This window comes from Miscanthus floridulus, chromosome 6 (assembly GCF_019320115.1).
Source record: "Miscanthus floridulus cultivar M001 chromosome 6, ASM1932011v1, whole genome shotgun sequence".
Lineage (NCBI taxonomy): Eukaryota > Viridiplantae > Streptophyta > Magnoliopsida > Poales > Poaceae > Miscanthus > Miscanthus floridulus.
Window position 1 is genome coordinate 44,544,840 of NC_089585.1, and position 71,475 is coordinate 44,616,314.

General features: G+C 46.5%; 3 protein-coding genes, 2 non-coding genes and 1 pseudogene across 7 annotated transcripts; 5 read left to right on the forward strand and 1 right to left on the reverse strand.

Annotated features, from left to right (window-relative positions):
- The first annotated feature begins 3,253 nt into the window (after positions 1–3,253).
- Positions 3,254–7,700, forward strand: LOC136455986 (dual specificity protein phosphatase PHS1-like). 3 transcript variants are annotated; one of them, XM_066455734.1, is made up of 9 exons: positions 3,254–3,845; positions 4,303–4,473; positions 4,559–4,719; positions 4,823–5,361; positions 5,443–5,861; positions 6,289–6,435; positions 6,511–6,738; positions 6,838–6,995; positions 7,150–7,700. In XM_066455734.1, exons 1-9 carry the CDS (start codon positions 3,600–3,602, stop codon positions 7,517–7,519), a joined length of 2,439 nt encoding a protein of 812 aa, XP_066311831.1. In that variant the 5' UTR covers positions 3,254–3,599; the 3' UTR covers positions 7,520–7,700. The 3 variants fall into 3 exon arrangements, with proteins under 3 accessions (XP_066311831.1, XP_066311829.1, XP_066311830.1); XM_066455733.1 differs by having other exon boundaries at positions 3,514–3,536; positions 3,635–3,845; positions 4,823–5,861; XM_066455732.1 differs by having other exon boundaries at positions 3,255–3,845; positions 4,823–5,861.
- Positions 7,701–20,854: 13,154 nt separating this feature from the next.
- LOC136460543 (WEB family protein At4g27595, chloroplastic-like) lies at positions 20,855–25,145 on the forward strand (annotated as a pseudogene).
- A 277-nt stretch (positions 25,146–25,422) lies between these two features.
- Positions 25,423–25,529, forward strand: LOC136462131 (small nucleolar RNA snoR103). Its single transcript, XR_010760650.1, has one exon. It is a non-coding gene; the product is annotated as a small nucleolar RNA snoR103 (small nucleolar RNA).
- A 300-nt stretch (positions 25,530–25,829) lies between these two features.
- Positions 25,830–25,938, forward strand: LOC136462130 (small nucleolar RNA snoR103). Its single transcript, XR_010760649.1, has one exon. It is a non-coding gene; the product is annotated as a small nucleolar RNA snoR103 (small nucleolar RNA).
- A 16,073-nt stretch (positions 25,939–42,011) lies between these two features.
- On the reverse strand, positions 42,012–43,622 carry LOC136460544 (uncharacterized). The gene is made up of 3 exons (XM_066460200.1): positions 43,363–43,622; positions 43,045–43,209; positions 42,012–43,002 (listed from the first exon to the last, which is right to left on the reverse strand). Exons 1-3 carry the CDS (start codon positions 43,620–43,622, stop codon positions 42,012–42,014), a joined length of 1,416 nt encoding a protein of 471 aa, XP_066316297.1.
- Positions 43,623–44,911: 1,289 nt separating this feature from the next.
- On the forward strand, positions 44,912–45,835 carry LOC136458188 (pectinesterase inhibitor-like). The gene is made up of 2 exons (XM_066458170.1): positions 44,912–45,391; positions 45,487–45,835. The coding sequence occupies exons 1-2, from the start codon at positions 45,042–45,044 to the stop codon at positions 45,719–45,721; spliced, it is 585 nt and encodes a 194-aa protein (XP_066314267.1). The 5' UTR covers positions 44,912–45,041; the 3' UTR covers positions 45,722–45,835.
- The last annotated feature ends 25,640 nt before the right edge of the window (positions 45,836–71,475 follow it).

Here is a 71,475-nt window from a genome sequence, read left to right on the forward strand (position 1 = left end):
GGACCCGACGGGAGGTGAGGTCAAAGCACCGGTACCCCTTGTGATCCGGGGAGTACCCAAGGAAGACACACAGAGCGGAACGGGGAGCCAGCGTGTGGGGAGCGGTGGCAGTGGTGTTAGGGTAACACGCACACCCGAAGACACGAAGGTGGTCATACCGAGGAGGGGTACCGAAGAGAGCGTGGTGTGGTGTGGGAGCCGGGCAGGCAGCGGAAGGAAGGCGGTTAAGGAGATAGGTGGAGGTGTGCAGACTCTCGGCCCAGAAGCGAGCAGGAAGCGACGCCTGGAGCAGAAGGGTGCGCATGGTGTCGTTCGTGGTGCGAATCATGCGCTCGGCCTTGCCGTTCTGGGAGGAGGTATACGGGCAAGACATGCGCAACTGGACACCGTGAGAGAGGAAGAAGGCACGGGAGGTGCCGTTATCGAACTCACGGCCATTGTCACACTGGACGGCCTTGATGGTAAGGCCGAACTGAGTAGACACCCAGGCGAAAAAGTGGAGAAGAGTGGTGAAGGTATCCGACTTTGCACGCAGGGGGAAAGTCCACGAGTAATGCGAGAAATCGTCAACCACCACAAGATAGTATTTATACCCAGAGATGCTGATGACAGGAGATGTCCATAGGTCGCAGTGTACAAGATCAAACACATGCGTAGCATGTGAAGAAGAAGAACAAAAAGGGAGACGAACATGACGGCCCAGCTGGCACGCATGACACAAGTGCTCATCGTGAGCCCGAGTACAACCAATGTCGGAACTGCGACTAAGCTGCGTCAGAGCATCACGTCTAGGATGGCCGAGGCGACGGTGCCAAGTGGTGGAAGAAGGAGTGGCGGCGAAGGCAGCTGACAAAGTAGACGGTGACGAAGAGGAAGCAGACGTCGGAAGCCGAAGGGTGTAAAGGGGTCCCGTGCTGTCACATCGGAGAAGAGGACGCCGGGAAGCCAAATCCTTTACAGTAAGACCAGAAGAGTCAAATTCAACAGAACAGGAATTGTCAGCTGTAAAACGACGAATAGAAAGAAGGTTGTGAACCATAGAGGGTGCAACAAGAATGTCAGGAAGAAGAAAGGAACCATGAGTGCCGGCGGCACCCACGGACGTGACTGGAATACACGAACCATTCGCAACCATGATGGACGAAGGATGAGAGGGAGAAGGAGGGTGAATAGAGGAGAGTATACCAGGGTCTGGAGTAGTGTGGTAAGTGGCACCCGAGTCGGCAATCCAGTCGGTACCGGCAGGCGGTGTCAGGGCCATGGTGCTGAAGGATCTGGCCAAGGCCGCCGGGTTCCAACCGACAGGCCCAGGCAAGGTGTCGGGAGGTGGCACCCACGAAGATGCGCCGGGAGGTGTAGCCCACGCAGACGGGGAGTAAAACCCCGGAGGAGCTCCAGTGAGCAAGGCCACTGGTGGGCGAGGCTCTCCACCTGGAGCCGGGAAGGGCCACATGGAGATGCGCCCCAACCACGGGTTGTGGAAAGAGGGCCAGGCTGCACCCCGTGGAGTCGCGGGCGACTGGTGGCTCCCTGGAGGAGCCGGTGTGTGGTGGCCCCCGCAGCCCCCACGCCCCCCTCCGCGGCAACGGCGGCCGCCACGGCCCCCCCCACCCCCGCCCGGCCCGGGGGGAGGAGAACCAAGAAGCGACGACGGCGGTGGAGCGAACGAACGCGCCGGGGGAGTAGCGGCCAGGGCAGTCGAGGAAGACGAGGACCCTGGCGCGGAGGTGGACCCTGGCTGGACGCCCTGAGTGAGCTCCTCCATGACAAGGTCGTCACGGACCTGCAAGAAGGAGGGAAAGGGCCTCTGCCGGGTGATCCACGTCCGGAGGTGGGCATAGCGGTCACTGAGCCCGCGGAGGACATTGAGGACCAGAATGCGATCCTCCACGGGCCAGCCAAGGTCGCCGAGGGAGTCCGCCATGCTCTTCATGCGCCGGCAGAAATCGCCAACGGAGAGGTCACCCTGAACGAAGGTGCGGAAGCTCACATCGAGACGCAGGGCCCGGGCTTCGGCATTGCCCAGAAACTGGCCCTCGAGCGCAAGCCAGGCCCGGCAAGCGTCAGCAGAGTTGCGGACGAGGTCGTGGAGGTCCAGGGAGATCGTCCCGATGATCCAGGAGAGGACGACGCTGTCAAGGCGCAGCCACGATGGGGTCTGGACCGCGACCGAGGCGTCGACTAGGACGTGGTCGTCGAGGGCGTAGCGGCGGAGGGTGAGGAGAACCAGGTCCCTCCAGCGAGCGTAAGAGGGCGACTCAGGCTCGAGGACGACCGGGACGAGGAGTCGGATGTTCTGGACACCCCCGGCCTGGTAGTGGAGCTGAGCCACGTGCGGGTCGGCCGGGTCGTGCCAGATGACCGTGGTGCGAGACGCGCGGTGACCCGTCGAGCCTGAGGAGGTGGCCGCGGTGTCGTAGGATGTAGGGAGGACGAGGAGCTACTCCGCCTTAGCGATCTGGCGGGCCAGGGCATCAGCTGCGTCGCGCTCGCGCTCCAAAGCGAGGGCGGCCGCCCGCACCCGGGCCTGGCTGTCCGCAGCAGCAGCCCGTGCAGCCACGAGAGCGGCGGCGAGAGCGGAGTTGGCCCCTGCCGTCTGGAGAGGGGCAGGGGGCGGCAGAGGAGGGGGAGCGGGGAAGAAGAAAGGCTCCAGGGTCTCCCCCGCGCCCCCAGCGGCAGCGGCGTGGCTGCCTGCGCCCGCGCCCGCTCCTGCAGCAGCGGCGGCGGCGGCAGTGGGCAGGCTGCCCGTGTCCGCGCCCGCGGCGGCGGGGCCGCCTGCGCCCGCGCCCGCGCCCGCGCCGGCACCCGCGCCCACGCCCGCAGCGACAGCGGCGGCGGCCGGGCCATCCGCGTCCGCGGCAAGGGGGCCGGCGCCCGCGCGCTGGGCCCACGACGGGTAGGGAAGGGAGGGGAAAACGTGGAAGTAGGTTGGGGAGGGAGGGGGAGGGGGAGGGCGGCCAGCCATGGCGGCGGCAAGAGGCCGGCCGGCGGCGCCTGGCGGCTGGTTGGGGAAGGGGAGGGAGGAAAGCTAGCCTGATACCATGCTGGAATTCTCATTGGGCTTGGGCTAACCCTAGAAGGGTAGCAATGTATATTAGTCATACATGGGCCTCATGGGCCTAATACACTCATACTCTCATACTCCAACATATACCTCCCTCCTATTCTCCCCAGTTAAGATGCTCATCTGGACATAGACCAAACTTGAGGGGAGTAATTTGGAAATTTTCCCATAATAGTATATTATGATTAGACCCCAAATTGTCATCTTTGTTGCCAAGATGATAGATTAGATCTGTAATTATGATTAGGTGTAACTGTTATTATATGATGTGTAGATCTTGATTCTGGAATTGTCTCAAACAAAGAGATGGCTCTAGATAGTAGAATGATGGCAACATTATCAACAAGCCAAGGAATAACATTTTACATATAATGAATTTGGCCCAATATAATTTTTACACTTATTTGATTCTAATGGTTTTTTAGAATATGGAGCATGGATCTTAAGGGAATTTCACTTGCAAGATGAACTTGTATGAGTTGTAAATTGTGAAAATATATCGATTTAAGCAGCAGCTAATAAGCTTTCTGAGCTAATGTTGTTATTGTCTTTTTGCTGTGCCCACTGTAGTGAACACTTGATTAGAGAAGAACCAACAGGAAAAGATCCATTGGCCTGCGATCAATCTACTGAAATAAGCTTGTGGGAGAGACTTGGGAACTCTTCTGCACTGGACATTGAGTCATCTGAATTTTCATGGGACGTGTTGTCGTCTCTACATCATACAGAACATAGTAGTAGTTCAGAACAAACTGAAGATGAAATGAATAAAGCTCTTGAGGTTTGTCGCAACCTGTTATGATGCCAATTTCAACATCCTATTGGCCATTATAGTGAGAAAGACTATTTGCTTCTGTTTACCACATTTGAGACAAATTGGCATGACAAACATCTTATATTCTCCATCCACTTTCAGGGGAATATTTTAGTTGGGAATGGAAAGCTCTCCAATGTAGACTTTATCAATTGATAAAAACTAAATATCATATTAAAAGCACTTTGAAATACAAACACAATTGATACTAGTTTTGTACACTAAGTATGCATGTAATTTGATATCCATCGTTCAACACTTACTGTGTCTGACTTTCTCAAATTGAAATACACTTAACAAAAGTGGACAGAGGAAGTATTAAACATTCAAGCTCATATTCTTCTACTGCCATTTCACTTGTGAGTATCATCTATATTGATGCATGTGATTAACATGCTGATTTACATACCCTTGTTGTTTATAGGTGACTGTGAACTCTGGTGGCGTAGTGTTCTTTGCTCTATTTAGTTCTCCAGGTAACAGTGGAGTTCCAGAAGCGGCAGCTGTTATAAAATTCTCATCATCAAAGATGGCAACACAGGCAGAACGTTTGGGTTATGAGTTTGCAAGATTGCTCGGAGTCCATACACCACAAGTATTTCCAAACCCCCAATTAATATTGTACAACTTGATTATGTATGGAGCAATGATTTCTTATACAGCTTTTATAACAAATGCAGGCTAGAGTAGTATATAATTCTAGTTCAGAGTGGCTGACGATTAGGCATGCTGCAGAAAATGCTCGAACAGCAGCAGTTTCAAATAACGACGAGGTAGGTGAGATGACTTGCTCAGAGTTGTTAGAAGCTCTTGAGCTAAGCCGCTGCCTTCTTCTAATGAGGTACTGTTGCAGTGTTACCTTATTAGTACAATCATGCTAGCTATACACATTGTCTCTATGTGACCTGTATATTGGAGTTGAAATTTGCATTTTGGCTTGGCAGTTATATTCATGGCTCCCCACTGCTTGAGAGTTCAAAGGCTTTCAATTCACGAGAAGCTGCTTGTGTTACTGCTTCATCACTGGGAAGGGTTTTGATGCTTGATCTGATACTGCGGAATGAGGACAGACTCCCATGCCGTCAGCTTGGTTGGCGTGGTAATCCTGCAAACCTGATGATTTCAGATAAATCATCCTTACTCAGTTTGGACAGATTGGATGATTTCAAGAGCTCTACAGATAGTTCCAACCAACTGATTACAAAATTTTTGCATAGAGAGAAGCGGTCACACTCTTTGAATGGAAAATTTGATTCACCAGGGTTGGATCCCATGTCACCAAAACTAGAAGCATTGATAAATGAAAAGGAAAATGCTGAAAGAACAAATGGCAATTTTCGCATTGTAGCAATTGATACTGGTGTGCCCCGCCGCCCCCCTGTGGGGCGACGTGTCAAAGATCATGAGAGGTATCCCAAAGTTGTGGAGCTCATTTTGAATAGCTCCGACTACTCAGCAAGTATCCTATATGAAATTTCTGGTGGTAAGCTTGGACATTCACGACCTGATGAGGTTACTTCCAGTGATTCTTGTTGCTCCCTTTCTGATGAAGACAATGCTGCAGTGATTCATGAATTTCGAGGATCATTTCGTGCAGCTCTTAGGGACCTGGAGGGGTTCCATCTGTTTCTTCTCCAACTTTACCAAAAACTGGATGGTGTATTGCGAGTTTTCTTGTCCATAATTACTAAAACCTCTGAAGAATCTGACAATAATGATGCTGCCCTTTCCGATTTTCCTTCACCTGGAGCCAGCTGTAGTACTCCTTGTCCTCCTAGTAAGCAACTAAACAATGAGCTTCATAGTGATTCTGAAATGCTGAAATCTGCAACGAAGTCATCTTCTGCGGGATCCCGTGGAAGCTCAGATTCAGTTTCTCTGTCCAGGGACAGTTGGAACAACAAGTACTTCAAGGGAAGTGCAGAGGCTCCCCGTAGTTTAAGAATGACAATGAAACTTCGTGATTTTTACAAAAACCTGAAGGTAAGAATCTCCTGAGTGAAAGTGAGAATTCATTTTTTTAAAGGAAAAGCATCCTTACATCATATCTGCTGTGTGATTGTTGCTCTAATTTCTTTTGTTCAGTGAAAGTATTTTCTTATCTAATTTAGTTCATTCACTGTAAGTAGTATCTACTTTATTTCGATCGATGTAATTGTAGAATTTTTTGGGGTTTCATTTCTAGCGTAACCCCAACTGGTTTTGTTGTTTTCCTTTGGAATAGCCTACTTTTCTTTTTAATGGTACAGTCACAGCCAGTGTGATTGCAACAAGCTTTACCAAAGCTTGTATTGAAAACTCAAGTTACCCTGTTCAGTGTGCCTTTTTTCTATGAGTTTGGCTTGTTTTTGTTGTTGATGATGTTGATTACGATTTACGAACCTCAATTGAAATAATATTGATGCTGCAGGTTGATCCTGAATTGCTCAAAGAGATTGAGCAGTGGAACGAAGCACTTAAGAACGATGTGATCAAATTTTGCCAAGGGAACAATTTTCATTCTGGTTTCTTTGATGGAACTGAAAACAACATGGTAGCTGATGCCTATGAATTGAAGGTGAGTCTCAGGATATACCTAAACTTTGAACTCCATTTTAAGGAATTAGTGAGCTTGATAATACATCACTTGCAGGTGCGTCTTGAACACATCATTGAAAGGATAGCCTTGATTTCTGATGCTGCAAATACAGAACGACCTTCTCTTGTTGTCAACAACTTGTTCATAGGTGGGGCTCTGGCTGCAAGGTCTAAGTACACCCTACAGCATTTGGGCATTACCCATGTACTCTGTTTGTGTTCCAATGAGATTGGTCAATCCGATTCCCAATTTCCTGATCTTTTTGAATACAAGAACTTTTCAGTAAGAGCATCAATCTCTGTGGTTTAGGATTCCCATTTGTGATGTCTTTTACATGATTCATAGTCACATATTTAAATTGAAAAATGTTGTGTTCTACAGATTAGCGACGATGATGATGCAAACATCAGTGATCTTTTTGAGGAAGCATCAGACTTTATTGATCATGTGGATCATGTTGGGGGCAAGATTCTAGTTCATTGCTTTGAAGGGAAGAGTCGGAGTGCCACAGTCGTACTTGCCTATTTGATGCTTAGAGAGTAAGAGTCTTAACTTCTGCCACTTGCAACTGAATTGCATGATAATGGCTGCACAAGAATTTTGTTGGAGCTTTGCTACCCCAACTTGTTTGGGACTTAAAGGCTTTGTTGTTGTTGTTGTTTGCTATTGACATGATAGAGCTGTACTTTTCAGGGGTTTCACTCTCGCAAAAGCCTGGAACTTACTGAAGAAAGTACACCGTCGAGCACAGCCAAATGATGGCTTCGCCAAGGCTCTCCTGGCCCTTGATAGCAGGCTGCATGGTAAGGTATCTATGGACTGGCAGCACAAGCGCCCAGAAATGAAGGTGTGCCCAATCTGCAGCAAGAATGTTGGTCTAAGTACGAGTTCGCTCAAGCTGCACCTGCAGAAGGCACACAAGCTGCTCTCTGCAGGCAGTGTTGACAGTGCCATGACCATGGAAATCCAAAAATCGATCGAGTCACTCCGGATCAGCCGAGGAGGAAGCCTGAGCCCGTCTCAGAAGCCGACCAAGTTGTTCACCAATGAGTTGAGCTTCTGATCTGTTTTCCTGTACTATAGCTGAGGCAATGTACTTGGCTCACACTGCCGTAACTTGTACTATCAGATTGAACTTTAGTGACTATAGGTTTAGTTCACACGCCTGTATGATTAGCACAAGAATGTTCAGGTACGAAGGGCACAACACTAAGGCCTTCGTTTAGTTTGCAAAATTTTTGGCGAAATAGGTACTGTAGTACTTTCGTTGTTATTTAGGCAATTAGTGTTCAATCATAGTCTAATTAGGCTTAAAATATTCGTCTCGTGAATTTCGTCTAAACTGTGTAATTAGTTTTATTTTTTATTTATATTTAATGCTTCATGTATGCGTCCAAAGATTCGATGTGGCGGAGAATCTTGAAAATTTTTGCAAAATGAAGTGCAATTAAACGGTACCTAAGGAATAAGACTACGCTCTTGTACGTGTAGTCTGCGATTTGCAGTTTTCTTCTAATGGGATGTACTCCTCTCAATCTCTGTACAGAGTTATTAATTTATGGGTATTTTCCCCGTGTTCATACCTGTTGTTTGGCCTTTCAAGGTGGCACCTACGGTACATTTTTTCTGTGGTTTCTTTCATAAAATAAGGTCATGAGTCCTGACCCATATAAAAACAAAGGAAGGGAGGGTGATGAAAGTCGTCTTTTTCTCTAGTGAAAAGGAGTAAGTGCATCCCCGCTATTTTTTAAATGATCTGTTGTGAATCAGTACGAAGAACACAACTACGGTATCCATGCCCGTTTTAGTGGTTCAAGTTTAATCAAATTTATAGTAATTACTATTTACATTTATGTCTCCAAATTAGTTTATTATGAAAGTATATTTCATAATGAATCTATTGATATTTATGTTGTATTATAAATGTTAGTATTTTTTTTTTGTATAAATTTGGTTAAACTTGAAAGCATTTGGTTTCTTGAAATACGAGGATTGTATTTTTTTTTGACAGAGGGACTATGGCTTAGCAATAAGAATTACGTTATTCACAAATATTCTTAGTACTGCTGCTCGATGGGGGCTTTTGGAAGCTAAGAAATGTTTTGTTTTCAGAAAGCAGTGTGGAAAATTTTGGAGTAGCTGCTAGTTTTTGTCAAGAACTTGAATCTGGCGTAGCTACTCCTTTTGCGTCCAGCGGCCCAGGCCGACTACTCATCCATACCGGGGATGAAAACGGATCGGATACGAACGGATATATCATTTGCTCGGATTCGGATTCGAATACGGATAATGTCAGCCATATCGGATATGATACGATTGGATATCGACATCATAAATATGCGATTTGAGTATTCGGATATGGATACAGTATCGGATGTTGAATATCCAGACTCGGATACGGACATATCTGAACCCCTCTAAACGGATTCGGTCTCGAATACGATCGGAAAATATCCATACCGTTTTCACCCGTAATCCCGGAATCCAAATCCAAGAAGGCAATGACGCCCTCTCTTGCAAAACCAGACATTGAAAAGCCTTTTGATGTATTTTATGATGCATCGAGAATAGGTTTGGGATATGTGCTTATGCAAGAAGAAAGAGTAATTGCATATGCTTCTCGGCAATTGAGGAAACATGAAGTCAACTACCCTACACATGATTTGGAACTTGCAGCCGTTGTTCATGCATTAAAGATATGGAGACATTACTTGTTGGGCAATGTATGTCATATCTATACTGACCACAAAAGTCTCAAGTATATCTTTACCCAACTAGAGCTAAACATGAGACAACGAAGATGGTTGGAATTGATTAAGGACTACAATTTAGAAGTGCATTACCATCCGGGTAAAGCTAATGTAGTAGCCGATGCACTCAGTCGGAAGTCTCATTGCAACACTGTGGAAGCATTATTGGAAGATGGATTCAACTTGTTACATCCTGCTGTACTACACAATATCACGATCAGTTGTTCACTTGAGAGCAAAATCATAGAGCTACAGCAGACCGATGTAAGGATAAGTCACATCAAGAGAAAAATGCAAGAGCAAGAAACCAAACATTTTAGATTGGACGAAAGAGGTGTATTATGGTTTGAGGACCGACTTGTGGTACCAAAAGACCGTGAGCTGAGGAATCAAATTTTAGATGAAGCTCACTCATCCAAATTATCTATCCATCCGGGTAGTAGTAAGATGTATCAAGATTTAAAAACCCGTTTTTGGTGGACTAAGATGAAGAAAGAGATCGCAGCCTATGTTGCTAGGTGTGATAACTACAGTAGAGTAAAAGCTGTCCATATGAAAACTGCTGGATTACTTCAGCCATTGCCTATTCCAGGATGGAAATGGGAGGAAATCAGCATGGACTTTATCACAGGCCTTCCAATGACACCACAAGGTCATGATTCAATATGGGTTATTGTTGATCGTCTCACTAAGTCAGTACACTTTATACCTGTGAACACATGGTATATAGTTGGAAAATACGCTGAGATATATGTTTCCCAGATCGTGAGACTGCATGGAGTACCTAGGACTATAATCTCAGATCGAGGACCACAGTTCATAGCTCGTTTCTAGGAGCATTTACACCAGGCTTTGGGAACCAAGCTGATCAGAAATTTGGCATACCATCAGCAAACTTCAGGACAGACAGAGCGAGTGAACCAAATCCTAGAAGATTTACTTAGAGCTTATGTTATATCTTCAAAAGGTTCATGGGAGAAATGGTTACCTTTAGCTAAATTCTCCTATAACAACAGTTATCAAGCGAGTATCAAGATGGCTCCATTTGAAGCCTTGTATGGCAGAAAATGTAGAACTCCACTGAACTGGATTGAGCCCGGTGAAAGGAGATACTTTGGTATTGATTTTGTCAATGAAGCCGAAGAGCAAGTATGTATCATCCAACAACATATGAAGGCAGCTCAATCAAGATAGAAGAGTTATGCCGACAGAAGAAGAAGACCACTGACTTTTGAAGTGGGTGACTATGTATACTTAAGAGTATCACCCATGAAAGGTGTGAAAAGATTTGGGATGAAAAAGAAGCTTTCACCAAGATATGTAGGGCCATACAAAATTTTGGAACGAAAAGGAAATGTTGCATATAAGTTACAACTTCCACCAGAGATGAGTGCAATATTTGATGTGTTCCATGTTTCTCAGTTGAAGAAATGTCTTTGAGTACCTGAAGAAGCTATTACACCCACCAACGTGCAGCTTCAATCGGATTTGACCTATGAAGAAAAGCCAATTTGAGTATTAGAGGAGATGGAGAGAGTGACAAGGAGTAAGATTATTAAGTTCTATAAGGTGGTATGGAACAATCACAGTGAACAAGATGCTATGTGGGAGAGAGAAGATTATTTACGAGAAGTTTATCCCGCCTTTTTCCAAGAATGGTAGGTCTTGCAAATCTTGGGATGAGGTTTTTATAAGGGGGAGGGGCTGTAATACCTCAGGTGTTAGCCTTGCATAACTTGACTTGCATAGCATGAGCATGATCATAAAGCATTCATATATAGGCTTTGACACTTGAAACATTTGATTGAAACATATGCAACATTCTTATTATTTCATGTTCCCATGTGTATGTGCATATGATCATGAGTGTAAACATGTAGATGATTGTGTGACCTTGCAAATAGCTTAAACATGTTTAGAATATCATCATGAACAACTTTGGTATTTATGGCTAGGGCTAATTAGGTCATTATGTCATAGTTTAAGTATGTACCATCTTTTGAATGTAGCTTGTTTGACCAAGTTTGAACTAGGTGTTAGAGACCTTGCATAGAGGAGATCACTAAAGCAAAGTTGTAGTATTTGACATAAGGAATAACTTTTATTTTTGGGTCATTGACTGATTTAGCTTCTAACATGCTTGAATTGGTCTCACAAAAGTCAGCAAAATCAACAATTCAACACTTAAGAAATTTTGTTAAGTCCTGGTTCACTGACAGTCTGACAGCCTGACTTTGGAACGAAATAACTTGAGTTTGGTTGAGTGTTGGAGCATGATCCTTTAATAACAATTGGAGATGGTACATAGGGCTACAATTTTCGTTTAAAAATCATTCACTGAATCACCCTGTGTCGACGGCAAATTCAACTCGAAATCTCATCGTCAGTCTCGGCTTTGCTTGACTGAATGAACTGAATCGATGGATTCAGTGGCCGACCGGTTCAGGCCTTGGCCGCCGCGTGGACGCGGGGTTGGCCGTGTGTCGCTGGCGCCCTGCCCAGCGTGGCAGAGCCTGGCCAGAGAGCACGTTTAAGTCGCCTGCGTTCGCCCGCACCCACCCGCACTCAGCCTAGCTCTCCAGTCGCCTCGCCTCGGCCTCATTTCCTCGCCGCAGCAGCAGCCGAGCACCTCCTCACCTCCACCGTCACCATAGCCGCGCCAAGCCTCGCTGAGCCGCCCATTCGTCACCACAGCGGCACCACCGTCTCCCCAGCAACTCCCGGCGTCCCCCATTGCCCGCTGTTCCAGCTTGGTAAGCCACTGCAGCGCGCAACACCTCACCGGAGCTCCGCCGCTAGCCCCGTCACCGTGGCCATGTCGCCTTCGTCCACCATTGGCTGTGATAGCTTGTGGTATAGGATCGCCATGGTCTAGAGATACTCGTCCATGCCTTAGTTGGAGCCACCGTAGCTTCCACTGGCACCTCACTGTCGTTCAGCGCCACCGCTCTGCCATGGCCGCCGCCATCATCACTAGCATCGATGATAGGGTCGGGCAAGTAGTGCAAACGATGCGCCTCATCGAGTAGAACGTCTGGTGAAGATGTCACTGCCGGCGAACTCACCGCCGTTGAGTTCTAGCCGTGCCCGTAGAGTAGCGTCGCCGGCTCTGTTTCCGTCTCAATGACATGTGGGGTCCCCTGACTGACAGGTCCCACCGGTCAGCGACTCCATGTATTAAAGTTAGTTCATTTTGAATGCAGATTTCATATGTTTTGTGAATTTTAGATCTTCGGTTTGGTAGCTTCAAAAATTGTGCAATAAATTGTGTAGTGTTCCTTAGGAAGTGTAGTATTTAGGAAAAATATGTTCTTGACATTTACAGTAGAAATTTTTGGAGATTTAAATAGAGATTTGAAATGTGCTTTTGAATGCATTCAAATTTGTTTATTTTATATCTAGAGTTCCTATGCTCCAAAAATTATGAAATTTTTGTGGTAAGCTAGTCTTAGCATATATGAGCTCTGGTAAAAATTTGAAGATGAGTGCATGTGTACATTTGTAGTTATAGATTTTTCTTTTATAATTAGGAGATCCTTGTGTAAATTTTTATAAATTATTTAGGAATCCAATAGTCATGAAATTTGTTGGAGGTTATCCTAGTAGTATATGGATGCTAAGAAAAATAGGAAATCTGTTGCTTGACACTTTTCAATAGGGTTTTCTAATTATGCTATTTCAAGCCTTGCTGCCTTGTCATTTTTGTATAGGATGTTCTACTTGGCAAAATGGCATGAAACTTTTACAGTAGTCCTTTGAGAGCATTTGTAAGGCACTGTAAATTCTTGAGAATTTATGAAGTACATCTGGTATATGTTTATTATTTAACCTAAAAATCTAAGTAAAATAATAAAGGCATTTAAATAAATAGTTTGGGCTTCACCATTATATTATCTTAAATGTATTTGGTATGCTTAAACTGTTGGTAGGTTTTATGTTGTTAAATTTTGACTGATTACATGAAGTAGAAGTATTGTTACATTGTATTGCAAATTGAATAGTTTCCGGACAGATTCTGGAGTTTGATGAGTTGCATGTTAAAAATGATGCGTACTGTAAAAATAGTTAATAACAAAGTTGTAGAGAATTTGATAATCTTTCCAGAAAGTCTAGGATCACTATATTTGGATTAGTAGAACTCTAGTTATGAGTAAAGCAAGTAGCTGCTGTTTTGTGGTATAATCGATGCATTGTGGAAGTAGATAATTAAATAATCAGGAAGAGATATGCACCTACTCAATAAACATGATGCACTTGTTAACACATATGCATTCGTAATACTTATGCCATATTCATGCATCTAGGATCGGAGGAAGAGATAACATTGCTAGAATTCGAAGAAGTAGAGAAAGGGGACCAGCAGGAGAATCCACAGGCCACAGCTCCCGAAGGCGTGGAGCAGGACCCTAAAGAGCTTCTAGAGTGTCCTCACCACCGCCCTACTTCCTTTCTGCGAGGCAAGCCCTAGAGCATTCTAAGTCTCCTAGTAATTTACAATGTTTAATTAAGTACTTATGATTGATGCATTAGGTTATAAGAGTTGAATGGAACCACTTGATGCATATAAATTCCTTGTCCAGATATTACACCTTTAACCGGTATAGGTCCAGGATCGAATATATGCTTAGCCATGCTTAGACCGATAGAAGTCGGGTGATGTCCTGTCACCTGCGAGATATAGGTGGATACCGGAGCACGGTTGGCTATATTTGCTATCGTGGAACAGAACCATAGGGTAAAAGAAAATCGAGACCGGACGGGAAGTCGATAGAGAAGCAACAAGACATGGAGGTCTTGGGTGTGGATCTATCCCTGTCTGTGTCGCTTAAGGACCGTACCATTGTTGGCGCTTCTGACAAGATTGAACGCATGCCTCTCACTTAGCTGGCCGGATAACTCGTTTTGACTGCGAAGCCGAGTAATTCAACTCAGGCCGGGAACCATTCTGTTGTGCGCTCCTTCTGGGGAACGATTAGACTGAGCCCAAGGGCAGGCTAGGCCTGAACGTCCTGGCATCTGGTGTTCCAGATTATGCGGCGCGGTACGAACCCACAAAATGTGTACCTGAGTTGTACCAAAGGTGACCTAAGGCTATCGTGGCTGATAGACCTGGGTTTGTGTTAGGAATAAATTCCTAGCTGGTTGAAATCGATTCGAATCGCCGTCTCTCCCGGATAGTGAGAAACTTAGCTAGTCCTAACATCGTAGTAACTGTGTTATGAAACATGATGGTTCAAATGAATATGGAAGTACAATAACTGCTATGGTTACTATTGTATGCTTTTAAATGATATACCACACGTTTGGCACAGGATAGTTGCTAATCTAGAAATGTATAGTTATAATTAACTTGATAAAGGAATAGTAATTGTACAATGAATCAATTGCCTTTTACGCAAAATGTTGTCAAGTTACGTCCACTTATACAGCCTTGCATAATCCTTGGAGTCATTTTATTTCTAGTTCATGATGGATAAGTCTAGCTGAGTATCTTCTCGTACTCAGGGTTTTATTTCCCATTGTTGCAGATGGCACTGTGTATCACGGTTATTGCAAGAGTTGCTTCTATCCCGCCGTGGATGAGGAGTAAGCCTTGGGCAGGCTTCTTTATTAATTCCTATCCTTGCTTTTGTGGACCATGATCCTACTTGGCACTGTATTAAACTATGTTGGAAATTTTATTTTCGAACTGATTTGCCTCCGCTTTATCTATCAAACTCGGTTTGTAATAACTTTTATTCGTACTCTGATAATGAAATGTATCTGTGAACTTTATGTAATATGTGACATGTATGTTGAATCCTGTACGACCTTGGTTGTTGTAAATCATTTATCGAGACCCGTCGTGGTACTCGATGGACTACCGGGTTTATATGGGTTCAAGTATAACAGTGTGACCGCTTGTGGGCTGCCATTGTACTTGTACTCTTATAAATTGGTCGGTTCTGCGACAGCATTGAAGTTGTCTTTTTGGACCTGGGATTCCTACACCAGCACATCAAATTGTGCCTTGGCTTTACGGCGATAACCTGCAAACGTTACAATGTTCTGTCATACCAGAAAAATACTTCAGCAGTAATTCTGACTAGGAGGTATTCACCTTTTAGTTCCTCGGCCAGTTTGTTTGCTCGCTCCGACTCTTTTGCTTTCCCTTGTTGGATTTGTTCGACGGTCTTGCGAAGCTGGCCGAGCTCCGCATCTCGCTCTGTAAGCAAAATAGTTATCACCTAAAAGATGGTTGTTCAACCAAATACAAAGTATATTCGCCGATAATCATACCTGAGTTCTGATCGGTTAAGCTTTTTAGCTGCTGGTTTTCTTTTCCAACTGGTCAGAAGCATTTTTCAGTTGTTCTGACGCAACAGCCAGCTGATCGGTTTTCTTCTGTAGCTGTTCAGATGCTGCTGCTAGCTGATCAGATTTCCTCTATAGCTGCTTGGTTGCAGCTGCCAACTGCTCGGACAGAACCCCCTTCTGATGTTCCAGGTCCCGTGAATTGGACTCTACAAGGTCTCGCTCGCGTCGGGCCCTCTGGATGTTCTTCTCATATAGGTTCATTGCCTCCCGGAGTTTCTTGTTCTCTTCGGCAAGGGGCTCCATCCTCTTTATCAGTTGATGTCGTTGCTCGACTGTACGTGTTATACCCTATGGATGTATAATGCCAGTGATGAACTTCGATCTCCAACACCATTTATTAATATTATAGTTGCAGTACTAACCTTGATTTGAGTCATTACTCCAGCTACCGCGGATTTCAGCCTCTTCATCTCCTTGGTGGTGTTTTCTTCCTCAATAACTACCACTTCTTCCCCACATTTTTAGATAATCCGGACGGACTGGGGTTGAGGTTCGGCTTGCTCAATCTCCTCAACCTCGTCCTCTTCCACCGTTGCTCGAGGCACCACTGGGGGGCTCTATGGCCGAACAGTGGCTCCGACCATTCCTGGCGTTGCTATGGGTGGTACAATTTGCTCCTCGGCCATTGTCGGAGTTGCTTCCCTAGCCTCCGGTGCATCAACAGCCGCTGCAGCTTCCGCTCCCAAAGTACCAACGGTTTCAGTCGTAGCCTCGGTCACTATTGCCGACGTGCCTATTGTTTGCGCCAATGGTTCACCATCGCCAGGACCACCGGCAGCGGCAACTGACCTCTCTTCTGGTTGTCGAGCACTCGAGGACTCCGGGATGGGAGCAGTCGATGTTGTTTCTACTGTGGGTGCGGTCCTCGGTGTTGCTCTACATAATGTCAACTTGTTGGTATTCAAAAGAGGTCAAGGAACAACATTACTACTACAAGACAAATATACTCACGGTTTGGTCTTCCGGTTCAACTTCTTGAACCGGCGATACCTGCCTGATCCTCTAGGTGTAGCTATGTGGTCCGCCTCAGTGCTCTGCTAGGGAGGTTCCCGCTCTTCTACAGAAGACCGCCGATCCGTTTGGTGTTCTGAAGCCCTCTCCACATGCTGCTCCGAGGTTACTCCCGTTGGTTGCTCGGGGACTCCGGTCGTCTGCACCACCGAGACTTTCGTCGTCGGTTGTGTAGGAATCTCTTTCGCTCTCTGAACAGGGACTTCAGTGTGGAGCGGTGGCTCCTTCGTGCTCGATGGACGCGCTGTCAGGTCTTCATCATCGTCAGACCACTCCAACACTACAGTCCTTCATGGTCGAGTAGCCTGGTCATCACCAAGCGAGATGTCGCCCGATTTGTAGGAAGCGGTGCCCGCCATCTTTCTCCTCTTCCGAGTCGGCTCGTCTATCGCTGGCCTTTTCCCATGGATTTTCTTCGATACTGGGGACGCACTATCCGACGAGGTGCTCAGCCCCTCCTCTTCGGGCTACGGCGGTCGTCGATTGTCTACTCCCGTCGGGCATTCACTCCTCGGTACACCTGAGAAGTATACGGCTCTATCCTACGAGTGGATCTTTTTATAGGTGAATGAGTCCAGATGTTTGGAAATGATGACAGATTAAAAGCATCAGGAATATAATGTTGAGATGTTTACCTGGGGTGGCTAGTTACTGCAGTTAAAGGGTTTGGAATACCCTGGCATGTTGAACAAGACATGCGAAGTGAACAGCTCTACAGCTCGCTCTTCAATAACCTCCTTCAATAGCATATCTGGTTTCTCCCGAGTACCGTCAGTTTTCCCTTTGAATTCAAAAGCAGGATGGGCTCTCTCCTTGCAGGTTGAACGCGGCGCGATATAAAACTCACTGCTACCAATCCGCCATTGATATTCACACCCCAGATTAAGTCAAGAAGCTCTTTCACTTGGTTCATATCAGCGTTTCTTAGCATCTCCGACTAGCTCTTTTGGTTCTTCGGGATGTGATCAGGGTCGCAGCGGATGGCTGGGTCAGTCTGCCTTATGTAGAACCACCTTGTGTTCTAGTTTTTTAATGATGTGTTCAGTGGCACAGTAAGATATTCACCTGCCATTCCGTCACGTAGTTGAAGGTATACTCCGCCGACCACCTTGGAACCACCACCGCCTCTCTTCTTCAGCCAGAATAGATAACAGAAAAGGTTGAAGTGGGGAAGGATACTAAGGAATGCCTCGCAGAAGTGGATAAAGATAGAGATGTGAAGAATAGTATTTGGGTGGATATTGCACAAACTGACTACCCATAGCTCCAACAAATCCCTAAGGAATGGATGAATAGGGAATCCCAACCCACGCCAAAAGTAATCTTCAAATACCACAACTTCGTCGGTATGAGGTGTTGGAATGGGCTCACCGAGGGCCGACCGCCATCCGGCGGTCGCGCGGTCAGGAAGAACGCCTGCCTCAACTAGTCTGTTCAGCTCCGCCTCTCCAATGCGTGACGACACTCACTCTTCATCCCTCCGAGCCTCGGTGCCCACTTTCTTTGGGCTCGTCTTCTTCGATTTCATGGCTCCCTTCTTCGGTGCCATCCTTCAGATTCCGATTAGGGTTTGGCGGTGGAGGCAGATGTGCCTGTGAATCTGAAAATACGGGAGTATTGGAGAAAGACGAAGTGGTAAGGGTGGGAGTGGGGACTACGGCGGCGCAGTTATAAAGCACTTTCCCCACCCTTTTTTGCATCCGAGGGTTTTTGGGAAATCGTTCCCGCAATCTGCGCTGTTCCGAATTCTCCAACGTGGTTTAATGGGCCACAACCTGGGCTTTCACGCAACCATAGCCCACGTCATTCTTTATCACTGTCATTTGTTGTTACTCACCGAATAACCGCTGATTTCTTCATAATCTATCGAGGCTTAGTAACCGCTACTGTACAGCCGTTACTCCGATTTTTTCGCCATGGCTTGATTGCTCTGGTATATCTGCTTGTAGCTCGGGGACTGGCTGACTGCTCGGCTAGTCGTCTGTTATTTCTTCTACTTTGGACCCTGGCACCACGTGACTACGTCACCTACTGTCAGGCTCGGGGACTAAGTGGGCACACTTCACCTTGCAGTGAATGTGTTTCGTCTTGTTTCAGAGCTATGCCCGGGGACTGGCTGACTGCTCAGCTGATCGTCTGTTATTTCTTCTACTTTGGACCCTGGCACCACATGACTATGCCATCTACTGTCAGACTCGGGGACTAAGTGGGCATACTTCACCTAGCGGTGAATGTGCTTGATTTTTCTGGAAGACTCCGTTACTCTGGAAACCAAAGAAGATTATCTCCTTTACTCGTGGTCGGACTCTAAGTGGGCACGCTTGGTCCACTAAGAGGAAATTTTCAATTTTAGACTTGAGCTCCTTACACCCTTATGGCAAGCCATGCTTGGGGCATGCTGCTCGGCGATGGTCCACACTGCTTGGCTATGATGCACGCTGCTCGCCAACTGCTCATAGCTGCTCGGTGACTCATCACGGTGGTCGGACCAGGAGTTGGACTGCTCGGCTTTGGTTCACACCTGCTCGGACAAGCTTAAGACGGCATTGCACAACGGGTACAAGGCGCTCGGGGACTAGCTGTGGGGGTACAACCCCGGATACCTACGGCAGACCACATGGGCTGCGCCCCTAGGGGTAGCCCAGCCCACAAGAAGAAGCCTTGTGAGGCACGACTCTGCTCGGCGCCTTCCGCAAGACATCGGGAAGATATCCTGAAGATACTACAAGATCTATTAGGATATGTATGATCCCAAGATTCCTGTAATCAGTTATTACTTTCCGGTTATCTCTTAGATCTAATCGACTTATAACCCTGCCTCCCGGACTATATAAGATGGGCAGGGACCCCCTCTAAAATCACAGCATATCATATGATAGCTAATACAAACCAACAGACCACAGGAGTAAGGTATTACGTCATACTGATGGCCTGAACCTGTCTAACTCGTGTGTCTCTGTTGCCTTCTTGTTCTTGATCTCGCGCTCCTCTACCGATTAATCTACCTTCGGGGGATACCCCTCGGAGGACTGCCGACGATATTCTATCGACAGATCTTGGCAACAGATGGAAATGAGATGGGGCCCGACGAATCGCTACTGCCGTCGCCCTGACTCCTCAACCCATGCCGCCGCCTCTTAGCTCCTGAGGACCCGCCCAACCCCTCGATGGGACTCTGCGAGGGAGACGCAAAGAGCAGAATCCGTTTCCAGGATCCTCGGGCCAACCCTCTTCCAACTATCCTTCCACCGACTCGGGCCATGGCAACAGCCCAGCCCTTTTACGGACCAATCCAATCCAACTCGACCCTCTTATATACATGGCCCATTGACAATCCATAAAAGTAGGCCGGTGAGTTAGGGAGCCCTTTCGGCCCGTGAGTTTACACGATCCATTCCCAGGCGTAACCGTGGCCTATGCCTTTGCCTCCACATTCCTCTTGCTATCCACTCCGAGCAGTTGAAAATGGCGCCGACGCTGACAATTGTACTGCGCCCACAGCAGGGGCGGCGGCGTGGCGAGCATCCTCCTGCTCTTCGTCTTCGTCGCCTTCTCTGTTCTGCATCGACTCTGATCCCTCCGCTACTGCTTCAACGATTGGACAGGGAAAGCCAATAGTGCGTAGAAAAAACGCAAGGCAGTGGAGGAGCAGCCCGGCGGCGAGGTTCCCATCGCTCACGGCAATGCGAGGCGAACGGCCATCGGCCACGCCAGCCTTTGCGGTGTCCGCGGAAGCCATGGCAGCTAGCTAGCAGCACCACGGCAGCCAATAGTCCGCGGAAGGCCCGTGGTAGAAGTGGACACCACAAAGGTTCGGACCAGGAGTAGAGGACGCGGTGGAGTGCGCCATGTGCGTGCCTTTCTGAGCTCCACGATGCCGGCGGAACTCGGGTGATACGGGTCGTTGCGGCACTGTCGGGCTATGCGGACGAGCCACATCGAGCCGTTCCAATCTCGCGGGCTTTGTGGCGCGGGTCTGCGTGGGCTCGCGGCGTAGTCAGCCCAGCGAGTTAGCGGCTTGGCCCGCGCCACTTGCATCCCTACCGCCGAGGCCGCCGAGCACGCACCACTCTCGGCGCTATCCGTGGGCCGCGTCGAGGCCGCCGTTGCCATGCTGCTCCCCTCGCCTTCCTTCCGCACGCCGCCCTGCCATGGCTGCGCCGCCACAGTCATGCTGTTCCCCTCGCTCGCCTTCCTTCCGCACGCCGCCCTGCCATGGCTGCACCGCCCCGCTCGCTGCCAGCCGGCTCCGGCCACCCAATCCCCGCTCCACCGTGCGCCTGGAGCTCGCCTTGCCGGACCGACGCTCTTGGTGCAAAGGTGAGGTGACCTGCCCACTTACCAGCGAGCCCACTTGTCAATCATCCCTGTCAGCATCAAAGTCTATCTCAGGGCATCAGCTTGGCAAAACCACCAGTACGGGGTTATTTGAACGGATTGAGGTCTTTTAGACAGGGGGAAGACGGTCTCTCAGAGTTTGCCTCAACGGTCATCACCCCTCCGCCCCGTCCGCTCCACGCCGCCACCGCTCTCCTCCTCGCGGCGCAAACCGCACCTCCACAGGAAACCCCAAGCAGCGGCCGTCCCTTCCGCGGCTGCGTCTCCCTCTGCTCTCCGATTCTAGCGGATTCCATGGCCAGAGACGACGTCGGCGCGCTGGTGCCGGCGCCCGCGCCCGCGCCCGCACCCGCGCCCGCGCCCACTCCGGGCCAGGCTACCTGCCCGCGTGGCGCCGCGCGTACGATCGCCTCGTGAAAGATGCTGCGCCAGGCGTACGCGCAGGCCGAGGAGCTCTCCGTCGAGCGCGAGCACCTCATCACCGAGCTCCAGTTCCTGCAGAGCGGCATCCGCGAGCGCGAGGAGATCTCCCAGGCCCGCCTCCAGCAGGTACGAACGATTCGGGTCCCGGACTCCCGGTCTACGGGTTGTTTCTCTTTGCGATTGGATTCGGGGAAGGCCAGCTCTCCGCCGCCGCTGACGGGCGCTAGGTTTTTTTTTCTTTGCGCCATCTCTACTTCCAGATCTGTAAGCACGAGGAGCTCCGCAAGAGAGTCGTTGAGGCTGAGACGGCGGCGCGTATTGGTGGCAAGGAGCTTCAGATTCACTGCTACCAGAAGCTCGCAGGTAAGGAAGGAGAGGAACCAAGTTCCTTGGCCCCAGCTTCGACTGTTTCTCTTTGGGTTTCATCGTTATCTTGATACTGGTTTGCGTTTAAAATACTTCTTGCGTTGTATAATGAAACCAAACATTACCTTCGCTTCGCGGGTTCTAGTTCATATTCGTTCTTTATGATTGGAGCTCTTTTGTAGTGACAGTTCATTCCTTTCTGTGCTTGATTGCACTCTCTCGATTACTGAAGTTAGTTTGTCCTCTTTAGGTATATAGTACATATCTGTGCCAATTTCATTATGCTTTCTTATGGCCTTTCGTGGGCACCTGCCCTTCCTGGAGAAAATTGTAATTATAGGACACCAAACAATGCGCTTCGTAATTATAGGACTTCAATCGTCAACTTCGTTAAAATAACCCTTGAAACGTTGACTTCTTATTTTAGATGACATTTGGCGTATTTCTTCACTTTGTTAATCAAAATACATGTATTTTGTCCCTCTTGTGACCCTTTTGCCCTACTCGGATACTCCTCACTCGTTTCCTTAGCTCCATCCCTCGCCGCACCGGCGCTTTGCTGGCCAAGTTTACAGACTGAAAGCAAATACGATAGATCGCAAGTGAAACACCAAGCACAGCTACGAGGAATTGTTTACCTCTTTCACCTCGGCCTCCGTGATATGGCCATCTGCGTTCTTATCCACCCTGATTAAAATGATAATATATACATATAGAAAAAAAAACGAAGACACATTAATAAAACTGAACAACTGATGTGTTCATGCGAGAACTGCAGCAGGCGATGCGAGGAGGTCCGGCGCATCGCGGGCGAGCACGACCGCGACGGCGCCGCGGACGACGACGGGGTCGGGTCCGGGTGGGGGAGGGGCGGAGCCACCGCCGTCGGCTCGACACTCCGCAGCACAATGTTGTCGTCCTGGAGGAGGTCCAGCGTGACCTCGACCAGCTCCTCCCCGTCGTCGGAGCTCCGATCGGAGCCGCACGGCGAGGGATGGAGAAGCCGTCGTGCGTGCTGGTGTCGGAGGCCGTGAGCGTCTTGCAGAACATGTGCGGCGTCCGTGCGAGCGGCTTCATGGCGGCCCCGTCCTCGCCGTGGCGACCCGCATCATCCTCCTCCTCCACGGTGTTGAGGTCAATGCCCGCCATGGCCCCAGTCGACCGCAGCAGCTGGCTCCATGGAAGGAGCAGACGACGGTAGCAAAACTCCGGTGCGGCGAGGGATGGAGCTGAGGAAGCGAGTGAGGAGTATTCGAGTAGGGCAGAAGGGTTACAAGAGGGCCAAAATACATGTATTTTGATTAACAAAGTGAAGAAATACATCAAATGTCATTAAAATAAGAAGCCAACGTTTCAAGAGTCATTTTAACGAAGTCGACGATTGGAGTCCTATAATTGTGAAGCACGTTGTTTGGTGTCCTATAATTGCAATTTTCTCCCCTTCCTGAGCCTACTTTTGCTGCTACTATAAGAATAAGACATCTCTATTTGTTTCTGCTGTGCATTGTGTAGCTTAGAGTTGTCTCTTAACTTCTTAAGATTACATTGGTGTAAAACAGTCACCACACTAGAAGTTGACACCTTGTATGGTAGCTATATCTCCACGTTGCAGTTTGCGATTCCAACTGTTGTTGACTATGCCATGTGCATTATTTTATTTACTTTTGGATCTTACAGCAGCCTAGACTTGTACAACAAACTAGTTTCTTTATCAAGAACTTGAATGTTGGTTATTTTTCCCTCCTAATTGGGCTTTACAGTTGCGTCTCCAGTTGGATTTGTGCAGTATTTTCCATATGGTTTACAGCTGTTTAAAAGACAAAGTATATGTTGGGCACCTTGTATATTCAGTTGTTCACCGCATCTCCATGTTGCATTTTGAGATTCCACACCGCATCTCCATGTTGCATTTTGAGATTCCAACTTATTATTTTGGAAGTTAAAGTCAAACCTTCCCTTGTGTGCTCAAACCAGAACTTGCTGAGGATGATTTGGAGGACTTCAAAAGTTGTATTTCTAATTTGGCTGCTGAAAATACTGAGCTAAAGGTAATTACAAATACATGAGTTTAGTTTGCCTGGACCATTGTGGATTTCATATTGTCCATCTCACCGATTTTTTACCTTCTCTCATAATGCCAGGAAAAACTGAAGAAGTTTGAAAGTCAGGTGGAGATTTGTACCGACAATTCAGATTACCAGAAAAGTGGGAAAGATATTAGGGAAGAGATAAGGAAACTAAAGAAAGCTTACAAGATCCTGAGATCAGAGAAGGACAAGGAAATTTCAGCATTACAAGCGGAAAAGAATTTTGTGTGTAACCAGCTTAAGACAATGGAAGAAGATTACAGTGGGACCATTAAGAGCAAGAACATAGAGGTAAAGCAAGCACAAAAGCTTCTGCAGTAGATGAGCTGCAAGTGGCAGCCCAAAAGAAGGATGATGAAATCGTTAGACTACAAGTTGAGGTGACAAATGCCAAAGAGAGGATGTCAATTCTTGAGGATGAGCTGCAAAAAATGCGCTCTTTGGTGAAGGATAAAGATCTTGAAACTGATAAAAATGAAGATGATCAATCAGACACTAGTAAGATGTCAAAGAAGGATATTAATAAGGCAAATAGAAAATCTAAGTCTACAAGAACTTCCCAGGTCACACCTGATATATCAAACTTCCCAGGTCACACCTGATAGGCGAGAAGTGAAGACTACAAGAACACATGCGTCTGAGACTAATCAGAAACGCAAGCTTAGCTCCTTCAAGTCCTCCCTGTCGTGGGTAAGTATTCCGTTTACTGGTATATAGTAGGCTCATATTGCACCGCCAACACATGATCTATGACTATCAATTAGCAACACTTTTCTTTTGTTATTCATGTATGGTCAATGACAATGTTGTTTTATTAAGTGAACTTGATCTGTTTTTCTAATGTGCATAAACAAATAGACTAATTGTTTTAGCTGACCTAGAGTTCATCCAGCGGCGGATCTAGGAAATATTTCAGGGGGGCTGAACAACACTGCTGCTCGATCTTAAGTCTTAGCCCTCCTACACTATAGAACTTTGCTTAAAAATTTATGGGGGCTCTACAGGGAGTTCCACTGTTCCGGTATGGGTAGGGGGGGCTTGAGCCCCCCTGCTCTACCGTTGGATCCGCCCCTGAGTTCATCTAAAAGACTCTGGTAGGCTATATGTATGAGTTGTGTCTTGCTGTAAATATGGACTGGTAATAATTTGAGAAATTAGGTTTGGTTTGTATGATTTCAAAAATATGTCTCCTTCAGAAGCGTCCTTTCTGGAAGTGCTAAAATGAACTGGAGTGTGGAACTGTGGATTAATCAACCTGTCAACCTGTTCTACAATTATAGCCTGCAAATAGTAAATATGTACCTCTGTGTGCTTGTAAGTCTTAACTTAATCTCCTAATTCTTGGCAGGCTTCATGAGTTGCGTCTTTCTGTAAATATGAACAAAGAATAAGGTTGATGGAATTTAGTTGATTATTAAATGATTTGTAAGTGCTCATAATGGGACCACATTCACTTGCAAGAGATTAGTAAGAACCTAGCAGGATATGTTTCTTCGTTCTTGATTTATAGCTTTAACTTGCAAACATGCTGGCAGCCTTCTTGCTGATATGATTTTTATATTTACAGAAACATAGTGTGATGGGTAAAATATTATATTTTATATGATTTCTACAATGTCCTAATTCTTGGTAGGCCGCATGAGTTGCATCCTGCTGTAAATATGGACAAACAATGAAGTTGATGAAATTTAGGTGAGCGCTATGTGAGTTCTAGGTGCTCATAAAGGACCATCATAAAGGACCATCACACATTTAGGGTCGGTTGAAGCATGGTGCATGGATACAATAGAATATGTTAGTTGTGTTTCATCATCCGTACCGATTAGTTTGTTAGTGATCTTGTTTGTGTGCATAGACAATGCTGCATAACAATGACGTGTGATCCTCTAATATTTTTTTATCCATAAATTTTAATGCCTAATCCTTGGTGTTCTGCATGAATTGCATTCAATCTAAATGTGCACAGATAACAAACTGATGGAAAATATGTGTATTGTTCTCTTAGTTTGATCCTTATTGCAATGTCCTAATTCTTGGTGGTCCGCATGAGTTGCAGCCTGCTGTATATATGGACAAACAATAAATGTGATGGAACTTAGGTGAGCATCATGTGAGAGTCGTAGATGCTCATAAAGGACCATCGCACATACACTATGATGGATAAGTCTCATGTGTGGCTGGTCTTTGTGGGGCTATGATGCTCACATGGTCATGGTCCTTGTGGCTGTTTTTTCTGTTTTTAGGACAGCATCTTAGACTAGAGGACAACATCTTAGAGGACAGCATCTTAGACTAGAGGACAGCATCTTAGCTAGGACAGCATATTAGCATCTTAGACTAGCATCTTGGCATATGCTTGGCTGGCTAGCAGCCTATAAATATGTAACCCCAACCCCTTAGGTTGATATGGCATTTGTGTGAGCTTGTGTGAGAAATAGACAAGAAAATTGCTCTAACTCCTAGTGTCATCCTCTCTCGATGAGAGTAAGAATTCTCCTACTATCAAGAGTGAGAATTCAGCAACTAACAACTGGTATCAGAGCCGTATTATCCTGTAGCCTGAGCATCTCTTGCTCATCTTCTCTCCCAGCCCCACAACAGCCCCAGCTGTTGGCAGCAGCAGCTCCTCCGGCCGCTCCTGTTCACTCCTCTCCCAGCTCGTCTGAAGCAGCCCTCTCCCCACGCAGCAGCCCCTCGGTAGCGCGTCATGTCCGCAGGGCAGTCTCAGCGCTCGGTCGCCTCGAGCACGCGGCGTCGGCAGGAGGCCGAACTTGCCGCGGCAGAGGAACGCGAGCGAGCGGCGACAGAGACCGCTGCGGCGGCGGCAAGGGCGTCGAGGCTAGCAGCGGCGGAGCTGGCAGCAGCCAGAGCGGAGGCGGAAGCAGCGGCGGCGGCGAATGCAGCGCGTGCGGCGGCGGCGGAGGTCGAGGCTCTGCGCGGCAGCATCGGCAGCTCCATTTCCGCTGACGACATCGCCGACGCGGACCTCGAGCTGCTAGAGAGGAAGGCAGCGCGAGCGCGGGCGGCGCAGTGGACAGCCGCGCACGTCCACGAGCGTGGCGGCAGCCCAGACAGGCGTGGACGCGCTGGCGGCCAGCTCCTGGAGGAGGCGCGCACGGCGGTGGCGCTCCTGGGGCAGCCGCGCACGCCCACGAGCGCGGCGGCAGCCCAGACAGGCGCGGACGCGCCGGTGGCGCTCCTGAAGGAGGCGCGCACGGCAACGGTGGCGGACGGGTCGATGGAGAGCGCGGCCTTCACAGGCAGCGTGGCTCTCTCCCCGAATCGGTACCGACGGGTCGATGGAGAGCGCGGCCTTCACAGACAGCATGGCTCTCTCTCCCCGGATCGGTACCGTGGTTACCACGGGCTCTAGGCTGTTGTTAGGGACGTCGGTCCCGGCGGTGGATGGCCTACTCTCACCAAGACCAACTACGTCGAGTGGGCTGCGGTGATGAGGGTAAAACTCCAGGTGCGGCACATGTGGGAGGCAGTCCGGTACGGCGACGTCGACTACGACCTAGATCGACGGGCGCTGGATGCTCTCATCGCTGCAGTCCCGCCCGAGATGCAGTTCTCGCTTACCAGCAAGCGGACTGCCAAGGAGGCTTGGGACGTCATCGCTGCGGCACGCATCGACAGCGACTGCGCCCGCAAGTCCACACTGCAGGCACTTCGCAAGGAGTGGGAGAACCTGGCCTTCAAGCCAGGTGAGGACGTTGATGACTTTGCTCTCCGTCTCAACACTCTGTTGCAGAAGATGGTGCAGTTCGGTGACGACACTTACGGCGAGGAGAGAGCTGTCGAAAAGCTCTTCCGCTGCGTCCCCGAGAAGTACAAGCAGATGGCTCGTTCGATCGAGTCTCTGCTAGATCTCTCCACGATGTCGATCGAGGAGGCGATAGGTCGCCTCAAGGTCGTCGACAGCGATGAGCCACAGTCCCTCTCGGGGCCCATCACCACTGGCAGGAAGCTTCTTCTCACTCGGGAGCAGTGGCTTGCCAGCCAAGGTGACCGGAGGAAGGGGGAGCCTTCTTCCGCGACAGGCGGCCGCAAGCGTGGCAAGCCACGCAAGGCGCGCAGAGACGCCCAGGCCGGGGCGCGAGGACGTGCCGAGGGTGATGCCCGCGGAGGCGCCCAGGGCGGCGCCGCCGGCAGGCACAAGCCGCCACGAGACGACGCCTGCCGCAACTGCGGCCAGCTTGGCCATTGGGCCAAGGACTGTCGACAGCCACGACGCGGCCAGGCCCACGTCGCACAGGCGGAGGAGGAGCCGGCTTTGTTCATGGCACATGCCAGCATCGAGCTACCTCCAGCGACACCGGCCGCAGCGGCTCTCCTCCACCTTGACGAGCCAAAAGCACACGCCCTCCTCGGCGACAGCTCCGGCAACGACAAGACTGACGGGTGGTGCCTCGACACCGGCGCCACCCATCACATGACCGGTCGACGGGAGTTCTTCACCGAGCTTGACTTTAGCGTCCGAGGCTCCGTCAAGTTTGGGGATGCCTCCGGCGTGGAGATCAAGGGCGTCGGCTCCATCATCTTCACCGCCGTGTCTGGTGAGCACAGGCTGCTCACCGGAGTCTACTACATCTCCGCGTTGAGGAACTCCATCATCAGCTTGGGACAGCTGGATGAGAACGGTTCGCGCGTGGTGGTTGAGGACGGAGTCATGAGGATTTGGGATCGTCGTCGTTGCCTTCTTGCCAAGGTATCCAGAAGCGCAAATCGACTCTACGTCCTTAACGTGCAGGTGGCACAACCCCTCTGTCTCGCTGCTCGTCGGGACGACGAGGCGTGGCAATGGCACGAGCGTTTTGGGCACCTTCACTTTGAGGCCCTGAAGCGGCTCAGTGCCACGGAGATGGTGCGAGGCCTGCCATGCCTCGACCATGTGGAGCAGCTCTGCGACGTCTGCGTGTTGACGAAGCAGAGGCGACTCCCTTTTCCCCGGCGGGCGAGCTTTCGAGCCAAGGAGAGGCTCGAGCTCGTGCACGGGGACTTGTGTGGCCCGGTGACACCGGCCACACCGGGAGGACGACGCTACTTCCTGCTGCTCGTCGACGACCCCTCCCGCTACATGTGGGTGATGGTCCTCGGCAGCAAGGGAGAGGCTGCGGACGCCATCAGACGCGCGCAGGCTGCTGCGGAGGCGGAGTGCGGCCGCAAGCTGCGCGTGCTGCGCACCGACAACGGCGGCGAATTTACGGCGGCTGAATTCGCGTCGTACTGCGCTGACGAGGGCATTCAGCGCCACTACTTCGCGCCGTACAGCCCGCAGCAGAACGGCGTCGTCAAGCGGCGCAACCAGACGGTTGTGGGGATGGCTCGGGCCCTCCTCAAGCAGAGGGGGATGCCGACTGTCTTCTGGGGAGAGGCGGTGGTGACGGCCGTCTACATCCTCAACCGCTCGCCTACCAAGGCGCTCGACGGCAGGACGCCGTACGAGACTTGGCATGGGCGCAAGCCGGCGGTCTCCCACTTGCGGGTCTTCGGCTGCCTCGCGTTCGCCAAGGAGCTTGGCCACATCAGCAAGCTCGACGATAGGAGCACTCCGGGAGTGTTCATCGACTACACGGAGGGCTCGAAGGCCTACCGCATCCTCGACCCGAAGACACAGCGTGTGCGCACGGCGCGCGACGTTGTGTTCGACGAAGGGCGAGGATGGGCGTGGGACAAGGCAGTGGACGACGGCTCGGCTCCGACGTACAACGACTTCACTGTCGAGTACGTCCACTTCGAGGGAGCTGGGGGAGTAGGCAGTTCTTCTTCGGCGAGCGCGTCTACCCCAGTCTCCGAGCCTCCACCGACCCCGGCACCTGCTACTCCGACAACACCACGCTCTCCAGCCAGGACCTCGGCTGCGATGAGCTCTTCGCCGGCTCCACCACAGCCGGCAACGCCACGCACTCCAGCACCGACAGGCACCACTCCGGGCACGTCTACTCCACCACTAGCTCGTGTCGAGCACGGCCCGGTTGAGCTCGCTACTCCGCTCTCTCACGACGAGGAGCGCGTCGACGCGTACCACGACGGCGAGCCGTTGCGGTACCGTACGGTGGAGAACCTTCTCGGCGACCAGCCGGTGCCGGGACCGGTGCCTCACGACCTGGAGGCGCAGTTGCACCTTGCGTGTGACGACGGCGAGCCTCGGTCGTTTGCAGAGGCCGAGAGACACGCGGCATGGCGCGCCGCGATGCAGTTGGAGATGGATGCGGTTGAGAAGAACCGCACCTAGGAGCTTGCTGACCTTCCTCGTGGTCACCGCGCGATCACCCTTAAGTGGGTGTACAAGTTGAAGAGGGATGAAGCCGGCGCCATCGTCAAGCACAAGGCTCGCTTGGTGGCACGAGGTTTCGTGCAGCAGGAGGGGGTCGACTTCGACGACGCCTTTGCTCCCGTGGCACGGATGGAGTCCAGAGCACGTAGACCTCCTCCTTGCGCTAGCTGCCCAGGAGGGCTGGCGTGTTCATCACATGGACGTCAAGTCGGCGTTCCTTAACGGCGACTTGAAGGAGGAGGTCTACGTGCACCAGCCGCCGGGATTTGCGATCCCCGGCAAGGAGGGCAAGGTGCTCCGCCTGCGCAAGGCCCTCTATGGCTTGCGGCAGGCACCGAGGGCGTGGAATGCCAAGCTGGATTCCACGCTAAAGGGGATGGGCTTCGAGCAAAGCCCGCACGAGGCGGCCATCTACCGACGGGGCAATGGAGGTAATGCCCTGCTGGTGGGTGTCTACGTCGACGACTTGGTGATCACCGGCACCAAGGATGCGGAGGTGGCGGCATTCAAGGAAGAGATGAAGGCCACCTTCCAGATGAGTGACCTGGGGCCTCTCTCCTTCTACCTAGGAATCGAGGTACACCAGGATGACTCTGGGATCACGCTTCGACAGACCGCCTACGTCAAGCGCGTCGTTGAGCTAGCTGGGCTCATCGACTGCAACCCAGCTCTCACTCCGATGGAGGAGAGGCTGAAGCTGAGCCGCGACAGCACGACGGAGGAGGTGGACGCTACGCAGTACCGACGTCTTGTGGGGAGCCTTCGCTACCTCGCCCACACACGGCCGGACTTGGCATTCTCCGTCGGCTACGTTAGTCGGTTCATGCAGCGACCGACGACGGAGCACCAGCAGGCTGTGAAGAGGATCATCCGCTACGTTGCGGGGACTCTCGATCACGGCCTCTACTACCCGAGGTGCCCTGGGGCGGCACACTTCGTTGGGTACAGCGACAGCGACCACGCCGGCGACATCGACACCAGCAAGAGCACGAGCGGGATCCTCTTCTTCCTCGGCAAGTGCCTCGTTAGCTGGCAGTCGGTCAAGCAGCAGGTGGTGGCCCTGTCCAGCTGCGAGGCCGAGTACATAGCGGCCTCCACCGCTTCGACTCAGGCGCTCTGGCTCGCTCGACTGCTTGGTGATCTCCTCGGCAGAGACACTAGAGCGGTGGAGCTCAGGGTGGACAGCAAGTCCGCTCTGGCCCTGGCAAAGAACCCCGTGTTCCACGAACGCAGCAAGCACATCCGGGTGAGGTATCACTTCATCCGAGGCTGTTTGGAGGAAGGGAGCATCAAGGCGAGCTACATCAACACCAAGGACCAGCTTGCGGACCTGCTCACCAAGCCCCTTGGGAGGATCAAGTTCCTTGAGCTCTGCTCCAGGACCGGGATGGTTCAACTCTCCCACAAGACGACGCACAAGACTTAGGGGGAGAATGATGGATAAGTCTCATGTGTGGCTGGTCTTTGTGGGTCTATGATGCTCACATGGTCATGGTCCTTGTGGCTGTTTTTTCTGTTTTTAGGACATCATCTTAGACTAGAGGACAGCATCTTAGAGGACAGCATCTTAGACTAGAGGACAACATCTTAGCTAGGACAACATATTAGCATCTTAGACTAGCATCTTGGCATATGCTTGGTTGGCTAGCAGCCTATAAATATGTAACCTCAACCCCTCAGGTTGGTATGGCATTTGTGTGAGTTTGTGTGAGAAATAGACAAGGAAATTGCCCCAACTCCTAGTGTCATTCTCTCTCGATGAGAGTAAGAATTCTCCTACTACCAAGAGTGAGAATTCAGCGACTAACACACTAGAAGTAAGGATATGGTAGAACATGAGGGTTGGGTTTCACCACCTAAAATGAGCAAGTGGCTGTTTGGTAGATTATGCTCATGGAAAATATTATAATAACAAAAAGCAGATCTACTGATACTATTTCCTTGAAATTTTCAATGCCCTATTTCTTTGTTCACCTGGATCAAGCACATGTTGCTGTAAACTTGGACAGAAATAAGTTGATCGAAACTAGGTAGCGCTCTCTTAATTCTGATTGGTGATGAAGGATCTGCGAAATAGTTTGTTGGTTTTCTGATTTATATTGCTTTGCATTGAACTGAACTAGAGTTAGTATTTTAGATCTATTATGAACATGTGCAGTCCCTTGCTGGATGGTCTTTGTGCTCTTTAACAAAGAGCTACTGCCTCCATTCCAAATTATAAGACGTTTTGGCTTTTCTAGATGCATAGCTTTTGCTATGCACTTAGATATACGCAATGTCTAGATACATAGTAAAAACAATGCATCTAAAAAAGCCAAAACGTCTTATAATTTGGAACAGAATATACTCTATCGATTCCAAATTATAAGACGTTTTAGCTTTTCTAGATACGTAGCTTTTGTTATGCAGTTAGATAGCCTATTTGATGCTTAGAGAGTAAGAGTCTTAACTTCTGCCACTTGCGACTGAATTTTGTTGGAGCTTTGCTGTTGACATGATAGAGATGTACTTTTCAGGGGTTTCACTCTCGTAAAAGCCTGGAACTTACTGAAGAAAGTACACCGTCGAGCACAGCCAAACGATGGCTTCGTCAAGGCTCTCCTGGCCCTTGATAAGAGGCTGCATGTTAAGGTATCTATGGACTCACAAGCGTCCAGAAATGAAGGTGTGCCCAATCTGCAGCAAGAATGTTGGTCTAAGTACGAGTTCACTCAAGCTGCACCTGCAGAAGGTACACAAACGGCTCTCTGCAGGCAGTGTTGACAGCGCCATGACCATGGAGAACCAGAAATTGATCGAGTCACTCTGGATCAGCCGAGGCGGAAGCCTGAGCCCGTCTCAGAAGCTGACCAAGGTCCACCAATGAGCTGAGCTTCTGATCTTTTTTTTCCTGTACTATAGTTGAGGCAATGTACTTGGCTCACACTGTCGTAACTTGTGAAGGCAGAATGCCAATCTGACTTAGATTATGTTTACACAAGGATTACAAATATATAGAGCCTTAGCCTGGGAAGGCTAGAGGCTAAGCCCACATAGGGTGGCGCATAGCAGAGTAATTAGGCTAACACAATAACTAAGGAGACACTATGGTAATCTAACACCCCATGCAGTCGGAACGTCGCTAGAGCGGACATTCATACTGGAACGAAATTCTTGAAACACAGAAGGAAGACCCTTGGTGAAGACATCAACGAACTGGAAGGTGGTGGGCACATGAAGCACACGGACAGCACCAATGGCAACGTGTTCTCGGACGAAATGGAGGTCGATTTCCACATGCTTGGTGCGCTGATGTTGTACAGGGTTGGTGGAGAGGTAGATGGCGCTGACGTTGTCGCAGTAGACAATGCAGGCGGAGTTGAGTGTAAGGATGGCAACGGGGAATTCCCCGTCGGGGAATAAGCCACCATCCCCGTCCCCGCGGGGGGGAATTTTCCCCATCCCCGTCCCCACGAACAACCACGGGGAGCCTTTTTCCACCATCCCCGATCCCCGGCGGGGATTTTGTCCCCGCGGGGATCCCCGTCCCCGCATACAGCAACACACACATGCATAAATCTTGCAACGTTCACAGATTCACACTTGCATAAATCTAGCAGCAAAGGTTCATAGATTCATAAAAGATCACATATTTATAAATTCTGGGATACTCATTAGTCTAATCAATCTAGCAACATAGTTCTAGCAACACACAGACGCATCTTGAATCAATATGAAATGAGATCGTTTCGTTTTACAACTCATAGCCTTCTTCGCGGGGCGGGTCGACGGGGATCGGGGTCGGGGATCAGCGAACCATCCCCGTCCCCGCCATCCCCTACGGGGACCACTTTTCTACTAAATCCATCCCCGTGGGGATAAATTTTCCTTCATCCCCATCCCCTAATGGAAGAATTCCCCGCGGGGAATCGGGGATCGGGTCCCCGTTGCCATCTTTAGTTGAGTGGGTGGTGTAGTTCCTGGAGAAGCTGCCGCAACCAGGAAGCTTCAGCGACGTCGTTGGCGACAGCACGGTACTCTGCCTTAGCGCTAGAGCGAGAGACAGTGGGCTGTCGTTTAGAAGACCAGGAGACAAGGCTGCCACCTAGGAATACAGCATAACCAGAGGTGGATCGGCGAGTGTCCGGGCAGCCAACCCAGTCAGCATCAGTGTAGACGACGAGCTGTGTCGGAGAAGTCTGAGGAATAATGAGACCATGATCAAGAGTACCCTGGCAGCAACAAAGTGAACCTCCCGAGGATCGTGCATGTGAAGGCAAACTTGCTGGACGGCATAAGCAATGTTGGGCCGGGTGAAGGTCAAGTACTGAAGAGCTCCCACAAGGCTACGGTAGGCTGTGGGATCAGCAACAGGAGGGCCATCATCAACAGAAGCCTTGGCGCAGGTATCAACAGGGGTGGAGCATGGTTTTGCAGTCACTCATGCCATGGCGAGCCAGGATGTCCAGAGCATATTGGTGCTGGGAGAGAAATAAAGTGTCAACCCGTCGTTGGACTGCCATGCCAAGGAAGTGGTGAAGTGGGCCAAGATCCTTCATGGCGAATTCCTTCATCGGAGCATCAATGACCCGGCGAAGGAGCTGCTGGGAGGAGGCAGTGAGCACAATGTCGTCCACATAGAGCAGCAAATAAATGGTCTCGGTACCGCGACGGTAAACAAAGAGATGTATCTGATCTTGCATCAGTGAAACCCAGGGAGAGCAGGAATGAAGCAAAACGGCTGTACCATGCACGGGGGGCTTGCTTCAAGCCATAGAGAGATTTGTTGAGCCTGCAGACGTGCTGAGGAAGAGCTAAGTTGGCAAACCCTGTTGGTTGAGAGCAGTACACTGTTTCTGAAAGAGTCCCATGGAGAAAAGCATTTTTGACATCTAGTTGATGAATTGGCCAGTCCCAGGAATGAGCCAAAGTAAGGACTGTGCGAACAGTTGTAGGTTTGACAACAGGGCTAAATGTTTCATCATAGTCAATACCGGGACGCTGTGTAAAGCCGCGAAGAACCCTACGAGCCTTGTATCTATCCAGCGAGCCATCAGCGTGAAATTTATGTTTGAAAATCCACTTGCCTGTGACCACTGTAAGGAAAATGGACCCTTGGCCCATTTACTTTGGATTTTGGTGTTTGATGTCCAACACAATCAAATTGGATTAATGAATGTGCAAGTGTTTGTTTTGAAGTTCAGTAGGGTGCAAGACGTAACTTGGACAAAGGCGACATGATGATCCGATGATCAACACCTCAAGCAAGACCTTAGGAGCATAAGAGAAGACTCAAGAGATCAAGTAAAGTCTAAGCATGAAGATTGAGACCAAGCCATACGTAAGATCGCGAAGAAACCAGGTGACCGGACAATGGACCGAACGCTGGACAAGCGACCGGACGCTGGGCAGAGGACTCGGCAGACAGGCGATCGGACGCTGGCGGCAACCGACCGGACGTAGGACAGCAGCGTCCGATCGAGTACAGTAAGGTTCTAGAGCGGCACATCTACGACCGAACGTGTCCGGTGGCAGGAGACCGGACGCTGGCCAGCGTCCGATCAGTATATTGCTGGCTCAACGGTCGGGACTACCGGACGCGTCCGGTCAGGACGATTCAGCGTCCAGTCAGTAGCAATTTCGTGGGAGTTCGATCCCAACGGCTACTTTCTCAGTGGGGCTTATAAATACAACCCTTAACTGGCCATTTGAGTTGAGTGGAGCTGAGGAAACATACCAAGGGTGTTGATACACCATTTTAGTGATCTCCACATGCATAGTGCTTAGTATTTTATTAGGTGATTAGCATAAGTGCTTTGCGAAGTGCTTAGGTTGATTAGACCACCGCTTATGCACTTGCTCTAGGTGTATGCCTAGTGTTTAGTGAGGTTAGCATACCTCTTACCACCCCATGCTTGCGAGCACAAGTGTTGTACATCGGAGGGGCTTGAAGTCTTGCGAGATCACACCAACCGTGTTTGTGGTGTGGCCGCCACCGTGTACCGGAGGGAACAAGGCCCGTGGCGTTTCGGCCGAAAGCTTGATAGTGAAGACGACGGAGAGCTTCCAGGAGAGGCTTGCCGAGAGGCACATCGAAGACCCACTTGCGTGTGGGGAAGGCCCGAGGCTATCCATGGAGTTACCCGACCGGGAGCTTGGCCCTTGCGAGGGATTCCTTGCGAGGGGCTCCAACGAGGACTAGGGGGAAGCTTGCGCGCTTCTCGATACCTCGATAAAAATACCGGAGTCGTCAACGAGAGTTTGCATATCTCTACCTTGCTCTTTAGCTTCCGCATTTACATTAATTGTATTACTCCTTTTTTGGTAGAGATAGCAACACACTAGCAAAATCGTAGTTGCACATTTAGATAGTTTATCTTTTACATAGGTTTTGCTAAGGTTAGAAAAAGAGGTCATAATTTAGAGTTAGAGTTTTAAGTTGCCTAATTCACCCCCCCCCCTCTTAGGCGTCACGGTCCCTTCAATTGGTATCAGAGCTGATTGGCTCAATTTGAACCTTTGGCTTAACCGTCATTGAGTCGACGCTATTTAGAGTGGTTGGGATGGATACCGCTAGGCCTCCGTACTTTGACGGCACTAACTTCCCTTACCCTAACTCCGTGGAAGGAGATGGGTCAAGGAGAAGCATCTTCATCAAGCAAAGGCAAAGCTCTTGCTTGTAGCGAGAAGAAAAAGATGAAGGGCAAGAAAGTTGAGTCAAGCTTAAGCTCAAGCTCCTCAAGTGAAGAAGAAGAAGATGAGGATGATGATGATGATGAACAAGAATCAAGTGATGATGATCAATCTTCCTCCTCCACCTCTGACCTTGATGAAGAATCAATCAAACTTATCAAAAAGGTGGAGAAGATGATCGTAAGGCTCAATGTCAAGGGTGTGCCCATCCAAATTCAAGATCTCATTTTCTTAAATCAAAGAAAAGAGCAAAGAAAGAGAGGATGCTATGGATGCGGCGAGTTGAGGCACTTTGTGGAAGTTTGTCCAAACAAGCCCACACCCAAGACAAAGAAGAAGGTACGCAAGAACCAAGCCCTCATATCAATAAGATCATGGGATGGTTCTTCAAGTGAAGAAGAACCCCATCAAAAGAGGCGAGGCCGCAAGCAATCATCATCAAGCTCTTCTCGTGTGTGCCTTATGGCACGAGGTAACAAAAGCTCTCCTCTAGTGAGAGTGATAGTGATGATGATATGCCTTCTTATCATGAAATTGTGCAAGAAAACCTTAAATTTGCTAAAGTTTGCACTAGTCAATAAAAGAAGCTCAAAAGTTTAAAAGAAAAGCTAGATAGTTCACAAAAAGCATACAAAACCTTGCTTGAACAATATGAGAACTTTGCTAATCTCAATGTTGAACTATCTACTAAAATTGAGAAACTTGAGACTAGTGCAACAACAAATGCATGCACAATCAATGATGAGCAACTTGTAAAGAAAAATGAAAAATTAAAAGAAAAGTTAGCTAGCTCACAAGAAGCATATAATAGTTTGCTTGCTAAAATGGAAACCATGTGCAAACATTGTGATGAGCTAACTAATAAAGTTGCTAATCTTGAAGTCGTTAGCACAACTCCCACCAAGGCATCTAAAAGGAAAAGTTCTATCTTTAATATGTCTAAAAAGGATGCCTCTACTTCTTGCAATGATTTATGTTTAGACTCACTTTTGTGCAACCAAGTTTGTGTTGAGAAAGTTGTTGTAGATACATGCACACAAGAGGTTGCAAAGGAGAATGAGCAACTCAAGTAAGAAGTAGCTCGCCTCACCAAGGACTTGACTCAAGTGAAAGGCAAGGCGAAGCAAACCCAACTTTATCAAGATAACACCATCAAGGGAGTGAAGAAGCTTGATGAAGGACAAACCATGGTTTGTTACGTGTGCCACAAGGAAGGTCACAAGTCCTATGAGTGCAAGGTGAAGAATGGGGGAGGAGCAAAGAAGAAAGAGAAAAAGGAAACAAGCAAGCTCTCCAACACCTACATCAACAAGGTGGATAAAAAGGCCTCCACACCTTATCTCTTGAAGAAGAAGAAAAATGACAAGGTGGTGGCCATCAAGGTAAACAAGCAAGCCAATAATGAGGTCAAACGCTTTTGGGTGCCAAAGGAAATCATTTCCAACATAAAGAGCACTAAGAAGGTTTGGATCCCAAAAGGGAAGTAAGAAGTCTGTCGGACTTTGGAAAATTTAGAGACTTGGCAAAGTATGGGTGCATTTCATGGGGTGCATCATGATGAACAAAGTCATTGCCAAGTAGGTTAGTGAATACTATGGACCCAAATTCCCCTTCCCATGTTAGGTAACTAGATGTCATTACTTTCAATTAAGTATTCATTTCAATTGGCATTGTTTTTCAATTGATATACTCTTAAAGCATCTAGTTATCTTTCATGCCTATGTTTGCATTTACATGCTTAAATCTTTTGTTATGCATTCAATACGTGTACCATATGGTAGGCTTGCTCGGTTTCATTATCAACCCTTGGAGCAAACCTACATGGTTTAAAATAGTTTAAGAGCACGGCACATAGCTTGTTTTACAATTATTTATCTAATATGTACCAAAGTCCAAATTGTAGATAATCTCTCCCAAATATCATCTTTTAAGTGGTATTTTGATACTTAAATCAATGTGCACAAATTTTACAAGTATTCAACACTTGTGTGCATAAATTTAGGGGGCGTTTATTCTACAACTTGGATGCTTTGAGACTAACACTTTCTCAAATGGTATCAATTTTTCAAACCTATCACATGTGTAGTAGTCTCATTGTAAGGAAATTGGAGTCCCTGGGGTTAAGCATCATTCTTTAATTGGCATCATCATGTTGTTTTCATTTCATATTTATATGCTTTCTCCACGCATTATATAGATTAAACTCTCTTGTACAATATATTGCTAAGTATGCATATGCTTTGCTTTCCACCATATGTATGCATATATGTATCCATTTCTCTCTATACTCAAAGGATCACGAAATTTGATCATCCCTTGTGCTACTAATGTCTTCCTTTTCGGTGTTTGATGCCAAAGGGGGAGAATGTAAAGGACTAAAGACAAGCATTCAGTTACAAGTAGTAATGGTCCGAGAAAGGGAGGAAAGTGAATTATGGGTTGGTCTAAGTAGTGGGAAATTTTTTTTAGAAAGCTAGGCTTTAATTCATAATATCACATGGGGACATTTGCAAGGGCAAGACAAGCTTTTAAGTAAAGTTTTAATTGGTATCTATCAATTAGTATCATATAACCTTGCCCTTAGCATTGCATCCTAGCAAGTAGGTAGTTTTTAGCTTCCAAATTCTTATTATTTGCTTGCTTTGGTTGTGTTGGCATCAATCACCAAAAAGGGGGATATTGTAAGGAAAATGGACCCTTGGCCCTTTACTTTGGATTTTGGTGTTTGATGTCCAACACAACCAAATTGGACTAATGAATATGCAAGTGTTTGTTTTGTAGTTTAATAGGGTGCAAGATGTAACTTGGACAAAGGCGACATGATGATCCGATGATCAACACCTCAAGCAAGACCTTAGGAGCACAAGAGAAGACTCAAGAGATCAAGCAAAGTCCAAGCATGAAGATTAGGACCAAGCCGTATGCAAGATCGCGAAGAAACCAGGTGACCGGACAATGGACCAGACGCTGGCGGCAACCGACTAGACGCAGGACAGCAGCGTTCGATCGAGTATAGTAAGGTTCCAGAGTGGCACATCTGCGACCGGACGCGTCCGGTGGCAGGAGACCGGACGCTGGCCAGCGTCCGATTAGTATATTGCCGGCTCAATGGTCGAGACTACCAAACACGTCTGGTCAGGATGATTTAGCGTTCGGTCAGTAGCAGTTTCGCGGGAGTTCGACCCCAACGGCTACTTTCTCAGTGGGGCTTATAAATACAACCCCAACCGGCCATTTGAGTTGAGTGGAGACGTGTACCAGAGGGAATAAGGCCCGCGGTGTTTCGGCCGGAAGCTTGATAGTGAAGACGGCGGGGAGCTTCCAGGAGAGGCTTGCCGAGAGGCACATCGGAGACCCACTTACGTGTGGGGAAGGCCCGAGGCTATCCACGGAGTTACCTGACCAGGAGCTTGGCCCTTGCGAGGGATTCCTTGCGAGGGGCTCCAACGAGGACTAGGGGGAAGCTTGCGCGCTTCTCGATACCTCGGTAAAAATACTGGAGTCATCAACGGGAGTTTGCATATCTCTACCTTGCTCTTTAGCTTCCGCATTTACATTAATTGTATTACTTCTTTTTGCGGTAGAGATAGCAACACACTAGCAAAATCGTAGTTGCACATTTAGATAGTTTATCTTTTGTATAGGTTTTGCTAAGGTTAAAAAAAGATGCCATAATTTAGAGTTAGAGTTTTAAGTTGCCTAATTCACCCCCCCCCCTCTTAGGCGTCACGGTCCCTTCAACCACATTGGCCTTGTCGGGGCGAGGAACAAGGTTCCAAGTGTGATTTTCCATGAGAGCAGCATATTCATCTTCCATGGCACGACGCTAGTGAGGATCAGCAAGGGCGTCGCGGCAAGACTGGGGAATCAGGGACAGAGCCTTTGGCGTGGAGATGGAGGCGCGGCTGTATGTATCTAGACTTCCCACGAGTCATCATGCCATGAGTATTGTCGACCGGTGGGATGGGGACAGCACCAACGGGACGTGGAGGATCAGCTTTGATGAACCGTGGTGGAGATGGGATGATGTTGGAGCGGCAGCTGGTGGTGGTGTCGGCGGTGAAGGAGGAGCAGCTGGTGAAGGGTGCCGGGAGTAGACGTTGTCGAAACGGGAAGCAGGCGGGGCCATAGGGGGCGCTAGGGCTGCTGCCAGAGGCAGCATAGAGGGTGCTGCTAGGGCCGGCGGGAGCACCTGGGAGGGCGCTGAAGGCACCATTCGTGGCTGTTGTGCCATGGGCGGTGCGTGCCGAGGCGCGGAGAAGCCTGGTGGAGGAGGCCGGGACGCTGGCCCAGCCGGGCTGAGGGGCCAGAGCACCGACGTGGTGTCGTCAGGCAACTCGGACGTAGACTGCGACACGGTCTGCAGAGGGGCGTCGAGAGGCTGCACATATGTACCTACAGAAGGTGAAAGAGCTGGTAGAGGCTCATCATTAGTTAGAAAATCAAGCTCTTCGGGAGGTGAGGTCCGGTGTCCAGAGAAAGGAAAAGTCGTCTCATCGAAGATGACATGATGAGAGATGATGACACGGTTGGAGGTGAGGTCGAGACACCGGTAGCCTTTGTGATCGGGGGAGTAGCCGATGAAGACACACAAAGTGGAGCGTGGGGCAAGTTTGTGGGGGGTGGTGGCAGTGAGGTTGGGATAGCAGGTGCACCCAAAAACTCGAAGTTCATGGCAGGAGGGTGGAGTACCATGGAGTGCGAAGAAGGGAGTAGTCATGTTGAGGGTCTTGGTGGGAAGACGGTTAAGAACATATGTGGCAGTGGAAAGGGCGTCGGCCCAGTAGGAGGGGGGCATGGGCGCTTAGAAGAGTAGCGTGCGGATGACATTGTTAGTGGTGCGGAGGGTGCGCTCAGCTTTGCCATTTTGCTGAGAGGTGTAGGGACATGACATGCGAAGAGAGACACCGTGAGAGAGGAAGAAGATGCGGGAGACATAATTATCAAACTCGCGACCGTTGTCACATTGGACAGATTTGATGGGGCACCCAAATTGAGTACGAACATACGCGAAGAAACTAGAAAGAGCGGAAAAGGTGTCAGACTTAAGGCGAAGTGGAAAGGTCCATAGAAAATGAGAAAATTCATCAAGGATAACTAAATAATATTTGAATCCAGATACACTAAGAACAGGCGATGTCCATAAATCACAATGTATCAGATCAAATGGTTTGGAAGCCCTCGACGAAGAACTAGTAAACGGAAGACGCACATGACGTCCTAGCTGACAAGCATGGCATAAATGGTCGTCAGCAGGCTGACTGCAGGCGATCAAAGAAGAGTGAGTGAGGCGTTGAAGAGCTTCCTTGCCGGGGTGACCAAGACGGTGGTGCCAGATGGACGATGAAGGAGTGGCAACAAGAGTGCAGGGAGCAGAAGGCGTCGATGGTAGCTGCAAGGTGTAGAGGGGCCCCGAGCTGTTACATCGAAGGAGGATGTGTTCCTGGTACGAAGATCCTTCACAGAAATGCCAGAAGGGTCAAACTCAATAGAAACATGATGACCAGTAGTGAATTGGCGAACTGATAAAAGGTTTTTAATAATGCCAGGAGCAAGAAGAACATTGTTAAGGCAAAAAGGACCGGGAATGATCGAGTAGCCAGTGCCAACAATAGGGAGAGTGGCACCATTACCCACCACGATGGAGGAGGGAAAGGGGGAAGAGGATGTGTGGGTAACAATACCAGGGTTGGAGGCGATGTGGGAGGAGGCGCCGGAGTCGAAAACCCAGTCCGTGCTGTTCGGCGGAGTGGGTGGAGTGAGCGAGACGGTGCTGAAAGCCTGGGCGAGGGAATGAGGATCCCAGGGAGACCACGCTGGAGGTGGCGCATGAGGAGTAGGTAGCAGCGCCGGTGAGTAGAGGCCCGGCCCTGGTGGAGGTGCCAGGTAGGGCTGCACCATGTTGAGCTCGGCGAGACAAAGATCAGTGCGGACGTACGCAAACGGAGGGAACGGCTTCTGCCGAGTGATGAGTTGAGCCATGAACTGGAACCGCTCAATGAGGCCCTGCAGGACGTTCAGCACCAGTGTGCGGTCATTGAGGGGTTCACCAAGATCAGCGAGGGCGTCAGCCATGCCCTTCATCTTGCGGCAGTAGTCATCAATGGAGAGATCGCCTTGAGAGAGGTTGCGGAATTCAACATCAAGGAGCAAAGCCCGAGACTCACGGTTCCCCAGGAATTGCTGCTCAACCCCGAGCCAAGCCACCTGAGCAGTGACACCATCGTGCTCGTGGATGATGTCGAGGAGGTCGGTGGAGATGCTGTTGAAGATCTAGGAGACGACCACACAGTCCATGCGGTACCAGACCGGATCGGTGGGGCGGGAATCGTCGCTGAGGACATGGTCCTTTAGGGAGTACCGACCAAGAGCAAGGAGAAGGTAGCCGCGCCACTTGGAGTAGTGGGGGGACTTGAGGTCGAGGACGATGGGGACCAGATACTTGATGTTCTGGACGGCGTAGGCCTGGCTGTGCAGGTGCGCAATAGCAGCAGCCTCAGAGGAGACAGAGTGCTCGTCGTCGTCGTGGGCTTCATCATCGTGGATGGCCTCCAGACGAAGTCGCTCTCGGATGGCAGCCGCTTGCGCCTCCAGGGCATCGGCCTATGCGCGCTCCTTGGACAGGGCGTCGGCAGCAGCACGGACGTGCTCCTGGGCGGCGGCGGCGGACTTGAGAAGGTCCGCCTCCTTCTGGAGCTGGACGGCGCGCTCGGTGTTGGCCGCTCGAGTGGCGGTGGCTTCTTCCTCGAGCCGCAGGGTGGCCGCGGTGGCATCGTCGCGCAGTAGGGCCGCGTTGGCGGCAGTAGCAGCGGCTGCGGCAGCCGAGGCGCCGGTGCTGGAATCGCTAGTGAGAGGAGGCGGTGCGGCGGCTGAAGCAGCCATGGGCGCGAGCGGAAGCAGAGGAGAGGAAGGGGCGGAAGCAGCGTGCGGAAGCAGAGGAGAGGAAGGGGCGGAAGCAGAGGAGAGGTGGGCGGGAGAGGAAGGGTCGGCACAGGACCCGAATTAGGCGTCTGATACCATGAAGGCAGAATGCCAATCTGACTTAGATTATGTTTACACAGGGATTACAAATATATAGAGCCTTAGCCTGGGAAGGCCAGGGGCTAAGCCCACATAGGGTGGCGCATAGCAGAGTAATTAGGAGTAACTAACACAATAACCAAGAAGACACTATGGTAATCTAACAACTTGTACTATCAGCCTGAACTTTAGCGACTGTAGGTTTAGTTCACACGCCTGTATGATTAGCACACGAATGTTCAGGTATGAAGGGATACCAAAGAATAAGACTACGCTCTTGTATGTGTAGTCTGCAATATGCAGTTTCCTTCTAATGGGATGTGCTCCTCTCAATCTTTGTACAGAGTTATTAATTTCATGGGTATTTTCCCAGTGTACATTCCTGTTGTTTGGTCTTTAAAGGTACCACCTAGGGTATATTTTTTTTCTGTGGTTTCTTTCATAAAACAAGGCCCTAGGTCCTGAGTCCTGACTAGGGATAATATAAGCAAAAGAAGGCAAGTTGTCTTTTCTGTATTGGGGAGTCGGTGCATCACCCGCGATGTTTTTAATGTTCTGTTGTGAGTTACTAGTACGAAAGGTCCGGCTTATAGTAATAAGAAATACGTTATTCACAATATTCTTAGTACTGCTGCTCTATCATCTATGGGGGCTTTGGAAGCTAGGAAATGAATTCTATTTCTAGAAAGCACTGTAGAAAAGTTTGGAGGTTTTGCTGGGTTCAGGGGCGAAGCTACATTGAAAGTAAGGGTGTAAAAAATGTTAAAAAATGATAATGTCTAAATTTTTACCATATATGTGTAAGAATACTCCCTCCTAGTTTGCTCTACCTTCACCACAAAGCTGACTAATTTTGTGTCCAGCAAACAAGCAAGGGTTTTCTTAGGGAAGATACAAGTGGTGATAAGGTTGGCCATCGCTACTGGGAGGGTTGGCTGGGGTTTAAGCAACAAGAACTAGATCCTATTCAAACGATCCTCTCAGCTTTCTCTGTGGTCGACACCAGAACGGCGGAACTAGAAGAGAACACCTCATTCCGCCGTGTAGGCAAAGGTAGATGACAAGTCAGCACGCAGCCGTAGCTGTTTGCCTCATTCAAGCAGCCACAAGCCCACAACCACGAAACCGACACGACGAACCTACTTGCCCTTAATTTAGCCAAGACATCAGCTTTCTCACTACCTTAATTTAGCCAAGTCGTGCAAGATAATACGGAAATCACTTAGGCCCCCCAAAAATGTTGAGGCAGCAAAGGAAAGGACACGAGAGAGCGGGCCAAATATGGCTTCGGAAACGTCCTACGCCGCCGTCGGCGTCATCCTCTCCGTCTTGGTCGTCGCCGCGGCGTCCGCAGACCCCACGGCGGCACCTACGGCCGCGCCGTCGAGAAAGTACTCGCTCGAGGAGGCGTGCAAGCAGACGGCGGGGCACCAGGACTTGTGCGTGGCGACGCTGTCCGCGGACCCGTCGTCCAAGACGGTCGACACCGCGGGGCTGGCCCGGTTGGCCATCCAGGCGGCGCAGCGGAACGCGTCGGAGACGGCGACCTACCTCTCCAGCATCTACGACGACGACAGCCTCGAGAACAAGACGGCGCAGCTGCAGCAGTGCCTCGAGGACTGCGGCGAGAGGTCAGTGCGTCGTGTCTGTCTGTGCCTGCCTTCCTCGACCTCGAGTGCTATATATGCGTAGCTGACAAGCACGCCCGGCCGAGTGGCGAGTGCAGGTACGAGTCGGCGGTGGATCAGCTGTCGGACGCGACGTCGGCGGTGGACACGGGGGCGTACAGCGAGTCGGAGGCGCTGGTGGTGGCGAGCCAGGCGGAGGTGAAGCTGTGCCAGCGGGGGTGCCAGGGCGTGCCGGACCACCGCAACGTCCTCACGGCGCGCAACCGTGACGTCGACCAGCTCTGCAGCATTGCGCTCACCATCACCAAGCTCATCGGCGGACCGCCATCGTGATACAGGACGTGATAAAAAAAAAATATATATATATATACACTACCCTGTAGCTGGCTACAAAATAACTTATTCTGTAGCCACTTTGAGTTACGATAATTACTATGTTAATTTACAAGATTATAGTAACTTCTTACTAAGTGGTTTACTATAACGTTATGGTAAATATCTCCATGTGTTATAGTAACCCGACTATCGTAAATATGTATTGACATTATCGTAAATTAGTATATATATGGATTACTTAGCTCTCGATCATGGCAGCTAGTTTGTTGTACAACCATGCCGCGCCTTGCGTGGCTATAAACTTCCATTGTAAGCAGATCGGGTAGTCGGTGGTTAAATCAGATTAAATTACCTGAAAGTTTTCGATCTATATATTCTGTCAGGAGAATTCTACTACCATATATAGTGGTGGCATAGTGGAATGCATATATATAGACGATAGACCCATACTATAAGGCATCCTTGGCTTTGCTGAAATAGTGGTTACTTCAGAGAACGATTTGAGCAATCTTTAAAAAAAACGATTTTTCAGCATCTCAGATGATTTTGGTGACCCTTAAGATCGAGGGTGTGTGTAAAAGTCGTTAGATCATCGGGCATTAAGATATCATTAAGATTTACGTGGATGATTATCATAAGAAATTTCTCACCATATCAAATTCGTGTTCGCGAAAATTGTCACTTCTCCAAACCCAGAAGGGGATTCTAAGATTATCCTTTAGAGAAAAGAAGACTTTTATGCTACCTCTTCTAGGAAATCTATACCATACTATATGCTCATGAAATGATACACGCTAGCTAAAGATGAAATGATCTACCTGGTGCTACGTCATAAACACATTGGAAACATAAAATACTGTAACCATGAATATGACATCTATCGAATGTGATATATGAAATTTATGACGAAGGTTGAGTCATAGGGTATTTCGATGGATCCACTAGTAGAGAAATGACTTTTGATCCACTTCAAAATTTGGCTTTAGTCCTGGTATTTTTCGCACCCGGGACTAGAGAAACCTTTAGTCCCGGTTGATAGCTTCAACCGGGACTAAAGGTCCCTGCCCAACGGCTACTGCGGCAGGCTTTTGCTGTAGGGGACCTTTAGTCCCGGTTGAAGCTACCAACCGGGACTAAAGGTTAACTTTTACTCCCGGTTGGTCCCTCCAACCGGAAGTAAAAGTCTACTCCCGGCTGGAGGCTTCGTCCAGAACTAGAAAGGGACCTTTAGTCCCGGTTGCTGTCTCCAACCGGGACTAAAGATCCCCTCCTATATACCCCTTCTTTCTCCCCGAGCCCGAGCCACTTCGAGCTCAGTATTCTTGCTTCATCGCCAACCTCTCTTCTTTCTCATCACCGGTAATCACAAGATTTCTTCGATTCCTCCATCGATTCTTCGGTTCTAAAGGTCACCAACTTTATACTCTCATATTTCATTAGTAGCATATCTCATTTTGTGGACTAGATATATGTGTTTTTTATGGTGGATTTGTTTTTATTTGTAAGCCATTTAAGCTCAAAATCACTTTAAAGTTTGCATATTTGGATGAAGAAATGTTAAAGTAGTTATTCAAAACTAGTATTCAGCTTTCATTTCTAGCATGCATAGCACACTTCATGGTTTAGAGATATAGAGAATTTTAGAGTTTTTTTAATTTATTTATTTATAAAATGAGAAAATTATATTATATTAAAAATGAGTATAGAGAGTAGATGGCAACTGCTTTCGGGTCCTCGGCCTCTTATCGGGTTCCAAAGCGACTGAGGCCGGACCTCCCTCTCATTGCATGCGGCAAGTGTGAGGAGAAAATTGTGATGGAGTACCGGGTGAGGAAGGAGTGTCCCAATAAGGACCGTATCTTCTACAAGTGTCCGGATCGCAATGTGAGTTATTTTGTCGCATTTGATGATTATAGTTAATTTATACTTATTTTTATGATGATTGTGATTAAAGTTCTAATTTTTTGTTTTAATTTTAGTGGGATGGCACTAGATATTCAGGCTGGTACTGGGAGGAAGAGTATGTTGAACACGTGCAAAACTCTCTTGCACAGGCGGCTACAACGACTGATGAGGCAGTGATCCTGCGGAAGAAGCCCATAGATATTGAACAAACACATGATCTGTCTGTTTTAGGCGGGATTGGTCGCGAAATCCTTATGCTGCTGAAGTGCATTTTAGCTTTAGTTTTTTTAGTGGTAGTTGGGATTGTCTACATTGTAGCGAGACTTTCATAAATTAATACCTTGTGTGGTGGCATGCATATCGTATAATTAACTAATTATGTTCTAGGTTTTAATATGATATGTATGTCATGTAATGCAGATGAGCCAGCATTGGATGTATAATGCTGATCGCCGCTTCCAAGAGTTCATTGAGGGCATGCATTCTTTCTTACGTGTGGCCGAGATAAACAAACGCGATGGTTTCATGTGTTGCCCATGTGCCATATGTAAGAATTTGAAGGAATATGCTAGCTCAAGGAGTCTTCATTCACACTTATTGAAGTCGGGTTTAATGCTAAACTATATTTGTTGGACGAAGCATGAAGAAACCGGGTTATAATGGAAGAAGGTGAAGAAGAACAATGGGACGATGATGACATTATTGCTGAATATGGTGCCTTCAATGTTACTGCAATGGGGGAAGCTGAAGAAGAGGTAGGGGCAGAAGATGAGCCCGCTGATGATCTTGGTCAGCCCATTCATGATGCACAAAGAGAATGCGAAAGTGAAAAGGAGAAGATCAAGTTCGAGCGCATGCTAGAGGATCACAAGAAATTGCTATACCCAACTTGTGATGTAGGGCAGAAAAAGTTGGGTACCACACTGGAATTGCTGCAATGGAAGGTAAAGAATGGTGTATCTGACAAGGGATTTGGGGAGTTACTGAAAATCCAAAAGAAGATGCTTCCGAAGGATAACGAATTGTCCGCCACTACATACGAAGCAAACCAGGTAGTCTGCCTTTTGGGATTAGAAATTTAGAAGATACATGCATGTCCTAATGACTGCATCCTCTACCATGGCGAGGAGTACAAGAAGTTAGATGCATGTTTGGTATGTCATGCATCATGGTACAAGATCAGGCGAGATGACCCTGGTGATGTTGAGGGAGAATGTCCCACGAAGAAAATCCCTACCAAGATTATGTGGTATGCTCCTATAATACCATGCTTGAAACGTATGTTCAGAAACAAAGATCATGCAAAGTTGTTGCGATGGCACAAAGAAGACCGTAAGGTAGTCAATATGTTGAGACACCCTGCTGATGGGTTCCAGTAGAGAGCAATCGATAGAGAATTCCCAGAGTTTGTAAATGACGCAAGAAACTTAAGGTTTTCTTTAAGTACGGATGGTATAAATCCTTTCAGGGAGCAGAGCAGTAGTCATAGTACTTGGCCTGTTACTCTATGTATCTACAACCTTCCTCTCTGGTTATGCATGAAGCATAAGTTTATTATGATGCCAGTGCTCATCCAAGGCCCAAGGCAACCTGGCAACAACATCAATGTGTACCTGAGGCCACTAGTTGAAGAACTTCTACTTTTGTGGAACAGACCAGGTGTACGTGTGTGGGATGAGCACAAACAGGAGCATTTTGACCTACGAGCATTGTTGTTCGTAACAATCAATGATTGACCTGCTCTAAGTAATCTTTCAGGACAATCAAACAAGGGATATAATGCATGCACACACTGTTTCAATGAAATTAAAGGTATATTCTTGAAAAATGTCGAAAGGTCATGTGCCTTGGCCATCGTCGATTTCTTCCTGTGAATCACCCCCTAAGAAAGAAAGGCAAGTATTTTAAAGGTAAGGCAGACCACCAGACCAAGCCAGGCAATCGAACTGGTGAGGATGTACTCAATATGGTCAAGGATGTAAAAGTAGTATTTGGAAAGGCACATGGCAGCGAACCTGTTCTGAACGATGCCGACGATCACGCACCCATGTGGAAGAAGAAGTCCATATTTTGGGAGCTACCCTATTGGCAAGTCCTAGAGGTCCATAGCATGATCGCCGTGATGCACCTAACGAAGAATCTTTGTGTGAACCTGCTAGGCTTCATGGGTGTGTATGGGAAGCCTAAGGACACACTTGAAGCACGATAGGACCTGTGGTGTTTGAAAGAACAAGACAACCTACATTCAGAGAAGACAGATGATGGACGTCGTTACTTAAGTCCTGCCAGCTACACTCTTAGCAAAGAAAAGAAGGAAAGCATGTTTGTATGCCTAGCAAGCATCAAGGTACCATCTGGATTCTCCTCGAATATAAAGGGTATAATAAATGTGCCAGAGAAGAAATTCCTAAACTTAAAGTCCCATGACTGCCACGTGCTCATGACGTAATTGCTTCCAGTTGCATTAAGAGGAATTCTACCTCCAAATGTACGTCTAGCCACCGTGAAGCTATGTGCATTCCTCAATGTAATTTCTCAGAAGGCAATTGATCCAATGGATCTAGCTAAACTACAAAATGATGTGGTTCAATGTCTTGTCAGCTTTAAGTTGGTGTTCTCTCCTTCCTTCTTTAATATCATGACACACCTCCTAGTTCACCTGGTCAAGGAGATTAGCATTCTCGGTCCTGTGTTCCTGCACAACATGTTCCCCTTTGAGAGGTTCATGGGAGTTCTAAAGAAATATGTTCACAACCATGCTCGGCTAAAAGGAAGCATTGCCAAGGGCTATGGAACAGAGGAGGTCATTGAGTTTTGTGTTGACTTTATTCTTGACCTTGACCCGATTGGTGTTCCTGAATCGCGACACGAGGGGAGACTAAGTGGAAAGGGGACACTAGGGAAGAAACCATATATTGGTACGCAGGACAATTATTTTAATAAAGCACACTACATAGTTCTACAAAACTCCTCCTTGGTGGATCCGTATATCGAGACACATAAAGAGTTGCTCTGATTCGAGTTTATAGGGAAGTCTGAAGCTTGGATTACGCGTCAGCACATGGAAACTTTCAGCGACTGGTTGTGAAAAGAATGTCAGGGTGATGAGAGTATTGATGAGCAACTGTATTTATTGGCTAGGCAACCATCATGGCATATCCTCACATACAAAGGGTACGAGATAAATGGGAATATATTTTACATAGTAGACTAAGATAAAAGAAGAACCAACCAAAACAGTGGTGTCCGCATAGATGCCACCGACCCTAATGGAAATAAGCAAACATATTATGGCCGCATAGAGGAGATATGAGAACTAAACTATGCACCTACTTTTAAGGTACCTTTGTTCAAGTGCTAATGGGTAAAGGCGACTGGAGGCGGGGTAGCAGTCGACAACCAGTATGGAATGACAACCGTGGACCTCAATAATATTGGATATAAAGATGAACCGTTCGTCCTTGCCAAGGATGTGAATTAGGTGTTCTATGTCAAGGACATGTCTACAAAACTGAAGAGAGGGAAAAACAACAATGACCCAATCAATGAGCTAAAGCGCCACATAGTTCTTTCAGAGAAAAGAAACATCGTCGGAATTGAAGACAAGTCAGATATATCAGAAGATTATGAAAAGGATGACCGACTTCCACCCTTCACAGTGAACAAAGACCCAAGCATCTAGCTAAATGATGAGGACACTCCATGGTTACGGCGCGATCATAACCAAGGGATATACGTTAAGAAGTTTACTACTGTGCTCGCTTGATATATATAGTGATGTTTAATAGTGTGTATTAGAGGTATTATGTAATAATTGTGAATTCAGAGATGTTTATTAGGTGTTTTCTTTTTTTCTATGTTCAGATTAAATTTGTGTTTGATGGTGGGATTTCCATGTCGCTTTTGGACAATGAGTGATAAAAAATAAAAAGATTTACGTTAAAATGATGTGAAAACAACTTTTCAATCGAAAACAAAAGTTTTAATGATTTAAATTAAACACTATATTTTTGCATTAACGAAATAGTAATTATTAATGGCATTATGTTTCAATATTTATAAGAAAAAACAACAAACTTTGGGTCACACAATTTTTCTGTGTGCAATAAAGCAATAGTAAATCCATATTCTTTTAAAACAATTTTATGCCTTGTATTTAATTTACTGTGCAATTAATAAGACTTTAACATTTTATAGAAAGAAATATATAAAAAAATAAATGGAGCTTGAAACGGGTGGAAAGTGAAACTATAGCCCAACTTTAGTCCCGGGTAGATCTACCACCCGGGACTAAAGGTGAGCTGCATTTTTTGCGGCCCGCTAAAATAAACCTTTATTCCCGGCTCGTAATACCAGTCGGAACTAAAGGTAACCTTTAGTCCTGGCTGGTATTACTAGCCGGGACTAAAGGTAATATCTTACCTTTAGTCCCGGCTGGTATTACCAGCCGAGACTAAAGGTCTTTTCGTCCTGGGCGTTTACAGGAGTCAGGACAAAAGGTCCTCCCCTATATAAGGCGGCCATTTCTTCTTCCTCCTTGCTCTTCATCTTCGTCGCTCATCACCATTGCCGTCGCCGCCGCCCGTGGCCACCTCATCGTCCTTGACCTTGCCGCCGCCCTTTTCTTCGGGGACGACTCCATGCGCCTCTTCGACACCGCAAGGCTCCCACCGCCGTAGAACCCCATGCGCCTCCTCCGCGAGCACGCGCGGGAGGTGCACGGCCTTGACTGGAACCCCAACGTTGGCCGCCCCAACGCCGGCCGCCCTGTGCGCCACCAACGCCGCTGGCCCCAACGTACTGTGTATTGATATATATAAATTTGTTATATATATAAATTTATTATATATATATATATTAGAGAGTTATAAATTTGTATTGTTATATATATATATATTAGAGAATTATAAATTTGTTTTATATATATATAAATTTGTTATACATCTATATTAGAGAGTTATAAATTTATATTGTTATATAGCTAAATTTGTTATACATATATATTAGAGTTATAAATTTATATTGTTATATATATAAATTTGTTATACACACATATTAGAGAGTTATAAATTTGTATTGTTATATATATATATATTTGTTATACATATTAGAGAGTTTTAAACTTATATTGTTATATATATATATATTTGTTATATATATCACTTGCCAATAAATATTTCTAGAAAATAAGAAATCAAAGTTATGCTTTGGAGACTTGAATTTCGAGTGTAGTTATTTAATTAATTTTAAGCACATGACTCGATCCATTTTATAGATATATGGTTCTTATTTTTTATAGATATATCTAGTGGTGTAAAAGCTAGATGGCTGCCCCGAGAGACAACATGGATGAAGAAATGATGGATATTATCAACACCGACACTCAATTTGCCGATGGTGACCAGCAGGATGTAGATGACAGGAGTCAATACCTGGCTCTTGAAAATAAGCAAGAAAATATTGTGCAAGAAAATACTGGTGAGGTATATATTTATATATATATATTTGAATATTATATATATATATATTTGAATATCTATCATCTATTATGTGTACACATGATATTTATTTATTCTTTTTTTATGCGTAGCCTTCTGGATCAACGACCACAACGGCGAAAAACAAAAATATTCGAGGCCCGAAAAAGCCATTGGAGGGGCGCTACATAATATCGGAATTCAATATCGAGACAGACGAACCACTTGATCCACATGCAAGGAAATTCGTGCAACACTGTGGGTACCTTATAAGGGACAGACTTCCGATCAGTGCCCATGAATGGAAGCAAAAGATCAACGAGCCTCATGTTAGTTTTATCTCTGATCTTGATAAGAATTTAATTTGGGATGATATCCTTCAACATTTTACGTTATAAGCGGATGATTATGATGATATCAACGATGATGAACTGAAGGAGCTAGTTCAAAAGTGGGCTATGAAGAAGATGGCCACACAATTCTAGACTTAAAAGAAATCCCTATGCATGAAATACGTCAAGAAGAACCTAACGCCCAATTTCAATACCAGGGGCCCGCTCGCGAAGTTGAGGCCCTACTAGAATGATTTTGTACAGTACAAGACATCTGTGACGGAACCGCCCAATTTATACAAGATCAAGTACGGCTGTCCCCGCTAACACGTTGACACACCCATACTTTCACTCATATAAACCCGGTAGTCCGCCGAGTGTCCCGAAAGACCTCGGTAAATCAACATCGCAACCAAGATCGCGTGATTAAGCAAATACACATCACATACATCGGGTTGCAGCGGAAATAATATTACAAAGGAGTTAACAATTAGTAGTACAAGTTTGGGGTTTCAAAACCGCTTAGTGAAAACAACAAAGCTTTCAAATGATTACATTAATATAAGTTTCAAATATATTGCTAGCATAGTGACATCATCCGACAAAAGCATATAGATGAGAAGTAAGTATAGAATCACCGAGCCCACCGGTGGTTAGCCACCATCATCAACAGGTCGAGAACATCACCTGCAACAAGGTGGGATAAACCCTGAGTACTCGAATGTACTCAGCCAGACTTACCCATCTTAAACCAAAATAAGGCGACCCCAAGGATTATGCAAGGCTTTCTTTAGTGGGCTAGCTGACTTGTTTGCGAAAAGCATAAGCTATCATGAAGAAACCATTTTAAGTACTTTGCATCATCTTTATTATGACCTATCCATCTAGGTAAGCACCTATACTATAGCAATCACTTGATTAACCAATAACATCCAGTTACCAATGTAGATTTAGCATATCTCATACCATCCAGATAACCATCATTGTTCCATAATAATTACTACGATGCAGCAACTCGAGTCAAGTACTCACTATCCAGGAGCGATAGCGATTCAAATCGATTCCTAACCAGCTGCTGATTTATTCCTTACACAAACCTCACTCACCTGCTAAAGTGAGATATTGATCACCGAGTCAACTTTCCAGGAATCTCGAGTTTGCTAGGAACCACATGTACCCGGGGGCCGACCGACTGCACTTTGGTCTTATCATCTCGCCCCCGTGTCCTACCACACCTGCTCCGGCACAGTGCACTGCGGGCAATCTACTCGGCCCGAAAAATCTCCCAGCTTCGCGGTCGGAAGGTACTTTATCCGGCCAGCTAAATGTAAGGCATGCGTTCAACATGACTCGAGGGCCAACAACGGTCAGTCCTTAATCGACACAGACGGAAACTAATAGCACCCCAGAACCCTGTCTGGTTGCCTCCAACTTTTTCCGTCCGGTCTCCAATTATCCATCCCACATGATTAATTCCGGGATATCATTCTTTCCATAGCTAAATTCTTCCAGTAACCACCTATAATGTAGGTGACCGGATATCACCGATCGCTACCGGTCTAAGCAAGGCTAAGCAGTTATTCGATCCTGACCTAACAGGGTAACAAGGTAGTAAGGTAGGCAAGGATAGTAATAAATGCATCAACGGTTTTAATCAACTCCTACAACTTAATGCAACAATATAGATAAACTCATATATATAGAAAGAATTGCTTTTATAAAGTAGGAGACTTAGAATGCTCCGAGGCTTGCCTGGGATCCGACACAAGTCAGTTCAGTTAGCTTGCACCATCCTAGTGACATCTCAGATCCTAGCACTCGCTTAGTCCTTCCATCTTCGGGACAGATCCATCAAACACCGTCTTCGGGTTTGGCTCCAACATCACGTCCTTCACGTGGTTCATCTAGCATACCTAGATGAGATGCAATATGCAAGTGCATAAATATGAAGAATAGTACCATGAGACACATCACAAAATAGTAAGCAAGACAAGCATAGTTTACACTAACACACTTAAGTACTTTGTGATGCTTAACTTAAACATCACACAATCAATCATGCTAAGATGGCAAACAGAGACAACAACACCAAGCATGACACAAGTTTCCCAAGATCTCAGGTGCTCTAACTCAGTCATCATTCAAGGCATAAGTCACACTTAACAATATACAAGCAAACACTATAATTGGAATCTACCAATTTCTAGACATGCAAATAGCAGCTACAAGATTTAGCTATAACTGGATTTACACAAATCCAAATGACTTGCAAGAAGACATTATGGAAAGCTTATGAAATTTTCTACAATTCATCTTTAATCATCTTAGCATGATTCTCAAGTTAACTAAGTAAAATATATCTATTTACAGAAACTGGTCTACAATTGACAGAAAGCAGCCATTTCTGAAACCCAACTTTAAACAGCTGTAACTCTTAAACTACTTGGCCAAATGACACCAAATTTTAATAGAAGCTAGATACATGAATTATCTACAACTTTTGTATAAACAAGTTTCACAACAAAGCACATTATCATGAAGAACTTTGCTAAGTTCCCAGATCTGTCCATAAACCACATCGGCAAGAAAATAATTATTAACTTATGTTGCAAATACATAATTGGGCAAGACCAACTTTACCAACATTTCACACATGACTAAAGAACACCAGAAAACCTAGTGTCCATGACCAAATAAATTCTTTAATGCATTTCTTAATTTATTTTAGATAACAAGGTGACTTAATGAACATATACCAAAAGTGCACAATAACTTCTACAAAAATTACAGTGGCTCACATATCCTCTCAATAGTCTACTGTACAAATTTCACTCCATTTGGATATGTATAGCAACCTCTATGAAAAAGACAAGTTGCTAAAGCAAGAAATCACGTGAGAGCAAGATAAACCAATAACTCACTCATACTTCATCCAATACTCATGAAATTTTTATCACACATCAACTATCACATGAGTAGCATGCCACAAAAATTTCACTTCATTTGGAGCCCTAGATCTATAGTTATGAAAAATAACAAATTCAACTAGCATTACAACCTTACTGCACAAATCTATTTTTACCGCAAAATATTTAAACTAAAACATGCCATATTATAGATCCATTGCATAGACAATTTCACAAGGATTCCAAAAAGTCCTTATTTACTATTTTACGAATTTTCTACGATTTACTATGAATTTCCAAAGTTCCTGCAAAATAATTACAAACCAGTCCTTACGACACTATTCACGTGAGTCACAACTCCTTCACTTAACCCCCTGGAGAAGCTTCTATTTCTGTGCGTGGTCCTTCATCTTCTTCACACCGAACTGAGCAGAGGAGGCCGTCGGGGCCGGTTCAGCCGGTCGGCGAGGGGCTTCGGCCAGCCAGGGATGCGAGGGGGAGGCCGGTCGGTGGTGCGGCCGGGCCAGCCATGGCCAGCCAGAGCCACGCCCGGCCCTAGGCTCGGCCGGCGAAGGCTGCAGGAGTGCCGGCTGCGGCAGCAGGCAACGCCGGCGGTGGTGTGCTACGGCGGCTACGGTGACCAGCCAATTGGTGCAGGGGGAGCGGCACACGACTGAGAGGGTGGTGGCGCACGCGGGGAAGCTCGGAGACAGCGAGGACGCGACGGTGGCAAGCTCAGCGGCGGCGCCCATGGTGGCCGCGCTCTGGCACTCGCGCGCAGGCTCTGGAGAGTGAGAGGGAGCGAGCAGGGAGTGGAGAGGGGGATGGAGAGGGCGTGCTGGTGCCCCTCCTCATCGGCAGCAGGGCGCAGGGCGCGTGGCCAAAGGTGGGACGTGCGGCAGCGGCAGAGGCGCATGGCAGCCACGTACAGGGCGCGTGTCGTCCGTTGGGGCGTTTTCGCGAACAGGTGGCGGGCGACGACGGGATCAGCGTGGGACGCGATTTTGGGCTATTTCCAGGCCGAATCAGGACCTGGGCCGAATACGAAGATCAAAGCCCGCACGAAGCTCTACGTTTTTCATTAAGGCACTCTAGTCATTTGAGCAACATAACAGTGGGTAATTAATCTCCAAAGTGGCATTGTCAATGCATTGATGGCAATTAGCAAACTCCAAAATTGAGGGTCATAAAAAGGTCCAACGAGTGCCATCCTTTTGCATGGTCTTCTTCTCGATGTATGCTCCAACTTTTATTTTGGGGTCAAGTCAAGTTACTTAACGAAATCTGGAGAACGCGAGACGTCAATGCCGATGTCGATGAATTTCAGACTTAGAATATTTCTAAGTGCTGAAATCAGCAGCAGGTTCCAACTTCGAGCCTCTGTTTGACTTATTTTCAAGTTGATCTAGCTCTTGGTCCAAAAACAAAGTTTGTTCTACATGATATGGACTACAACTTTCATTTAAGGTCCAACCTCAAAACTGGTATAGAACCTGCTGTTCTACTTTGACCAAAGTAGGATCACGATGAAGCTTAAATTATCCTTTTTGATCCATTGGAGCATTTTCTTGGCATTTGCCCAACATGAACCTTTCATGACTTTTGTTGTAGAGTAAATCTAGAGTCATTTTGGCAAGGTTGCAAGGTTTGGTTGACATCTCATGTTCTCATTCACTTAATAGCGAAATTCAAGCACTTAGTAAAATCATTCCAACAAACATATAACTTATCATTTCATGTGACTTTTTGATTCCAAACTTCATGAAACTTTCTGAGTGTCCAATATAGATGGGTATTGATGTGAGACACATGAAGATATCCCAATCACACCACCTAAGCATATATCTTGAAAAGGGGTCTATTGGCGAGCAAAGGAGCAATCTCCAAGTTTAGGTTGGGGCTCGTTTCCATAGGGTTGACCTTGACATCTTCATCATTACTTAATATGTCATGTTTGAGCTCAAACCCATTGCTTAACTGGTGACAAACACCTAGGGTGTTACAGCCCTCCCCCATTAAATGAATCGCGTCCCGAGATTCAGGATGAAAGACTTTTGTGGAAGAGAGACATGCTACCAGTTTCCAATATCAGCCAGAGCTTTAGGCTACATAGCTTCAAGCATAATAGAGGCTAATTTGGTCAAGACACTTTCTGATACTTGTCCTTTGTAGTAAGTTTTGTCTGAAGAATTTCCTTCGTTGGCCTTCATGAAGTATGGTTACTTTGGGAGGAATCCAAGATAGCAATGTCCTACGTACTTCGTCCTTGATGCACGAAGAGCGATACAAACGTAGACTAAATACTTGCAGCATCTACTTTCCAAGTGGATATAGCACACACCTTATGGACTCTGCACTAGACCGTAGTCGGTTGATGGATATTCCTTGCAACGGTGCTATATTTGCTTCCAAGGTTTGAAAAGCAGTTCTCTATTAAAGTGGCTTGAGCACAACTTCTCATAAAGGATGTGATCATAAACAGGTAAACATCCTTTGAGGGTATGAGAAGCTAGTTAACCAATATCCAAACTGATTGTAGCGGTGCAATTACTCAAATGTCAACTGATGGAAAGCTACATAATGTTCCATGTGCGCAGTGCTCTTTCTTTGATAACAATATTATATGGTCTGAGTCTGCTGAGTGAGTGGTAAACATAGTAGCTGACTCTATCGGCTCAATGTTCTCGATGATCATTCCTTAGGGAGCCTTTGGATCCAGGTTGCAACAATGATCTGGGTGGAATCTGATGCAACCTCTTGGGTAAAAACACATATAAGGTACCAAAGGCATGTCAGCATTGGAGAACCATTGACGTAGAAGGATGTTAGCGAGGCTTGGAGGACAACACAAGTTGCAAGTAATCACAAAACTAGGGACTGGTTCACTACCAAGCAGGTTGAGTACAATTTGCCTTCATGGTGCAGTTGCACAGCGAGTTGGGTTGACTTGCATCGTAGCAAAACCAACTTTCTTGAACTATATTTGACCTCGAGGCTTCCATTCTTAGGCCAATCAATATCTTGAAAACCATAATCTGAAAATCTGCTGTCTGACACCTTTCCAATTGCTTTCGAATTGTAAGGGCACAATTTTTGACTTCTAGAACACTTTGACTGCTTATGCATTGCTGATCTAAGAGGGCAAAAGCAAGGCACATAGGGGTGCAATTAGTCTTCTCAAGGGTATGGAGGGTTGTCTAATCAGCAATATACCTACAAGTTACCTACAAGTTGTAATTCCTTGGCATGAATTACAAACACCACCGTCTAATGCAAGTGATGATCGCAGTCACCGCGAAATTGCAGATTCTACACCCTTTTGTTTTCTATTCATATCTCACAAAATACTGCTCCAATATGCACAAAATTTGGTGGGCGGGTAGATCCATGGGTCTTCTAACTACTCATCAAAAATCAACTCAACCGGACACCGTTGACCATCCAAACAATTTCATCTACCAAAATTGTTGTGTTCTGAAATGACAGCAAACCGAGCCTGACAAGATATCTCTCAAATCCGACGTTTTACTCAACCAATACTCAAACCAACTTAAGACATTGAAGGGTCCTAAGCAAGGAATGAGATCACCAAGTTTGGGGTCAATCCAGCTCTGTTTGAGTCACTAACTGCCGGCTTGAAGATCACCGGTTTAGTGCCACAAAATCTGGACAGATTTCGTGTCCTCCCTTTTCTTAGCTCCACATGTTGAGGTGTGTGTTTGGCACTCTCTAACCTTTCTCATAGCAACAACAGTCTTTCTCTAGCTGAGGATGGAGGCTAGAGTTTTCCTGCCATGCTTCTTAGGTAACAATTTCCACCGTTGATCTAGACACCAACTTGACGATGCACAAGCATTGGACTTGTGGGCTATTTTCACAGGGCACAAAACATTATTCCACATGTAGGGCATTTCTACATTAACAAGGAACCATTCCTATATATCCTTCGGCACTTCATCCAATAGAGTCCGGACACATGTGTAATTGGCACCTTGGGGCATAAAGAAGCTAACTAAAATCAGGGATGTGCTTTCACTAGCTCCTACCTAGCCGATACAACGTCTTGTACTATATACGTGATTGTCCAAGATGGAATTGACTTGATAGCACATTTGGAGAAGAAGTAGCACTTGCATCGTGGGGCCAGGTTTGCTGTTTCCTTGATCAACATTGTCCTGTGAGATCTGGCCTTCATAGTTACCAAATAGTTGTTACCTAACTGAAGACTAACTTTCCTACTGGTAACAAATTAGTTGTCCCTCAACACTAAAAATGTTCCAAATCTTCACTCTTGATAATAAAAATTGTGGTCGAAGCCTACAGATGGTCGCCATTGAAGTCAGCAGAAAGGGGTCACACCAAAGAAGGTCGGTTGATCACCTTGCACATAAAGGTCAAGACTTGGACAGGAAGCTCATGAGCACTAGGTGACCTACTACAGCACATAATATCCTAGTCCATTTACCTTTCGACTGATAACTTGTTCAACCTTAAGTGTGGTGCACCTTTCTAATCCAATGAAAATGACATAAGTTGCTCACTAGATGACTGACATCATTATAGGGATCGTCAAGTAGAGTCACTTGTCTACCACCTCTTGCAGTCTGTTTATGTTCTTGTTAGTGACCTGTTCTTTAAAGGTTAACCATTGGACTACTCCAGAAGGAAGTCCTATTGCATCTAGTTCGACATATAGATCTCTTGACATGATAAGGAGAGATAACCAAGGAAGAGCTCAAGTGAGAATAACATATCGGTGTAGTTCTGTAATGGATCATGACTAGAAACCTCGATACCAGCACGTGCCGAGCAGCACAGCCTTGTGTGTGCACCCACAGGAGGCTCTCGGTTTCATCGCGGCACCGTAGATCGCTAATTGTGGCACCATTACTGAACATACAACCCATAAGAAATCTCACATGGCATAAATTGGGTTGCATAGGAGCAAGCACTATGCAAAGGAGGGATAGCAAACAAAGGTAGTCACAAGGTTAGGAGTTAACAAGCAAAGGATCCAAAGATCAAAACACAACGCAAGAGAGCATAGCTTAATTGCCAAAGACAACTGAGCAGGGGACTTCTTGCTGAATTTCCATATACATCTTGTGTCCACCCAAGTGATTACCAGATAAAGATTAACATGAGATTTGGTCTTGTCGAGTAGCAACATGAGACCAAGACTGATAGACATCCCGAGACATGGGAAGGTTGGAGACAAAATAAACAAGATTCAAGGGACAGAGCCAAGGCACTGACTAAGGATTTAGTTGATAAGGCAACGACATGATCTGTGAGAAAAAGGTTCCAAAGCGGGGTATATAGCGATTAGCGTTGCACCAGATCATTAGTAGAAGAAGGAGCAATGAGGTCTAACAAGGATTTTTGAGCAAGGTCCTCCCACATAGGAGCGGGACAACCACAAAACACGCGAGCAAATAAGGGGGGCTAAGCTTGGGTCAAAATCAAGCAAAGGCATGGATAAAAGTCTTCATAGCATAACGTTCAATGGCTAGCAACCACGTGCACAGGCTCAGGCTCCTAAGAGAGAACTTAATTGAAAATGACAACCATGAGATTATCAAAACTTGGACGTGGTTCTAGGATAGAGCTCTTCAACACTCGTATGCTTACCGAGGACAAAAGGGGTGATAACTATGGCACTAATTAGATAACAAGCATACATACCCATCACTTGGCTAAACTAGAGGACATTAAGCATGTAACCACAATTATTTCTAGCAAGGCTAAGCACACACTTTTCTCAAGCACTTCCTATTCAAACAACATGGAACACGGCATTCTTGTTTAACTCCGCACAAGGAAGATAGTGCAATACATCGATCACAAGTTACTTAGTACTTTAAACAAAGGAAGGGAAGCATATTTATGCACAAGCACAATCATGATGCATGCTCGTCCTATTCATCCTCATGAAATTGCCAGCCTAAGGTGGCAATCACGTTCTATGTCAGTGGCATAACATGTACTCTCTCAATATATAGCTAGTCGTCAGCTACATTCAATCTACGCATTCGTGGTTAGCGTACCTGCAGGCAAATTCATTGCAGCCCATCCCCACAAAGAGATAAATAAGCACACAATAAAAGCAGTAAACTAAGATACTCTCCATATATACATCCCCAGATGTATATACTTTGATATCCATAGCTACCCGATAAATATACCCGCAATTAAGTACCTTCATATATACATGTGTGTAACATGTAAATATTCCAGTAGCCACAGCTAACTCTCCCTTAGACCGACAGTTGGACGGTCATGCTCTCACAACTCACACTTACCTGGACGTAGAGACAATTGATCCATACATTACCATTCAAGCGAATGGCATCCATACAATAGCACGCCGTATGGACGACGAAAGTAAAAATTTCAATAAAGTACATCCCCCAAAGTTAGTACTTAGATAGCCACCTAATAGTCCTTAACTGGGCATAAAGGAAGATGTCGCTAGCATAGTTTTGCAAATAAGTTTTGACAAATTTGCCTGTAGCTAAAGTTTTAGTTAAAATAGACCTTTTAAAACCAAAACTTAGCTTTTAAAACTATGTACCTAATAGTATTATGCTTAATCTCGCTCTGATACCAGCTATGATAGAACCGCCTAATTTATACAAGATCAAGTACAGTTGTCCCCGCTAACACATTGACACACCCATACTTTCACTCATATAAACCCGGTAGTCCGCCGAGTGTCTCGAAAGACCTCGGTAAATCAACATCGCAACCAAGATCGCGTGATTAAGCAAATACACATCACATACATCGGGTTGCAGTGGAAATAATATTACAAAGGAGTTAACAATTAGTAGTACAAGTTTGGGGTTTCAAAACCGCTTAGTGAAAACAACATAGCTTTCAAATGATTACATTAATATAAGTTCCAAATATATTGTTAGCATAGTGACATCATCCGACAAAAGCATATAGATGAGAAGTAAGTATAGAATCACCGAGCCCACCGGTGGTTAGCCACCATCATCAACAGGTCGAGAACATCACCTACAACAAGGTGGGATAAACCCTGAGTACTCGAATGTACTCAGCCAGACTTACCCGTCTTAAACCAAAATAAGGCGACCCCAAGGATTATGCAAGGCTTTCTTTAGTGGGCTAGCTGACTTGTTTGCGAAAAGCATAAGCTATCATGAAGAAACCATTTTAAGTACTTTGCATCATCTTTATTATGACCTATCCATCTAGGTAAGCACCTATACTATAGCAATCACTTGATTAACCAATAACATCCAGTTACCAATGTAGATTTAGCATATCCCATACCATCCAGATAACCATCATTGTTCCATAATAATTACTATGATGCAGTAACTCGAGTCAAGTGCTCACTATCCAGGAGCGATGGCGATTCGAATCGATTCCTAACCAGCTGGTGATTTATTCCTTACACAAACCTCACTCACCCGCTAAAGTGAGATATTGATCACCGAGTCAACTTTCCAGGAATCTCGAGTTTGCCAGGAACCACATGTACCCGGGGGCCGACCGACTGCACTTTGGTCTTATCATCTCGCCCCCGTGTCCTACCACACCTGCTCCGGCACAGTGCGCTGCGGGCAATCTACTCGGCCCGAAAAATCTCCCAGCTTCGCGGTCGGAAGGTACTTTATCCGGCCAGCTAAATGTAAGGCATGCGTTCAACATGACTCGAGGGCCAACAACGGTCGGTCCTTAATCGACACAGATGGAAACTAATAGCACCCCAGAACCCTATCTGATTGCCTCCAACTTTTTCCGTCCGGTCTCCAATTATCCATCCCACATGATTAATTCCGGGATATCATTCTTTCCATAGCTAAATTCTTCCAGTAACCACCTATAATGTAGGTGACCGGATATTACCGATCGCTACCGGTCTAAGCAAGGCTAAGCAGTTATTCGATCTTGACCTAACAGGGTAACAAGGTAGTAAGGTAGGCAAGGATGGTAATAAATGCATCAACGGTTTTAATCAACTCCTACAACTTAATGCAACAATATAGATAAACTCATATATATAGAAAGAATTGCTTTTATAAAGTAGGAGACTTAGAATGCTCCGGGGCTTGCCTGGGATCCGACACAAGTCAGTTCAGTTAGCTTGCACCATCCTGGTGACATCTCAGATCCTAGCACTCGCTTAGTCCTTCCATCTTCGGGACAGATCCATCAAACACCGTCTTCGGGTTTGGCTCCAACATCACGTCCTTCACGTGGTTCATCTAGCATACCTAGATGAGATGCAATATGCAAGTGCATAAATATGAAGAATAGTACCATGAGACACATCACAAAATAGCAAGCAAGACAAGCATAGTTTACACTAACACACTTAAGTACTTTGCGATGCTTAACTTAAACATCACACAATCAATCATGCTATGATGGCAAACAGAGACAACAACACCAAGCATGACACAAGTTTCCCAAGATCTCAGGTGCTCTAACTCAGTCATCATTCAAGGCATAAGTCACACTTAACAATATACAAGCAAACACTATAATTGGAATCTGCCAATTTCTGGACATGCAAATAGCAGCTACAAGATTTAGCTATAACTGGAGTTACACAAATCCAAATGACTTGCAAGAAGACATTATGGAAAGCTTATGAAATTTTCTACAATTCATCTTTAATCATCTTAGCATGATTCTCAAGTTAACTAAGTTAAATATATCTATTTACATAAACTGGTCTACAATTGACAGAAAGCAGCCATTTCTGAAACCCAACTTTAAACAGCTGTAACTCTTAAACTACTTGGCCAAATGACACCAAATTTTAATAGAAGCTAGATACATGAATTATCTACAACTTTTGTATAAACAAGTTTCACAACAAAGCACATTATCATGAAGAACTTTGCTAAGTTCCCAGATCTGTCCATAAACCACATCGGCAAGAAAATAATTATTAACTTATGTTGTAAATACATAATTGGGTAAGACCAACTTTACCAACATTTCACACATGACTAAAGAACACCAGAAAACCTAGTGTCCATGACCAAATAAATTCTTTAATGCATTTCTTAATTTATTTTAGATAACAAGGTGACTTAATGAACATATACCAAAAGTGCACAATAACTTCTACAAAAATTACAGTGGCTCACATATCCTCTCAATAGTCTACTGTACAAATTTCACTCCATTTGGATATGTATAGCAACCTCTATGAAAAAGACAAGTTGCTAAAGCAAGAAATCACGTGAGAGCAAGATAAACCAATAACTCACTCATACTTCATCCAATACTCATGAAATTTTTACCACACATCAACTATCACATGAGTAGCATGCCACAAAAATTTCACTTCATTTGGAGCCCTAGATCTACAGTTATGAAAAATAACAAATTCAACTAGCATTACAACCTTACTGCACAAATCTATTTTTACCGCAAAATATTTAAACTAAAACATGCCATATTATAGATCCACTACATAGACAATTTCACAAGGATTCCAAAAAGTCCTCATTTACTATTTTACGAATTTTCTACGATTTACTATGAATTTCCAAAGTTCCTGCAAAATAATTACAAACCAGTCCTTACGACACTATTCACGTGAGTCACAACTCCTTCACTTAACCCCCTGGAGAAGCTTCTATTTCTGTGCGTGGTCCTTCATCTTCTTCACACCGAACTGAGCAGAGGAGGCCGTTGGGGCCGGTTCAGCCGGTCGGCGAGGGGCTTCGGCCAGCCAGGGATGCGAGGGGGAGGCCGGTCGGTGGTGCGGCCGGGCCAGCCATGGCCAGCCAGAGCCACGCCCGGCCCTAGGCTCGGCCGATGAAGGCGGCAGGAGTGCCGGCTGCGGCAGCAGGCAACGCCGGCGGCGGCGTGCTACGGCGGCTACGGTGACCGGCCAATTGGTGCAGGGGGAGCGGCACACGATTGAGAGGGTGGTGGCGCACGCGGGGAAGCTCGAAGGCAGCGAGGACGCGATGGCGGCAAGCTCAGCGGCGGCGCCCATGGTGGCCGCGCTCTGGCACTCGCGCGCAGGCTCTGGAGAGTGAGAGGGAGCGAGCAGGGAGTGGAGAGGGGGATGGAGAGGGCGTGCTGGTGCCCCTCCTCATCGGCAGCAGGGCGCAGGGCGCGTGGCCAAAGGTGGGACGTGCGGCAGCGGCGGAGGCGCATGGTAGCCACGTACAGGGCGCGTGTCGTCCGTTGGGGCGTTTTCGCGAACAGGTGGCGGGCGACGACGGGATCAGCGTGGGACGCGATTTTGGGCTATTTCCAGGCCGAATCAGGACCTGGGCCGAATACGAAGATCAAAGCCCGCACGAAGCTCTACGTTTTTCATTAAGGCACTCTAGTCATTTGAGCAACATAACAGTGGGTAATTAATCTCCAAAGTGGCATTGTCAATGCATTGATGGCAATTAGCAAACTCCAAAATTGAGGGTCATAAAAAGGTCCAACGAGTGCCATCCTTTTGCATGGTCTTCTTCTCGATGTATGCTCCAACTTTTATTTTGGGGTCAAGTCAAGTTACTTAACGAAATTTGGAGAACGCGAGACGTCAATGCCAATGTCGATGAATTTCAGACTTAGAATATTTCGAAGTGCTGAAATCAGCAGCAGGTTCCAACTTCGAGCCTCTGTTTGACTTATTTCCAAGTTGATCTAGCTCTTGGTCCAAAAAAAAAGTTTGTTCTACATGATATGGACTACAACTTTCATTTAAGGTCCAACCTCAAAACTGGTATAGAACCTGCTGTTCTACTTTGACCAAAGTAGGATCACGATGAAGCTTAAATTATCCTTTTTGATCCATTAGAGCATTTTCTTGGCATTTGCCCAACATGAACCTTTCATGACTTTTGTTGTAGAGTAAATCTAGAGTCATTTTGGCAAGGTTGCAAGGTTTGGTTGACATCTCATGTTCTCATTCACTTAATAGTGAAATTCAAGCACTTAGTCAAATCATTCCAACAAGCATATAACTTATCATTTCATGTGACTTTTTGATTCCAAACTTCATGAAACTTTCCGAGTGTCCAATATAGATGGGTATTGATGTAAGACACATGAAGATATCCCAATCACACCACCCAAGCATATATCTTGAAAAGGGGTCTATAGGCGAGCAAAGGAGCAATCTCCAAGTTTAGGTTGGGGCTCGTTTCCATAGGGTTGACCTTGACATCTTCATCATTACTTAATATGCCATGTTTGAGCTCAAACCCATTGCTTAACTGGTGGCAAACACCTAGGGTGTTACAACATCGGAAGAGGGTGAGGAACGAGTGAGAAGGAACCAAGAGAATGCCTGATAGAAGGTATACCACCATGGCATGGGATCAGGTGGCTACGCGACTGCCATTCCCAAGTGGGAAAAAATAGAAGCGGACATTCTTACCAAGGGTATCACACCAGAATCACTCAATTGACCCAAACGCGTGAAGAATTGATTTTTTGCTCATGGGGGGAGACTGGACCTAGAGACTGGGAAGCTGATTCATGGCCCAAAACTCAAAAGAGCAACACAAAGATTTTCTTATGCTCTACAAGCTAAAGCTATTGGTGCGTTCAGGCCCAATAAAGAGAAGGATGAATTGACGTGTGCCATCGGGACTACTAAGCACAGTGGCCGAACGAGAGGTTTAGGACGGAACATTTCTTGGGAGCATGGTTTCCCTAACGACAGAGATACCTACAGAAGTTGGTAGAGAAGGAAGAATGAGAAAGCAGCGCGGATCAGTAGGTTGGAGAAATATGTTCGTGAGTCACGGGAGGCGTTGCTTCAAGCATAGAAGCGCGAAAAAGACATACAAGCTAGAATACAGGAGGAAATCATAAAGCAAGTGAAATAGCAATGAGTGCCCAAAGGCAGACATCAGATCCAGAAATCAACATTAATATTAGCCCCCTGATCAGTTGAAAAACAGTTGTGCTTCCACAGAGTTGCCAAATCAAGATGACGCAATGCTATGTTTTCCCGTGGATGACATCACTGCACCGTTTATATCATGTGAGCTATATATTCTAAAAGGGAATGTCACAATCATGGTGGCTCTCGATGTTTTTCTCCTCCATATCCTACCAAGACACCAAGAATTCATGGGGCAATAATGCCACTTGGATATGTTAGCGTCTTAGTGGATAGAGTTAACAAAGGTTTTAGTGATCTGGCTCTTGACATTCCAAGAGGTGATGGGGAGAAGACTCTAGGAGAAGCAGAGAAGACATTCATACTATGGCGTAAGCGCTACATCATTATTCCTGGGGTCTCTAGTCCACCACCGCTTACTCAACTACCAGATAATAGGTGCGGACAAAAGTAAACAAAACATTTTTTTCACTAATTTTCTATTGACATACATGATTAATAATAACAATTTCTTATACCTAATTATTCTTTTTTGTATTTACACAGTAGGGCCTCCGCCAACCTAAGTCCAATTATTCAATTTCCAGATCATCATAGTGCTCTGGGCAATGATTATGCAATGCCGCCATCGCCGCCACCTCCAAGGAGGTCTCCAACGCCTCCAAGGAGGTCTCCAACGGCTGCCCCACCTCCCTTGATGACCAAGAAGTAGCCAGCTCCTAAGAGGTCCGCCCCACAAACGAAGCCGTTGGCCCACCAGCCGGCAAAGAAGAAAGCCTCATCTAATCCAGTTATTCCTCAAAAATTATCTTATGAGATAAGTGAAAAGGAATTAAATGCTACAGTATAAAAAGATGTGAACAGTTTCTTCGAAAAAGTAAGAAAGCAACGAGAAGCGAAGGAGAACTCGGAGAAAACCATACTTCTACCTACCTCCAGATCTTCTAAGAAAGAAGGTGGACCAGAAAAAGCAGGAATCTCAAAAGATCCTGCCAAAATTAGACTACGACCGCTCTCTCACCAAGTCATTTGAGGCGGCACAGAAAAAGACTAGAGCAGGAAAATGTGTTGCACAACTTGGACAACAATCACAATAATCAGTTCCCCCTCTTATCATTTGTAATGAATATGGTTCAAACTTAGACTTACTAGATGTCGATTTTGAGGACCTGGTTCGGTTTTACGAGAATACTGGTTTGGACCTTGCCCAAGTGCTCGCTGAAGGACCATCTGCTCCGAAAGTGGATCCTTAGAAAAAATTTGAACATGAAAAGAGTCTATACAACCATAAGGCCTTAGGTGAACTAGGTACACAAATATACCTACTAAACAAGTGGTACATGGCGGCGTGTGACGGGTAGAGACGACCTTTGTTTCTATCAGAGTTAGAAACCAACATTACTTCCGTGGCGATGACGTTATATATGTCGAGTTTTTAGAATTTCACCAACTATGCCACTTGGACTCTCTCGATAAAAGTCTCATTAGCTGCTATTGTCTATAAATGTGATTATTTTCTACTATTAAAGTGTATATATAAAGCTACATGTATATATATAAATTATATATCCTCACACTATATTTTTATATATGCAGATATGAGATGATAGAACTCAGAAAGAGAAAGGATAATGATGTTGGTTTCATTGATCCAAATATCGTATTCAAACACCCTAATCCCCCGTCTGAATGGAAAGCTGAACTCGAGAAAAATCTCATGAGGTTCTTAGTGAACCAACAAAACAAGGACATACTCTTCCCCTACAACTTCAAGTGAATGTTAAATAATTAATATCGATCATATGGACATTTGTTCAATTATTTGCTTACTAGCTAAGCTTATATAAATAATTATTTGCTTAAATATATATGTTAACTCTAGTTAATGTCGATCATATTTGTGTATAAAAACATATACAGTAATCACTGGATATTAATGGTCATCGATATGGCCAATAGTCGGTTGAGCATCTTAGACTCATTAAGAAAAGAGCAAACATAGTACCAAGACATGATAGATATTATCCAAGGGTAGTTTAGTCTCTCTAGCAACTATATATACCTCGATCTCTTAACTGCAACAATTATTAAAGGCTAAATTAATTTTTTATTTTATTGGGCGTAGTGTTTGGAAAAGTTTTATTAAGGAGCACCACATGAAACATTGCAAAAGCCACTGGATGTAATCGCACACAAAGTAAGTACTAGCTATATTTATATATATAATTCAATTAACACCATGCATGCTTTCAATTGACCGAATCTTTTTTCTCGTAAAAGTGGGTTCTGAGGCAAGAACAGAGGACCAACTACTGCGGATACTATGTTTGCGAGTTCATAATGGCGTACTCAAAAAGAACTCCTGAAGAGATCCTCAAAGTACATTATATAAATATATTCATATATTCACAATTTCTTTTATTGCTCATATATATAAGTAATCACGTGACCAACACACACACACACACATATATATATATATATATATATATATATATATATATATATATATATATATACTTTTCCTTTAATTTTTATTGAAGACTCTATGGTTGAAATAAAAAGTCATACGACGTGACCAACTGAAAGCAATTCAAGAGACCATAGCAGAATTTCTTAATGACCAGGTTTTAAACCCCGCCGACGAGTTCTACAATGACATGAACGAAACATGAAAGCCAAACCAAATGGAGTGAATTTATTATCCTAAGGATATGATAGAATATACAATGCAAGCTTTATTTGTAATATATATATATATACATATACATATTATATGTACATAAAATAACGTACAATATATGTATATGCATGTAATATATACGTTAGTTTCATACTTTAGTTTGTACAAAATGTTCGAACATTATAAGCGTGTAGAATACGTATATTATTAGCAGCGTAGAATGTGTATTCGAAAACCTATTCGAAAACCAAAACGAATCATCAATTGAAAATAAAAACAAAAAAAAGAAAAAAAAAGAAAACATTTAGTCCCGGATGGTAATACCAACCGGGACTAAAGGGCCGGTCCACATGGTCAGGCCGGCCCACGTGGTCAGGCCGGGAGGCCTCTTTAGCCCCAGTTAGTATTATCAACCGGGACTAAAGGTGGACCTTTAGTCCCGGGCGAGAAATCGGGACTAAAGGAGGGGTCCTTTAGTCCTGGATTCGTGCTCCTGGTTGGAAAAACAGGATTGAAGGGGTTTTTCAACCGGGAGTACAGCTTGTTTCTGTACTAGTGATCCATATAGGTCTGAGTCAGACATAAAATAGTAGC

Bases quoted from the DNA above. Each gene is read 5' to 3' on its own strand.
- LOC136460544 (XM_066460200.1), bottom strand. From the start codon at position 43,622: ATGGCTGCTTCAGCCGCCGCACCGCCTCCTCTCACTAGCGATTCCAGC. The intron at 43,210-43,362 runs GTCCAAGGAGCG...GCACCTGCACAG, and splicing joins CGTGCTGCTGCCGACGCCCT to CCAGGCCTACGCCGTCCAGA. The intron at 43,003-43,044 runs GTACCGCATGGA...GATCTTCAACAG, and splicing joins CGCCCCACCGATCCGGTCTG to CATCTCCACCGACCTCCTCG.
- LOC136455986 (XM_066455732.1), top strand. From the start codon at position 3,600: ATGTTGTTATTGTCTTTTTGCTGTGCCCACTGTAGTGAACACTTGATT. The intron at 3,846-4,302 runs GTTTGTCGCAAC...TGTTGTTTATAG, and splicing joins AAATGAATAAAGCTCTTGAG to GTGACTGTGAACTCTGGTGG. The intron at 6,996-7,149 runs GTAAGAGTCTTA...TGTACTTTTCAG, and splicing joins GCCTATTTGATGCTTAGAGA to GGGTTTCACTCTCGCAAAAG.
- LOC136458188 (XM_066458170.1), top strand. From the start codon at position 45,042: ATGGCTTCGGAAACGTCCTACGCCGCCGTCGGCGTCATCCTCTCCGTC. The intron at 45,392-45,486 runs GTCAGTGCGTCG...TGGCGAGTGCAG, and splicing joins CTCGAGGACTGCGGCGAGAG to GTACGAGTCGGCGGTGGATC.